Source organism: Leopardus geoffroyi, chromosome B1 (assembly GCF_018350155.1).
Source record: "Leopardus geoffroyi isolate Oge1 chromosome B1, O.geoffroyi_Oge1_pat1.0, whole genome shotgun sequence".
NCBI classification, from domain to species: Eukaryota; Metazoa; Chordata; class Mammalia; order Carnivora; family Felidae; genus Leopardus; species Leopardus geoffroyi.
In genome coordinates this window covers 194,940,380-195,012,468 of record NC_059327.1, presented here as the reverse complement: position 1 = coordinate 195,012,468, position 72,089 = coordinate 194,940,380, and the positions used below count along the sequence as shown (strand labels likewise).

The window sequence follows — 72,089 nt, the reverse complement described above, 5'->3', positions numbered from 1 at the left end:
TAAAGTTCCACCTAAAGGAAACAATGATCAGGTTTCATTCCATTACAAATAGCAAATGACTTATAAAACCCTTGGTACCATAACAATGTGAAATGTCTTGTCAGATTTCTGGGAGAAAACTCTATATCCCAGCTTCATAGCAAATACACTGGCAATGCAACTAGCCTGTGGTTCTTCTATACACACTAGGCTCTCAGATCAAGAAAATAAAAGACCTAGAAGCTGAAGCCTCAAAAGCCAGCCATCCAGACAACCCACAGAGATGATGAATGAGCTGTCAAGGACATGAATAAACAGTAACTCTGCCATCACATTCAATACTTTATTTTGATCAAATAAATGTCATTATAGAGATACTTCATTTGAGAATCATTGAGTTGGAGAGGACCTAGAGATGTTATTAATAAGAGTAGCTAATATTCATTCAATATTATCTAAGAGCTTGGCAATTTATATTGATTGCCATATATAGTCCTCATAACGACCCTAAGATATAGTTAAATTGGTCCCACTGTTACAGACAGGGTCACTAATGCAAAGAATACAAAAAAAGGAGAAGTAACTTGCTCAACTCAACTATGAAATAAAAGAATAAAGGTTTGAATCCAGACAGTATAGTTCCTGTGCCCTACACTATAGTTACTTCCCTTACAATACAGATAGAGACAACAATGTAAGCAAAGCTACAATTTGTTGACTTCTTAACATGAGTCTCTATATAAATGGCATACAGTTGCTATGTTGTTTATATACTAAAATACCACTATAAATCTGAACCTAAACACCTGAGCAGGGAATGATTGTGAAAAGTAATTTAACTAAATGCAAAGAATCTCAGAAATGTTCAAAATTGGTGCACTATGTACTATGAAAAATTTAGATAAGATCTGGGACTTAAATGTGGGTTTGGCACCCATAGTCTCTCTCCCACCACATGAAGAAGTAACTAGCTAATTTTTCCTGCTTCTCTAAGAGATTTGAATTTATTCTTTCGAGAAATGATAACCAGACAGGTCTTGAAAGCAGAATCACCGTGTCTAGTAGAAGTTTAGGGTAAGACACTGAAAATGCAGATTTTGTAGAACTCTGAGTAGCAAATGGGGAAAACCAAGCACCATTCTTTATTTCCAAAAAACAGCAAAAATGAGAATATGAGATAGTTTTATTCACATGCCTGGACCTTCCCTAGATGAACTGGACCCTCTTGTCTCTCCATGTAGTCTCAGGAACTCTCTATGTGGTCTATTTCATATGATATACTCAGAGATCCAAGTGACTAAGGCAGAAGCTTGCAGTTCTCTCAAGTGTGAGGTGTAGACTGGCATAGCATCAGTCCCCCCATGCTCCATTAATCTAATCAGACACCAGTCAACACTGCTATAAGAGGAGAAAATCAATAAATAAGGGAAAAAATGGTGAGACTCTTCAGACACTGTTCTTTGAGTACAGTCCTTTCAATCTAAAGACTTAGGAGCCAAACAGAAAGTTATATGACCCCGGGACATCCAATATACAGTGATGGAACAGAGGCAGAATAACTACCATAGACACTCCAGTTTAAAAAGAAGAGATTAAGACTCATGTTGCAGTCACTAATCTGGAGAAGTTTTGAAATCTAACTAGACACATGTTGCCAGTTATTATATTCCATCCTAGTTCTGCTTCTTGAGAATATTCGCCATGGCTATTGACTCTGCCCTCTGGGTTTTAGGTTCTGTCATGAGTTATCTTTCTTTTTCCATAAGAAGGACACTTAATAATATATGTTCTAGTCTGGCTCCTGCTGAGAGATTAGATGTTCTGACAATTTTTCTTATTATAAGCTCTTTCTGACTCTTTTAAAACTTCATGGGTTTCCTTTGAATCTTATTAGGGTCTAATACATGAGATGATATTTGTATCTATAAATCTTTTTTACAAAGGCTCTCTTATACTTTTGCTTGACTGTAAAATTTCTGTGGGACAACATGTTTAAAATTCTTCAGAGTCCTCATATTTAGCAAAGAAGAGCTGACAAGTAATCAATCCAAGAGGATCAAGGCAAAACTACCAGTCTTCCTAAAGGCTAGGTTCAGAATTAGCATAGCATCACTTCTGTTACATCCCAGTGATCAAAGTAGTTACAGGCTAGCCCATATTTAAGGGGAAGGAAATAGATCCTATCTCCCAAATGGAAGGGGTGACACAGATTTTGTAGTCAGCTCGAATCTTCCATGACTATGTAAGAGAAAGTAGGGAAAGAATACAGAGATCTGGATGTAAGAGGTAAATACTCATCAACTACCATGATACAAAGTCGATAGATAACATTCACAATTAATCAATGAAAATAAAAGTATAAACATGTTATTTAGAGTTTTGGAGATAAATGCCAAAAATAATGGCTTTAAGAGCTGGAATTAGGTACCTCAAGGTAGTGGACTTGTGGGTAGAAAGAGATGGACAAGGCTTCTGCTATATTTCACTTAGAGCCTTTTTCATAATATTTAATTACTTTCACTATGCACATGAATTTCTTGGCAAAAATAAAAATTAAAATGGTAGTTTCTATTTTTTTCAAGCACAGTGAAAATTATACTGTACCAGTCTAAAATGCAATTTAATGAATTTGGCAACTTGTTATTATTCTGAACTAAGTAACAAAACAATTCACCAGGAACCTTTCCTTTGCATCTCTGCCTCAGTATAAGCCCAGTAAATTAAAAAAAAAGTTAAAAATTGGAGGAGTCAATGATATAGTTTATAGAAGAAAAAATGAGTGAGAGCATAAGTGCACATATCCCCTTTTTTCAACCTACATTTTTCACACTTGAAAAGTGTGTTACAGTGCATGCCAATTTTATAATTGAACTCCAAAATAGCATCCTTGGTAATATTTGCATGGCATTGTGCCTTTGATAAATGACTCTTCTATACATATTTTTCCTCACCCTCATAATTTCTGTGTGACTTTCATTGACCAGGCATTACTATTATCATCTTCATTTTCCAAAGAAAGAAAGTAAAATTCAGATGAGGTAAGTTCATCATCCAAGGTCATATGAATGTGCAAAGTCATATGGTTATTTATCATCAGAGCTGATTTTCCAGTTCCAAAGCCTGACCTCTTTCATCTCACTGGTCTGTCAGACTTTGAAAGACCGTATCCAGAAGGGCACAGGGAACCACTACTCTGAACGCTAATCTGGGTCTGAAAAGTAGCATCACACGTGGACATTTCACAAGAATGAGTATGTCTTGACATACATAGTAACAGTTGTATGCATTTACTATTTGTACAGCAAGAAAACAAAACAAAACAAAACAACACCGTGTCTTTCTTTCTAAACACAACGAACAGGAAAGGATTCCAATTCAGTAACATTTCCATGAGAGTGTTGAAAGTCTTTCTCTATTAACAGAGGAACATTATCCAAACATTTCCTTCTAACAGTGCCAAAGCATGTGTAATTCAAACTTAGCCAATAGTTCAAGGCCCAGTTTAAGGAAACTCTGACATGATTTTTAATAGGAATGAAAATGTGTGATCTGTGTTAAGTTTCAGAGACACATTTCACAACACAAGGGACTCGGCTTCTCCCCTTGGACAGAGTGATTCAACAATCCCATACTTACTTTCCGAATAGACTCAGTCCATGGGCCAGCAACTTGGCTTTGAGGAACAGAGTTGCCATCTTGCATAATTGGTGAGCCCTTGTGGGGTGTGGATTCCAAGCTTAACCATGAGTTCTGTGCATGCCCAGGAGCATATTGCATCTCTGGGCCTCAGCACACTTATTTGAAGGTTGATTAAATGCCATTTTCCAAAGCATGGTGCCCATACCACTTCAGGCGCACAGGCTAGCCTGTCAGGAGAGAGTGGAAATTTTAAATTGTGATAGTCATTTGGTTGTTTTAGTACAACCAAAAAACAAAGCATCTTATCTGCTCTGAGATTTCACAGACACTACTGCTTGAGATGAGACTATAATAGATATTTAAATTTTTGTCAATCTGTATATTAGTCAACGTACAGGGGGAAAAACTAAATAATGATACAAGAAGAACATATAAATGTACGTTCCACAGATGAGGAAGGAAACAGAAAACATTGGACCAGGAGAGTGATTTCTGCTTGAAAAGTGTTATGAAAAGTGTTTTTGTTCCTTAAAAGACAATAAAATCAACAACAATATGAGTAAATACTTTCTACATTAATAAAAACACTAATAATAACAGTTACTTTACAACAACACTGCAAGGATGAAGTTGTTATTTTCATTATTTAATAAGTAAACAGCAGTTCAGAAAAATTGAATAACTGTTTGGCCAAGAGCCACATAACTAGCATGTAGTAAGTAGTGCCAAGATTCCAAGTAAGTTCCTGAAGGTAGGGGAAGGCAGGAGATGGGGGATAAGAATTGAGCAGTTGGGACTCAAATTGGTAACTCCAAGCCACCATTTTCTGCTGGTGACATTGAGCATGTTGCTGAACATGTGTCTTGGTTTCCACATCTGTTAAATAGGGTTAATAACAATAATAATAAAATGAAGAGATGTGGTTCACAGGGCAGGTTTCAGTTATGGAAGATGTATAATTTCTGGAGATATAATGCATAGCCTACAGACTATAGTTGATAATACTGTGTTGTATAATTGAAATTTTCTAAGAGGTTAAATCTTAAGTGTTCTCACCCTTGTTTCAAAATGGTAACTATACAAAGTGATGGATATGTTAATTAGCTTGGTTGTGGTAATCACTTCACAATGTATGTGTGTAGCAAAACATCACATTGTAAACCTTAAAAAAATCCAATGTCTTGAGACTTGCCCATTATGAAAGTAAAATTTTAAATAGAAATCAATAAATAAATAAATAATACATTTCATATAAACATTATAAATATAAAATAAATAGGAATACCTACAAACATAATTATAAAATATAGGTTAAGATAAAATATAAAATATACAAATATAAAATAAGACATCCATGGTGACTATTTAGACATCTTTATGCATAATAAGCTCTTGTTAATGTCCGGCCATTGTTGCTGTTGTGATGCTCTCTTTATAATTGAACTCCAAGGTTGTCTGGATGGTTCCATCAGTTAAGTGACCAACTGTTGATTTGGGCTCAGGTCATGATCTCACAGTCACGAGATAGAGCCCTGCATCAGTCTGGGCATGGAGCCTGCTTAAGATTCTTTCTGTCTCTCCCTCTGCCCCTCCTGCTGTCCTGCTCTCTATTTCTCAATAAGTTAATAAGTAAATTAATTAAATAAAATTATTGAACTCCAAAACAACACTCTTGGTAAGAATTGTGTGGGGCTGTGTTCTTTATAGATTTTCCTATACATATTTTCATTTGCGTTGAAAGCCTTCTCCTATCTTTTAAGCATCCAGGTTTACGTGTCTCGTTTCTCCCCGGATCACTTTGTGTTTCATGCTGTTCTGTGGATCTGAAAATGTTTCCAAAGCTTCAAACTTCATGTTACTTAGTTTTGCTGTTTTTGTTTTTTTCTCCCTCTTTCCCATATGTGGCTGAATTCTGAAAGCATCCTTTCACAATGATACTTGTTGTGTCTTCGTCACCACTTACAGATAAGGAATTTGGGGGTTAGAGAGGGTAAGTGACTGACCCACTCTTAAACATGAAATGTGGTGGGGCTAGGCTTCATACCCACTCCCACATGGCTCGGCATCACAGAGCTTCAATCAGCACAGCACATGGTCCACTAATGACTCACTAGGATTTCAAATTCTGGTGGTTTTCTACTTCCCAAGGATTTACTCAGGGGCTGTCAAGTTTGTTTGCAGAGACTCCTTGAACTCTTCTGTCTTTTCACCAGGACAGTTTTAGTGTGAGGCTCTAGCACACTCCTTCTAACTTTAAACATACATCTGGCAAAGCATTCTCCCAGGACATCATCTGGGCAGAAGAAGATGTTTCATATTTGCTTTGCTTCAAAGTGCTGTTCTTATTTCAGATAAACACGCAATCATTTTGACTAGCTTGCTTTCTTTCGAATTGATATTTGATGTCTAGTATTGTTTGGTTGTGTATTGGGTCTCTGCAATGATCATAAATTGTCAGCAAGGACCTCCAAAGTCTCTGAGTCTTGATCCACACTACTAAACTCAGCAAAACCCTCAGATTTGGAGGATGCACTTCAAGAGGGACAAAGACCCCAGGTACCATTATAGTTGCAAGGCTGTTAAAGAAACCTGCAATGTTGGGGTAGCGCAATTCCTACAACAAATTATCTTACCTGAAATTGTTTTTCTTATGATTCAGCTCAGTGAAGAGAGCTTCCAAGAAGAGAATTCTGAATTATATTTCTGTTTCTATTATGGTTTTGCTGGTGATTAAGGCTTCTCAGCTTGCAAAAGCTTATTATCCAAGCCAGTGGCACCAATGACCATTATAACTTACACCGGCTACTAATTTGAAACGTTTTCCTCCTCCAGATTCTGATCTTGAAGGATCAGTTGTTATTATAGTTAACACATGGGAGCTATCACATCTTATAGTAAAGGAACTACCAACTGAGAGGCAACAAAAGGGCTTAGCACCTCCTATACTTCTCTCCTTTACTGTTGTAAACTTCTCCCAGGAACCTCATTCATATGTCAACATTCAATGATATTTGCATTGGGGATACAGAGATAAAATAGAATTGTGATTGAGATACATGTACAGGAAAAGAGCAGGCAGGGAGAGATTTAAGGGTGTTACCACTTATGTGCCTAATACTGCTTTGAATCCTTGTGTGGACTCAATATGTGACATTATTTAGTTCTCACATTTACTTTATTTCTATTTATACCTATCTGCATCTATCTATCTACCAGCCATCAGACCCTCCTATCCATACATAAGCACAGAGTGAAACCTGAGATGAGGCTTAACTAACACAAATGTTGATCCTTACTAGATGTGAACGTTTGTGTGATTTTATTCTTATTTTCTCCTGCATAGTTTCTTTTCATATGTTTTTAATTAAAAATGCATTGTTTTCAAAGTTCCTATTCTTATTTTGTTTTGTTTTGTTTGTTTTTAAGTAGACTTCACGCCCAGCATGGAGCTCAACATGGGGCTTGAACTCACAACCCTGAGATCAAGACCTGAGCTGAGAACAAGGGTTGGATGCTTAAACGATTGAGTCACCCAGTGCCCCATTTTTCAAAGTTCTTAGTCTTAAAATAAATAACAATATGGGGTCTCCAGAAGCAGACTCTGAGACAGTGCAGGGTGCAGGAAGTACCCTTGGAATCAACACCCGTGGACCAGACAGGGGATGCAGAAATAAGTAGAGGAAGCAAGTAAACTGTGATGCGGACCAGAGTCTCAGCAGACTCTCGAGAAGGTGTGGAACTGACATGTCTCATCCAAGTTGTCTCACATGGGGCTAAAGAGACCAGCCCTTTTTATCCTTGCCACAGTTGGATATGGTCCACCCCAAGAAACTTTGTGATCTTGAGCAAGGCAGCTCACTGCAGCTGGGCCATCTTTGTCATTTCTCACAGCTGAAGCAACAAGTCCTTCTTTGAAAGGACATCTGGGTAGTACCAGGGCCTGCTTTATGGGTGTATGATCTTTGTAGTCACTCAGGGCCCCCTCCTTAAAGAGACCTTTGTTTGGGTCAATGCTCTGCTGTTGCTGTCCTGAAATTCTTGATAATTAAAAAATGGATCCCTGCATTTTTTTTTTTTTGCACTGGGTCTTGTAAATGAGGTCCCAGGTCCCAGGTGGTACATCTTTATATCTACCACTGTTCCTACACTATGAGTGGTTGATGTGACCTAAGAAGGTGGCCCAGCCACAAAAGACACACTTTCCAGGTTAAACAGTGTTAGTGGATGCTACTCCACAGATGTACTGATACAAAATAAAAATTCTGAGATCCTCTGAAATGAAATGAAGCTTCCACATGATTTAGCTAGTTAGGTATATGCAAATGTAACTAGAGGTTGTTTCTTCAGTGAAATTAGGTAACTGAGTGAAAAATAAAGTACAATGGATTTTTTTCTCCTTTCTGTTGCAATTTTTTTTGTATATTTCATTATGGTGGTGAGTGTTGAGTAGATTCAGGGCTGATGTGTCTTTATCATTCTTTTCTATCTCCTTTTTCTCTTAGCTTGTTAGCAACAAAAGCAAAAGTGGTATAGATTACTAGCCCTGGAGGCTCTCCAACTGTAGCCTTTTATTTACAAGTAAAGAAAATGAGACCCTACAAGGACATTGCCCAAGGTCACACAGCTGCTCAGGGCCAACTCATGAACTAGAACTCAATTCTCTTGATTTTAAATAAGGTATTTTTTTTCATTATATTCGAGCTATAATTTCTTCTCTATGTTACATCACCAGTGATCCTGACATTAATTCTTTGATGAAAGGCATTTCAGTCCATGCTTAATTTCTCAGTAGCTTGGAAAATTTCTAATAAATCAAGTCTAAATTAAAATCTGTATATACCAAAAGTGGGACAGCAGATTTATGAGGTGACTCTCCAAGCTGCAAATGCTGTCATTTTCTCTATTGAGTTAGTTGTCAGTTGCTGCACCTGGAAGGCTTCATTCCAAATGGTTGCAGTGAATTCACTTCAAGATGCTACCTGTTCCTCTTTGTATGAGCAGAGAGTTGTCAAAACAGGAAGTCCGATTATAATGGGGCCACAGATTCAGCCTGAGGCTATATTTGCACATCTGGTAACTTTGAATATAACATCCCCAGAGATGAGAACCTTCATAAAAATGTAGAGGGCAGAAACTCTGATTTTGCCTTCAGAGACAAAATGTGTTGATGGAAGGCTGATGGTTTGAAACAAAGCCAACATGCAAAAATTTTGCCAAATATCATTGCTATTGAGGTTGGTTGGAAAATGAAGTACTCAGGCCAATGATTCTTTCCTGGAAGCTAAAATAAATCTGAAACAATGAACACACTATTGAGTACAATCCAGAAGTGGTCATAGAGCTTCAGGTAGCCATTAAGAAGTCACAATAAAGTCTGTCTCTCACATTTCAAGTTACCAGCAGTCTCAGGTGACATTGATGTACTGGTTCCCTGTGTCTTAAACTTGTTCTATCTACGCATTTTGCCTTGGCTCCTTCTGCATCTTTACAACTTTACCTCTATCTTCAACAAGGAAAACAGAGAGAGAAATGGGAGACAGAGAGGGAGAAATAAAACTAACTCCAGACTATGATTAGCACTCTTTCAAATTAACCAGTAATAACATTGATAAATTAGAGTGGTCATCTTGCTTGTGTCCTTGACATTCTTTTACTTTTGGGAATGCATGCCCACCTAATCTTAGCCAATGTGTTTCAGGTCGGTTAACCTACTTCCAGAAGTGAGGGAGACCCCATTGGCCTGAAGCAATCATCACATCATTTGGCCAGATCTCTGGTCACAAAGATTGGCTCAACCGTCAGTTCCTAACCAGCTTAGAGCCTCTGACATGCTGTGGTTTCCACAGTGAAGTAGTGTTTACCTCTCTTCTGCTCCTGGCGGTGAAAAGACATAAGGCTTATCCACAATTAAAAGAGCTAGATTGGTGATAAAGCCAATATAAACATCATGATTGTATCAACAAGAATGGCAGCTCACATAACCACAAATAATCCACCGTGCATAGAACTTCACTGTGCCATTTCTTCACTGTTTTTCCTTAAGTGATGTGCTCTCCTATTTATTATTAAAATTAAAATGGTCAACAATGACTATTAAAAAATAAACAAAAGGGAACAGATCTGATAAAATAAATGCTGATGACCTAAACTTGAGCTATCTAGATGAAGCCATACCTCTGAGCTTTCCAGCTATTTGATCTTCCAAATTCCCTTTATGGTTTAGCTGTTTTGAATATTTGTTTGTTCTTACAGCATAATAAGTATAAGCCATTAAACCATTCATCACATACCAGGCCCTTTAAGTGAACCTAACATGCCGGTGAAAGTATCCCACTAGTGATTCAGACTATCCTAGCCTCAGGACTTGACCCCATTTCTGGGACTTGTCAGACTTTTCCCAGCCAGGCTTTCCATACTGCTGTTCTTTGCTTTACTTCATGTATACCCCCTCTCCAATTCGATCTTCTTCATTCTTACCCATAGAATTTAATACCCCAGAAATCTCTACCTATAGCAATTCACTTGGGCTTGCCTCTTTGGGAGGACACTGACAACCCCCTTGGGTACAGGGTCACTGTGGGGACTTTGATGCCACACTACATGGCTGGATGTAAGAGGTCCACACAATTCCTATTTCACTCAACAAGACCTGAGAAAGTTAGAAATACCTGTCCTCCAAGACCCCTAAAGAAGAAAAAATGAGATCACACTGACGGATATGTCCCTATGGTCAGAAGTCAGTCCTGGAAAGGACATGGTAGAGATGAACATATTTCTCCTCAGTAAAGAGGGATTATGAGCAAGGTGGGAAGTGGAGCCTACCTGGGAGCAAAACATTTAGAGAGGTTTCTACACTTATTTCAATTTTATCATCTTTTGAAAAAAAAAAAAAAGAGTTTCTCAGGTTAGGAATCAACTACCATAAAGTTAATAACTTTAAAATTGGTGATACTTTGGGGCGCCTGGGTGACTCAGTCACTTAAGTGTCTGACTTCAGCTCAGGTCACGATCTCATGGTTGGTGGGTTCGAGCCCTGCATCGGGCTCTGTGCTGACAGCTCAAAGCCTGGATCCTGCTTCTGATTCCTCTCTCTGCCCCTCCCCTGCTCATGCTCTGTCTCTCTGTCTCTCAAAACTAACTAAAACATTTTAAAAATTATGATACTTTAAGTTGTTTGGCGTCAGAGGTAGAAGCTTCAACTCTCTCTACCTAACTCTCTGTAAAAATCTTAGTGAGGTAGGGGTGACTGGGTGGCTCAGTCGGTTAAGCGGCCAACTTCGGCTCAGGTCATGATCTCGTGGTCTGTGAGTTCGAGCCCCGCGTCAGGTTCTGTGCTGACAGCTCAGAGCCTGGAGCCTGTTTCAGATTCTGTGTCTCCCTCTCCCTGACCCTCCCCCGTTCATGCTTTGTCTCTCTCTGTCTCAAAAATAAATAAATGTTTAAAAAAAAATTAAAAAAAAAATCTTAGTGAGGTAGCCTAACACACAAACAAATGAAAAATCAATAGGCTACTTATATTTCATTGACTGACATAGAATCCTTGTTTTAAAGAGCAGAGAGGGACCTCAGAGGCAGAGCCACCTTTCTCATTTAACTGATGAGAATGCTGAGGTTCAGAGCCTCCCTACACGTGCCTGAGATCACACTAAGCCTAGTGCCAAAATGGAGCCCAATATCTTGGCCCCCATTCAGTATCCCTGTCTTATAAACACTAAATTATTCATATGACAATAACTGTCCATTTGTCAAAACCTGATTGAGCACCTGCTACATATAGGATACTATCCTAGTCACTCTAGATGCAGATCAATGGGTCAATTCCATATTTTAGGGTCATCAACTTGCTTTATTCTTTGTAGCAACATAAAGACAGCTCATTTCATTCCAGGCCAAAGGGGTTGAAATTATATAGTTTTATAAGACAGAGACACAATATCACAATATCAAGGATTTCAGAGGATCCAAATATATAGTTTGAGTAGGACAAGGGCTATATTTTAACTCCTCTATACTGATTAAACTCTAATTTCTTGCCTATCTTATAATTTATTTTCACAGGTGGATATATTGACAACAGAAGCTGCCTTTTTCTTTCTTCAAAGCAGTACTAAAGCTGATTTAGAACCAACAGTGAGTATAAAATTTATGGCTCAAACTTCTCAAGTTCTTCAAATGATTCCACTTTGCAAGTTCTTAGTTTTTTGGGCTATGACTCTCACCATGCTACGTGACTTCAACTGTCTCCTATATACCAGTGACTTTCAAAGTCTCTCTTCCTAGCTCCAGACCCCAATGTCCAAACATATGAGATTCATCAAGCTAGACATCACAATGGGACCTCTCAAAAGTTCTCACTCCTCAGTTCCAAACTGAAACCCTTTATTTTTCTCCCAAAGTTTTCCTCTCTGTCCTCTTTGTAACTAGGAGTGTCTAGTTGCCTAAGTGAGACATAACATATTCTGCTCCAGCTTCTCCTTCCCTTGCCCCGGTACCCAGTTAGTTGCTAAAGCCTATCAATTGTTTTTTCTTAATTTTGCCTCCAATCCACTTCCTTACTTCAATTTTCACTGACCTACTTGGGATCTTTATTGCTTCCTAATTGAACTTGCACTTCACTGCCCTCCAATTTATCTACAACTTTACTACCAGAATTCTATTTTTTCAAAATAAATTAATCATGTTGCTATCTCTACCTAAAAAAAATATTTCAACACTTAACCATTACCTAGCAGATGAAGTTCAAATTTCTAAATATGATAGCCCATATACACTGCAATCAGGCTCCAACTTACATATCTAATGATGTCAGTTACTTCTCTTAAAGTACAATATTACCTGGCCAAACCAAACTATCAGCCATTGTCGTAAGGTGACATACACTTTCAGAGTTGTCTTTGTCTGGACTTTCCTCCCTCAATTCCTCACCTGTTTAAATTGTATTCATCAACATCTGTCATGTTTCACAGTTGACATCTCCTTCGTCAAGGCTGCCCGCCATCCTTACAAATGGAAATAAGCCCAGTCATGCTTTCAGTATAATACCCTTTCTTCACACCTATACTATATAGGTTTCTTCACTTTATGTTATCACTAATTGCATACCTGTTAACCTCCTTAATTAAAAGGTTCTCTCTAAGGATGTGGGAGTCATGTACTTTATCCTCTTTGGCACTCATGCCTACCGAGTTGCCCTGCATAAAGAGGGCAACTCAATAACTATTAAATGAAGGACTGCATGAATGAAGTCATGGATACTAAAAGAATTTTTTTTCTGTAATTAGAAACATCAATGTTAGATGTACATGCATCTAATACAAAACTGTCATTTAAAATTGAGGCAAATGAAGGTCCAGAGTAGCAGAACCTAATGAGAAAAGGCTCTCACAGTTTGCTTGGAATAGAGGAGCAGGGTTAGAGTGTGGGTACTCTAAATCTTGTTATGGCCCTTTCCACTCAGCTGAGCTTTCTCTATACCTCTAAGCCTCCTCACTCCTCATATTATTATGCTATCTTTCAAGCAACTTAATTAAAGAACCCAGGCAATACTAACTTGTATTTGTTAGTATAAGATAGGAAAATTCAGTGATTCAAGAATTTGCCTGGAATTCAGGACAACTGGGTCTTCATGTTGGTTTTAGTCCTAGGATTGCTACTAATAAGCCATTGGATGTTGGAAAAGGCGTGCTAGGAAGAAAAATATCATTCATTGGTCAATTTCTCACTATAAATTAAGCTTCATGATGTTGTTATGTTATTTACCTATGCATCCTCAGGACCCAGAATAATATCCAGTTTTACAGTAAACTATCAAGGAAACAGTTAGTAAATAGAATAAAGAAGTAAATGGATTACTGTATGCTAGGAATTGTTCTTGGTGCTTCATATGTATTACTTAATTTAACTTTTATGACCATCCTATAAAATAGGTCCCACTTGCTCTACTTTGAAAATGAGAACATCAAGGTGTAGAGAACGAAGACATTGTTTGAATACTCAGAATTACTTAACGTTAGAGTAAGTGTTAACACCCAGGAGTGTTCAACCTAAGGTCTTATTATTCTTTTCCTATCTGTGTAATTAGAAGTTGAAAAAGTTTAATATTATCCAGAATTCCCATGTATGGATATATGTCCCAAAGAGATAAGATCACTGTCACAAAGAGGTATCTTCACTCTCGTGTTTATTGCAGTAATATTCATAACAGTCAAGACATAGACACAACCCAAGAGTACATCAACAGATGAACAGGCAAAAAAAAAATGATATATACATATCACACACACACACACACACACACACACACACACACACTTATTCACAGTGGAATATTACTCAGCCATAAAAGGGAAATCTAACCATTTACAACATGGATGGACTTTGAGGGCATTATGGTAAGTGAAATAAATCAGAAAAAGAAAGATAAATACTGCATCATATAACTATATGTGAAAAGGAAAACATCCTAGTCACAGAAACTGAAAGTAATATGGTGGCTGCCAGGCATATAGGGGTGAGAGAAATGGGGAGAAGTTAATCAGAGGGAGCAAACTTTTAGTTATAAGATGAATAAATTCCAGGGATCTAATGTACAGCATGGTGACTATTGTTAACAGTACTGTACTACATACTCAAAAGTTTCTATGAGAGTATAGCTTTAATGTTCTCACCATAAACCGTAACAACAAAATGGTAATTATGTAAGGTGAAGGATGTGTTAACTAATCTTATTGTGAGAACCATTTCTGAATGTATACGTGTATCAAATCATCACACTGTACACCTTGAACTTACACAATGTTATATGTCAATTGTATCTCAATAAATCTGGGGAAAATATTTAGGCACAGAGCAGCTCATAGATTCATAATAAACATAGATACTCAATTGTCCTTGGGCAGACATCTCTCAATTCAGAGACAACTGTAACACACAAACAAGAACATGCCAGGAATGACAGACAGGCATACTTAAGCACATTTAGACCCAAAGAGTGTTAAAAAAAAAAGTTGGGCAGTCAAGACAAAAGGAAACAAAGAAATTAAATACACACATGCACACACACATATGTATTCATTGAAAGTATAAATTCATTCATTCTTTACAGATCAAGAGACACAGTTGGGTTAGATATTTAAAATTACACCATGCATGACTTAGTTTGTTCATAAAATTGTCATTATTGACATATTTAGAATTTTTAAGAATGAGAAAAGTAAGGGAACATTTCTGGGAAGAATGTTAAGGGTTTTTAAAAGAATTTTTGTACTCTCTCCCCCTCCCCCCCCCCAGAAATAACCTAAAGGTCCTTAAGAAATATTTTCAAAAGAATCCAAAATTTATTATTTTTCCTTCTGGGCTTTCACATCTCCAGGATGAGATTGCCACCAAGGTCTAATCAAGCAATAAAAATTTTATGGTTGTAATAAAGTACAGAATGGAATATCAGGAGCCAAAAATGTATGCTCCAGAGACCAAGTATGAAGAAAAGTCAGGAAGAAAAAAGATAATTATTGCCTGAAGTCATAGAGGTAGGCTTCATGGAGGACATGGGACATGAGCCATATCATTATGGTGGATATCTGGGTAGGTTTTTTGTTTTCTGTTTTCTTTTTGCCTGTTCAGTGTCCACTTCCTAATTCTTTTTCTTTTGGGAACTTTCCTCAACCCTACTTTACCCATTTGGTTTGAATTGGGACTCTACTTAGTACCATCAATCCATGGGTGGGCTCTGGCCTAGAGTTTGGCCAATAAGTATCACATAGATCTGCTCAGAGTGTATAATATATTTAGGCCAAGTGAGTGAAACATGAGGCTTTTGCTAGAATATATGGGAAAGAAAAATTATCTTTCTACTGAAGTTGTTAATCTGCTGGGGTGAGTCTGAATCTATGAAAAATCATCTTGACAACATATGGGATAAACTTAGAGATGGAGACCCAAAATACAAATTCCTGGCAAGGTTTCATGAGTTCTCGGATCCATTCATTCCTGAAGGCACTAGACAACCCTATGGACTTTTCATTTATACCATTCACAAATTTCTTTCACAGATAAAGCCAATTTGAGATGTTTCTGTTCCTTGTAACCAAAAGTCCTGACTAATACAAGAGCAAATGTGAATTGGATTAGGATAGGAAGAGACAAATGATGAGGACATTGCAAGTGAACCACTGTCCGTCGTGAGTAAAGGTCAGGTGTAGGAGCAGGGGGGCAAAAGGGAGAAAACTGGAGGTGATACATTGGGACAGAACATGAGATAAATGTTTATATCATCAGGCGGGGCTAACAGATAAAAGGCACACATCGTTGGAAGATCTTATGCGATTGATGTCAGGGAATCATTGAAGATTTTTGAGCAGTAGCCATAGGGATGAGATTAATTTATATCTCTACAGCATTGTGCAGCTTCCAGAGTGATTATCCATGCAGTATCTTATTTAATGGTATTTTTAAGACATTAATATTATTATATCTATTTTAAAGACAGGGAAATGGGAATTTAGAGAGGTGATGTCAAACATCCATCATATCATATCTCTGCCTAAACCCTTCAACATTTTCTCACTGTTTTTAGAATAATTCAAACTCCTTACCAGAGACTACAAGCTCCTGTATGATATAACCCCTCACTTCCTCTATGTTTATCCTACTCTCTGCCTTTTTTTAAGAGTACAGAATCTATTTATTTAAATTCAAATTAGTTAACATACAATGTAGTATTGGTTTCAGGAATGGAACCCAGTGATTCATCACTTACATATATCACCCAGTGCTCATCCCAACAAGTGCCCTCCTTAATGCCCATCACCCATTTAGCCCATACCCCCACCCACATCCCCTTCAGCAACCCTCAGTTTGTTCTGTGTATTTAAGAGTCTCTTAGGGTTAGCCTCCCATTCTATTTTTATCTTATGTTACCTTCCCTTTCTCTATGTTCATCTGTCTTGTTTCTTAAATTCACACATGAGTGAAATTGTATATTTGTCTTTCTCTAACTGACTTATTTTGCTTAGCATAATTTAATCTAGTTCCATCCAAGTTGTTGCAAATGGTGAGATTTCATGCTTTTCGAATGCCAAGTAATATTCCTGTGTGTGTGTGTGTGTGTGTGTGTGTGTGTGTGTGTGTGTGTGTACATCTTCTTTATACATTTATCAGTTGATGGACATTTGGGCTTTTGCCAAATTTGGCTATTGTTGCTAGAACTGCTATAAACATTGGGGTGCATATGTACCTTTGAAGCAGCACTTTTAATCCTTTGAATAAATACCTAGCAGTGCAATTGATGGGTCATAAGGTAGTTCTATTTTTAATTTTTTGAGAAGCCTCCATATTGTTTTCTGAAATGGCTGACCAGTTTGCCTTCCCACCGACAGTGCAAGAGTGTGCCCACCTTTCTCTGCATTCTCACCAATATCTATTGTTTCCTGGGTTGTTCATTTTAGGCATTCTGATAGGTGTGAAGTGGTATCTTATTGTGATTTTTATTTGTATTTCTCTGATGATGAGTAATGTTGAGCATCTTTTCATGTGTGTGTTAGTCATCTGGATTTATTCTTTGGAAAAGTGTCTATTCATGTCTTCTGCCTATTTCTTCACTGCATTATTTGTTTTTTGTGGGGTTGTTGAGTTTGATAAGCTCTTTATAGATTTTGGATACTAATCTTTTATCAGATATACCATTTGCAAATATCTTCTTGCATGTCATCGGTTGCTTTTTGGTTTTGTTGATTGTTTCTGTCACTGTGCAGAAGCTTTTTATCTTGATGAGTTCCCAATAGTTCATTTTTGTTTCTATTTCCCTTGCCTCCAGAGATATGTCTAGTAAGAAGTTGATGCAGCCAGGGTCAAAGAGGTTTCTGACTGTGTCTACTCTAGGATTTTGATGGTTTCCTGTCTTACAGTTAGGTCTTTCTTCCATTTTGAATTTGTTTTTGTGTTGGTGTAAGAAAGTGGTCCAGGTTCATTCCTCTGCATGTTACTGTCCAGTTTTCCCAGCACCATTTGCTAAAGAGACTGTCTTTTTTTTTTTCATTGGATACTCCTTCCTGCTTTTTCAAAGATTAGTTGGCCATACATTTTTGAGTCCACTTCTGGATTTTCTATTCTGTTCCATTGATCTATGTGTCTGTTTTTGTGTTAGTACCATACTATCTTGATGATTACAGCTTTGTAATATAGCTTGAAGTCTAGAATTGTGATGCCTCCATCAGGTCTGTCATTCAGAATAGCAGGAAAGATAAATAATTTCCTAGACAAACAAAAACTAAAGGAGTTTGCCACCACTAAACCAATCCTAAAAGAAATTTTAAGGAGGACTCTCCAAGTGGAGAAAAAAGAAAAAAAAAAAAGACCAAGGCAACAAAGACTACAAAGGACCAGAGAACATCACCAGAAACACCAGCTCTACAGGTAACACAATGGCATTAAATTCATATCTTTCAACAATCACTCTGAATGTAAATGGACTAAACGTTCTAATCAAAAGACATAGGGTATCAGAATGGATAAAAAAAAACAAGATCCATCTATCTTCTGCCTACAAGTGACTAATTTTAGACCTAAAGACATCTGCAGATTGAAAATAAGGGGATGGAGAAGCATCTATCATTCAAGGAATATATATATATATATATATATATATATATATATATATATATATATCACAAACATAAAGAAACTCATTGATAATAATACTTTAATAGTAGGAGACCTTAATATCCCACTTGCCACAATGGACAGATCATCTAAGCAGAAAATCAACACTGAAACAATGGCTTTGAATGATACACTTGACCAGATGGCCTTAACGAATATATTCAGAACATATCATCCTAAAGCTGCAGAATATCCTACTCCCTGCCTTTTATACACTCTCTGAATTGTTCACCGTGCTCCAAAGTACTGTGTTGCCTTCCATTTCTTCAAAATCTTCTTCCCCAAAGCCTTAACAATTTCCTCAGAGCAACACATAAATAGTGGACATGTACATGTAGTTTTAAACCTTGCAGTAGCAACACTAAAATGTTTATTTATTTATTTTTGAGACAGAGAAAGAGAGAGAGAGAAGTGGAGGGACACAGAGAGAGGGAGACAAAGAATCTCAAGCAGGCTCCTCATTGCCAGCACAGAGCCCAACATGGGACTTGAACTCCTGAACCGTGACATCACAACCTGAGCCAAGATCAAGAGTCAGAGGCTTAAGTGACTGAGCCACCTAGGCACCCCTGCAGTAGCCACATTAAGTTAAAGTTAAAAATAAGCAATGAAATTAACTTGAATGATGTATTTTAATCTAATTATCTAAAATACTTAAACATGCAATCAGTATAAAAATTATGAAATATATTTACATTATTTTTCTCATACAAATTAATCAAAATCTGATATTTTACAGAAATTCTATGTCAATCTAACATAGTCAAATTTCAAGTGCTCAAATAAAAATCTGTGGATGGTGGCTACCATATTGGACAGATTAAGTTTAAAGTATTAATTATGACTAAATTTAGATTGGACTAAATGTTTGGTTTCTCTCCTAGACACCAGTGCATGGGATTTAGCAGAAACATTAGCGCAAACATTGAACAAGCAAAAGAATTACATAGTGTCTGCATATCTGAGTTACCATGTGAGTTAGTGCTTCAACCCCTTCAACCTCCCCATATTACAAATCTCTTAAAATCTTAGCTGGCACAAACAAGAACTCAAGGTATGTGAACTATTTTTGCATTATTTTATTTTAATGTTTTAAAATTTATTGTTGTTATTATTATTATTTATTTTTTTTTAGCATTTATTTATTTTTGAGACAGAGAGAGACAAAGCATGAACGGGGGAGGGTCAGAGAGAGGGAGACACAGAATCTGAAACAGGCTCCAGGCTCTGAGTTGTTAGCACACAGCCCGACGCGGGGCTCAAACTCACGGACCGCGAGATCATGACCTAGGCTGAAGTCGGCCGCTTAACCAACTGAGCCACCCAGGTGCCCCTATTATTATTATTATTATTATTATTAATACCAGAGGCAGACTGGGGTCTCAGGGCTCCTGACCTCCAGACAAATGCCCTTTCCAGAATCCCAGAAAGCCTCTCATGTTAGCAATACATTCATGCTAAGAATACAATGTCATGGGTAGCTGCCAGAATTATGAAAACTTGCACACTGGATTTCTGGTGCTGTAAGATCTGAGATGTTCCAAATCACCTGTTTGCAAAGCAAAGCACTAAAAAACAAAAACAGTTTCTTTTTCCCAGATTGACCTTTAAATCCATACATGCTGCCTTGACTATGCAGCCCTAGCTGCTAAGCACCCTGATGTTCTTATTAAAGATGCAAGATCCACTTGTGAGCAGGAAGCCCTGGATGCCTGTCATGATGAAAGTTAGCGTTGGAAGGCCAAGGTTTTTTTTTTTATGTGAATGTACTCCCATCAATGAAAAGACTTAATGAAGCCACACTTTAGCTGCATTCCCACTAATGAATCAACTGAGAAAAAAGAAAGCTAAAAATACTTTATAACTATCTTTTAGTAACATCCTCAGAACAGACAATTGGGGAAAAAATGCATTTTCTTAAAACAAGGACATCTTGGGGACAGCCATAGTAACCAAATCAAAGCCACATTATTGCATAGAAGGGAAGGGATAATAGTGAATGGTTAAGTATCTAATTAAGTCTATTTCCTAGACATGAATCCCCAAGATGCATTTGTTGTTCCTACTCACTAAATATTTTTTAAAGGTTACTTAGTCTCTCAGGAAACCTGTCTTCATATTTATAATTCACTGAAAGACAGGGACAGACACAAATACTTATGAGTAATATGACAGAATCATGGGTAGGACATTCATCCATACCCCCTACAACAGGTAATATGCAGAATCCAATCCCAAATTACTCTGAGCAGCAAACATGAAAATGATTGAGTGTATGGTAATGTATGTTAGATCAGAGAGCTGTTACCAGCAGCAAAAAAAAAAAAAAAAAAAAAAAAAAATAGTGATTTCATTTATTCATTTCTCTCAATGTAATCATTCATCTACCATGGGCCAGGCACTATGCCAGATCCTGAGGATAAAAAAACAAATATTGTCCTGCTTTCATGGAAGTTATAGTCATGTGCGTTGAGGGGGGGGCATGGGGGGGATGGGGAATAATACTTATCAGGTAATTACATAGTAATAATTAAACTTAATAACTTAGATAGTTTGGATCCTTTGTCTCAAGACCTGCAATCAGTATTTAATATACACGATCTTAGTTAATCTTCCCAATGGAAGTGAACAGCAACTTATAACTAAGGTAAGTGCTACAAAGAAGAGGAGCGTGGTTATGACAACATGTAATGGGAGGCTTTAATTTGAGAGATCAGGAAGTGAAAAATGAGTACCCAACTCTCTAGGTGAAAAAGCATGATGTGTAGTGTTTGCCCATCTTCATGGTACAAATACTTCCACCACACTTAATGTTAAACTACCAATATGATGTCACCAAGGGGAAATTGGGAATAGATAAGGGGGCACCATAAGCAGATGAGATCCATCTCCAGCATATCTGTGCTGTAAGCCAAGATTTCTTTAGAGAAGACAGGCAGAAATTGTCTGTCTTGATCTGCTGTTACCAATGAGTGTATGTATCAGTTTTCTGTCATAGGAACACAAGTGGAGATGGGTGCATCCTGAGAGACATTATAAGGGATCCAGTAGGACATAAACACATGCCTAGAATCTACCTGTAGAATGAATAGTTGCTTTGTCTATACAAATAAGCTATAAATGTTCATAAGCATCACATATTTTTATGATTTATAATATAATGCATTAAAGATTTGGTAAGTTTATTGGAGCATTTGTTTATAGAGTATATTATCAATAAGGAAATAGAACTGATCCAGTCCGGAAAATGAGACATTGAGGTCGGGTTTTGAAAATGAGTGTTTTCTCAGTCATGAAAGGAAGATAAGTACATTTCTGAGAAGGATGTTATTTATAGCTGACTCAGGATGGCCCATAGTGTGTGTACATAGTGCATGACCCTCACGGGGAAGACAGTGAAGTAAGGGTCATGAAGGTTTGGTGCATTATGCTAGGGAGTGTGGTCATCTCCTCCCTGCCCCCACCCCCACCCCCCACATATACCTGGCTCTCCGTAATTAACCTGTAGAGTGATCAGAAAGACTTGCATTTTAGAAGTATCTTTCGTTAACATGGAAGACGGTTGCAGGATTAAGAATCTGAGAACACAAATAAATATCAGGTTCAAAGACTGTGGGAATAGTTCAGAAATGGATAATTAGGGCCATGCCAGTGGAGAAGCAAAAGGAAGGCCAGAATTTAAGGAGTTCCTACCATTCTTTACCTTTATGCAGATACGAACATGTGGTAAATTCTTATCAGATCATTGGATGATACAAACATGATGAATATTGAAAGAAAAGACCAATTTTCTGCCAACAAAAATTGGTTAAACAAATATAACAAACATTTTTTTTTTCTTTTACCCTTGGGTCACTGTCTGTGAATCATAATTAAGATTCTATTTACAATTTTTACCAAATAGCATTTGTAGAAACCTGTATTTTGTTTCACTTATTTATGCCTTTGGTTTAGAGAACAACAGAGAAGAAAATCCTATTTCCAAATGAAGGATTTGGAATAGTTTTTATTGTGACTTCAAGCTAAATAATGCTTTGCTTCCTCATTTTTAAAACTTTAAAATTAGCTTTTTCTTAACATTTGGGTTTTAAATCTATGTGTCACAGCAAGAAATAAATAAAGTCAAAGACTGAAGTAAATTCAAGGAGCTAAAATCTTAATGGATTTCAGTATTCAATTTTTGCATAATGTTTGGCACACCTAGACAAAGTCAAACCTTGTTAAGACAGAATTCTTAAAGGAATCTGCTTGAATGATTGTGTCCCCTCCACACACTATGGCTCACTTCTTTCCTTATGTCAATTCTTGTAACTTAGAATATTATAAAAATGATGGGAGGTTTTTCTGAGAATGACTGAACCCACAAAGTGGAAAGAAAATTTAATACAGTTTCCATTTCACAATATAAAAAATAGCTCGTCAACCTAGATGTCCTTTAGAAGGTGAATGGATAACAAACTGTGGTACATCCAGACAATGAAATATTACTCAGTGCTAAAAAGCAATGAGCTACCAAACCATGAGAAGACATGGAGGAAACTTAAATGCATACCACTAAATGTAAGAAGTCAATCTGAGAAGGTTCCATACTGTATGATTCTAACTCCGTAACATTCTCGAAAAGGAGAAACTATGGACACAATGAAAATATCTGTGGTTGCCAGGGATGATAGTAGGAGATAAGAAAAGGTAGAGCAAAGAGGATTTTTAGGACAATGAAAATACTCTGTATCATATTATAATGATGGATATATGCCAATATATGTTTTTTAAGGCCCATTGAACCTACAACACCATGAGTAAACCCTTTGGTAATCTATGGACTCTGGGAGGTTATGCTGTGTTAATGTAGGTTCATCCTCAGTAAAAAATGTAGCACACTGGTAAGTGATATTGATAATGAAGGAGGCTTTGCATGCATGAAGGAAGAGAGTATATGGAAAATCTCTATACCTTCCTCTCAATTTTGCTGTAAACCTAAAACTTCTCTGAAAACTAAAGTCTTTAGAAAAAATAGCTCTCAAACACTGACATGCTTTCCTCTATTGAATTCTTACATTAGTTCTATGAAATAAGTGCTACTATTATTCACATCTTATAGATAAAGTTTCTGAAGCTTTACTTGTCTATAGGCACAGAACTCAGAAGTGGTAAACGGATGTGGATTTTACTCTAACTTTAAAGCCTGGGCCCTTAACCACACTTCCATATGTGTGTTTTCTTCTTCATTGCCCTCCATTTACACTTAAACCCTAAAGGTAGCCCTTGAATCTGTTTTTATTTTACTCATCATTAAAGACTGTCATCCGGTTCTTTTGGACCGTGACAACCACCACCATCCTCCTCCAAAACAGACACCAGATACAAATCTGATCAAATTTGCTCAGACTTAGAACTCTTTAATGTCACATACCACTGACCTCATGATAACATCAAGTATTTTTATATTGGCTTTAGAAGGCCTTACATGGGCACATCTCTACTTGATTCTACAGCCCCTACCCCTCACAGTCTATATTGAGACCCACTGAACTATTTGCATCTATCGTCTCATGAATGTGTAACACTCTTTCTTACCTCTGGGTCTTTACAGATGACATTTGATCCTAGACCCCAGAGAACTGGAAGACAGCTTAGCTGTAGCCCCAAAGCTTCGACCTGACATAACAAGACTGGCAAATGATCATCTTGAGATAGTTTCGCACAATACAAAGACAGGAAGCCTATTCTCTTATTAGGAATACCAGTTGTCAGCAAAAGTTATAAATATGGTCACATGCACTGAAATCTGGTGTCCCATTGATTTCCTTCCATTCATGCTGGTGTCCTAAACTCTCAGTTCTGCCTTCTGGAGTTACTCAGAAAAAATCTAATTCTTTTATACACAATGCTGTATTATATTACCAAATACTGAAAGTCAACTCTCACATATTTTTGTATTAATGTTTATATTTAAGCATAACTATATATGCATGTGTCTGTAAAATGTGTGTGTGTGATTTTTGCATGAGAAGATAAAAGAGGACACAAGATACAAGGAAGACAAATGAAAATAAGAAGTGATTCTGAGAGAAAGCACCAATGTTTTCACTTTGTTATACCATTTCTTATGTAAGACAGTTTCAAGATCCTATACTTTTCAGTCACATCTTCTAGAACAATGATTCTCAAACTTCTTACATCATCATTCTACCGAAAACAGGTGGATTCACATTGTGACCTAGTATGCATGCACGTATATGCACGTGTGCGCACACGCACATCACACACGCACCCCTTAATTATTATCTGCAATCAGTTCTCATGTTTTCCAGCCTAGTCTATATTTTTTTTCAGATGCTGGTCATGACTCACAAATTTATGTCGTAACCTGCTAATGTGTAACAACCAGTATTTTGAGAAACACTGCATCAGATCAACTCTATCTTAACCATGTCCCTCTGAATATGTAGATTCAGAAATTAAACAAAAAATTCCATTACTACACCCCTAATCAAAAACAGGCGAATCTCAAATAGTAAAGCATTATGTGACAGAATTATAAAGCACATGAGATTTCTAAACCACAATGATCATCAGTACAGAGGGTCAGGTGTGGGATGCACATATGGCAAGGAACAAAATAAACAGCCTGACCAGCACCAATTTAGGGGTCATAGTAAACTGAACTATTAAGTGTCTGAAAGCAGGTAGTGTGTTCTCAAAAATTACAATAAAAATATTCTCTGTAAACCTCGTCCATGTCACAAAAGGATGAACCTAAAGCAAAACACTTCACTTCCCTATAACCAGACTGGGCTCAGATCTACCAGGAAGGAACAATGAAATATTGAAGAAATCCCTTCTATCTGAGCGGGCCTTGGTCTCCCCTTCTGGTTATAAAGAGTCGTCCCTAGGATTTATTAATGGTCCTCCATCCTGACTATTACCTGGGGTGCTTCTAAAAATTCCAGAGTTGGTACCTTCCTTGAGAAATCCTGATTTAAATGATTGGCCTGAGAAAGCACCTGGGCACGGGGTCATTCTAATGGGGATCCAGGGATAAACGCTATTACATCAGATAATGTCTAGGGTCCTTATAGCACGTGCTGCAACTCTGAAGGAAAAGAAAGTTGCGCATGTTATGCCAAATCTAAATCTCAACTAAAATATGGCAGGTTGTGCGCAGCATAGGCTCTGAGATCAAGTCCACATCCACTTATTTTCTAGTCTCTGTTCTCTCATCTGTAAAATAGAGCAGTAGTCCCCGCCTTAGGAAGAATTTATAGGGATTTTTTTTTAAATTTTTTTTTTCAACGTTTATTCATTTTTGGGACAGAGAGAGACAGAGCATGAATGGGGGAGGGGCAGAGAGAGAGGGAGACACAGAATCGGAAACAGGCTCCAGGCTCTGAGCCGTCAGCCCAGAGCCCGACGCGGGGCTCGAACTCCCGGACCGCGAGATCGTGACCTGGCTGAAGTCGGACGCTTAACCGACTGCGCCACCCAGGCGCCCCAATAGGGATTTTTAAAAAAGGAAATATAGTGACTTTTACACAATACTAAGTTATACATATTTATTATGTATTAAATGCTATATGTATAATATATATGCGTATAGGTACAATATATCATATATGTATATGTGTATACATATTTCAGCAATGTGAGGAATCAGTCTTATCAATTTATGCAATTAAATGGCTGAGCTCATTTTTTAAAATTTTTTATTTATTTTTTAAAATTTACATCCAAATTAGTTAGCATAGAGTGCAACAATGATCTCAGGAGTAGATTCTTTAGTGCCCCTTACCCATTTAGCCCATCTCCCCTCCCACAACCCCTCCAGTAACCCTCAGTTTGTTCTCCATATTTATGAGTCTCTTCTGTTTTGTCCCCCTCCCTGTTTTTGTATCATTTTTGTTTCCCTTCCCTTATGTTCATCTGTTTTGTCTCTTAAAGTCCTCATATGAGTGAAGTCATATGATTTTTGCTGAGCTCATTTAAAATATAAATGAAATTGAGCTATGTGCACTCTCCTCCCCAAAGTTTAAATTTTCTTTCTGACCAAAATAAAATAAATCAAAATCTTGACAGTGTGCTGAAGTAGGAGTGAAATGATATGGTGTCTGATCTGCTTTGAAATTCTTCACAAAAGAAAATGGGAATAGGTAAAATAAATGTGATAAGCTCCTGGCAATGTAGAATCTAAGCGTGTATGGGAGTTTATTGATTCATATTTCTAAATAATTCTAAATATTGTGCTAGTAATTAATCCCACTTTTTGTATTTTTGGAACTTTTCATAAAACTTTTTTTTTAATCTAAAAATACAATAATGTCACAGCTGTGCCATAGTCAGATGTATAGACAACATACAAAGAAAACTAGTTTCCATGAGGACCCACAAATTTTGCAGAAGAGGTGGGGGGGGAGGGGGAGATTTGTACACAGAGTTCACAGAAAAGAAAAAAAATTTAAAAATCACTAAGGAAATCTAGTTTTTGTCTGTTTTGCTGTGTTATTCAGTTTATATTTTATTGAGAAAGAATGTAGAACAAATTGCCCAATCCTTAAGCATATTATACAACAAAATGTGAAAAATAGCACTTCACAATTCTTTCGTGGTAGAACTGACTTTCCTGGAAACACCTGAGGCCCCTTTTTATAAAAGGATACTCAGAGAAATCTCCACTTTTGGTCTGAACTCTTATGAGCAGCTTTAGTTTCTAAGAATGTGTCCTCTTACAACCACACAAAATCTTGACACCTGTTGATCCAATTGTCTTTACACTGTGCCCCAGATAGCTACAAGGAATCCCTAAAGGAGCCTTGTTCATTCAACAAGAATTTAATAAGTGCCTACCGTGTGTCAGACACTCATCTAGGACTTAATGAACAAAAGACATAATTCCTGCCCCGCCCTAGAATGGAAAGGATGGGTTCTCAGTGTTCCAATTGTTAACTGTGTACCTTAAGATTTGCTTTATGAGTTAGTGCTCCATTGTAAGAATTCTTATAATGTTTGTTTTTATTAATTTATTTTGAGAGACAGAGATAGAGTGAGCAGAGGAGGGGCAGAGAGAAAGGGAGACAGAATCCCAAGCAGGCTCTGCACCATCATCACAGAGCTTGATGCAGGGCTTGAACCCATGAACCATGAGATCATGACCTGAGCCAAAATCAAGAATTGGGCACTTAACCAAATGAGCTACCAAGAGCCACTAAGATTTCTTTTAAAGAGGAGTTTTGATAAAAATGAGCTGACGCTATTTAAAAATAGCAAGTCCACTCAAACTCTTTAAGACTGAAAAAGTTATGTCTCAAAAAGAGAAATCAGACTGTCCAAGGTTGCATCTAGCTATTGGCAGGGCCAGGACCATAATGCAATGCTGCTGATTCCCAAATGCTTACTTTTCCCACTGTCCCACATTCTTCTCTCTCTTCCCTTGGCAGACTGGCCTAGTGGAAGGTCACAGATTTGGAGTGAGAAGTTTCACATCTGTATTACAGAGAATTAATTCCATTTTCCTGGCACTTGGTTTCCTCATTCATAAGATGAGGATACATGTGGTTTGGAGAACCAAATCAGCTAAAGTATTCTGTACACAATCTACATATAAACTGAAAATACCATACAGATGTTAACAATTGTGATCTAAGACCCTAAGTCTTTTCACTGATACTCCTCAAAGCAAAATAGTTGAAGGATGGAGTAGGAAAATAAGGTGTGCCAGTTGGTCAAATTGTTACAGTGGAAGCAAAAAATATATATATATCTGGGTTGCAAGCTGGCCTTACTGCTTCTTATGTTATGACAATTGAGAGAAGCCCTATATGTAGAGGCGGAGGCTTGAGCTCTAGAAAGTCAGACACACCCTAGAGTGGTGTCATAATTTGAGCTATAAAACTAAGATGAAACAACACAACCTATTTCATTATGCTGCTCTTTGAGATGGTGTTTTTATTATTATCATTATTTAAATTTTAGTTAGCAAAAAGAGTAATATTGATATCAGAAGTAGAATTCAGTGATTCATCATTTACATACAACACCCAGTGATCATCACAAGGGCAATCCTTAGTATCCACCACCCATCTAGCCCATCTCCCACTCACTTCCCTCCATCAACCCTCAGTTTGTTCTCTATTATTAAGAGTCTTTTGTGGTTTGTCACCCTTTCTTCTCTTTCACTCCCCTTCCCATATATTCTTTATTTTGTTTCTTAAATTCCACATATGAGTTGAATAATATATTTGTCTTTCTCTGATTGACTTATTTCGCTTAGCATAATACATTCTAGCTCCATCCATGTCACTGCAAATGGTAAGATATTATCCTTTCATCAGTTGATGGACATCTGGGCTTTCTCCATAGTTTGGCATTGTCGATAATGTTGCTATAAACATTGGGGTGCAGGTACCCCCCTTTTAATCTGTATCTTGGCATCTTTTGGGTAAATACCTATTAATGCAATTTCTGGATCAACTTTTATTATTTGGGGAACTTCCATACTGCTTTCCAGAGTGGCCGTACTAGTTTGCACTCCCACCAGCAGTACAAGAGGTTTCCCCTTTCTCCATATCCTCACCAACACCTGTTGTTTCTTGTGTAGTGAATTTTAGCCATCTGACAGGTGTGAGATGAAATCTCATCATGATTTTGATTTGTATTTCCCTGATGATGAGTGATGTTGAACATCTTTTCATGTGTCTATTAGCCATCTGAATGTCTTCTTTGGAAAATGTCTATTCATGTCTTCTTCCCATTTCTTAACTGGGTTGTTTGTTTTTTGGGTGTTGAGTTTGATGAGTCCTTTATAGATTTCAGATACTAACCCTTTTTCAGACATGTCATTTGAAAATATATTCTCCCATTCCATAGGCTGCTCTTTAGTTTTGTTGATTGTTTCCTTCACTGTGCAGAAGCTTTTTATCTTGATGAAGTCTCAGTAGTTCATGTTTGCTTTTGTTTCCCTTGCCTTCAGTGACATGTCTAGTAAAAAGTTGCTGCAGCCAAGGTCAAAGATGTTGCTGCCTGTGTTCTACTCTAGGATTTTGATGGTTTCCTGTCTCACAGTTAGGTCTTTCTTCCATTTTGAATTTATTTTGTGTGTAGTGTTAGTGGTCTAGTTTCATTCTTCTGCATGTCACCGTCCAGTTTTCCCAGCACCACTTGCTGAAGAGACTGTCTTTATTCCATTGGATATTCTTTCCTGCTTTGTCAAAGATGGGTTGACTATATAGTTGTGGGTCCATTTCTGGATCTTCTTATCTGTTCCATTGATCTAATGTGTCTGTTTTTGTGCCAGTACCATACTGTCTTAATGACTATAGTTTTGTAATATAGCTTGAAGTCTGGAATCATGGTGCTTCCAGTTTTGTTTTGTTTTTTCTTTTTCAGGATTGCTTTGGCTATTTGGGGTCTTTTGTGGTTCCATGCAAATTTTAGGATGTTTGTTCTAGCTCTGTGAAGAATGTTGGTGGTATTTTGATAGGAATTGCATTAAATGTGTAGATTGCTTTGGGTAGTATAGATATTGATATGGTACTTCTAAAGCATTTATTACAGTGTCTAGGACATAGTATATGCTTAATAATGATTAGCTATTATTCTTAACGCTAAAATATTGAAAATAAATCCCACCTCATTGGGTACTCATTAGTATTAAATGAACTAAGATTAAATTGCACATCCATTAAGTGAATAATGCATGTAAGATATAGAAAATATGTGCTTTCCCTTTCTCTTCCTTTCTCCTGATATGTGAAACCAGATGCAACAATTATAATGACTGGAAAATTGTAAGGGGCATGTCACAAACCCATTTCTCTAAGTCAGTGGCTATAAAATTTTAGTGTATATCATAATCTTCTTGAGATTTATTAAGGAAAGAAAAAGCATCTTTGGTCTCACCTCCTATGGAAAGAGAGCCCAGAAATCTTATTTTTAACAAATTACTCCAATACAAATAACACAAATGATGAGTTAAGACTTCCTAAGTAGTCTAAGCCCTTGTAATTCAAAAGAGTAGTCCTGTTCCTAACTTGCTGAATCTGCATGAAATTTTAACAAGACCCCCAAGTGATTCCTGTACATGTCATAGTTGAGACATGTTGGTCAAAGCTTTGTCCCTGGGCCGTTAGGTAATCTTTGTCTCTGGGCCGTTAGGTAATGATCACCTGAATTTCCTTACTTCTCTAAGGAAATCTCTTCATTACATTTTATCATAAATGTCAATTTGATGAAAGACTTGTATAAAAATGGGCATATTAATATATTTCAACATTTCTGCTGAGTTACTATCAGATTTTGTCCATTATTTTGCCCAACATCTTTCATTTAAAGGACTACATGATAAGTTAATTTTACAAGGAAAATGTCACTTCTAAAATCTCTCTCCTGATGATATTTTTTTAATTTTAAAAATGGGAGTGACAAATGATTAAGATTTTTTTCATTGGCTGCTACGTCAAAATTAAATTTTATATTCATTGACCCTAATTCTATTAGCCTAACTTTGGAGTATGTTAACCATTCTTTCCATTACCATAGTTCAGCTTTTCTAGTGCTCTCTTTTTTTTTAACGCTTATTTATTTTTGAGAGACAGAGTGTGAGCAGGGGAGGGACAGAGAGAGAAAGAGAGAAAGAGAGACAGAATTGGAAACAGTTCCAGGTTCTGAGCTGTCAACACAGAGCTCAATGCAGGGCTCGAACCCACGAACCATGAGATCATGACTTGAGCCAAAGTAAGATGCTTAACCGACTGAGCCACTCAGGCACCCTCCTAGTGGTCTTTAATATTTGTTTTAAACATGGGTATAATTCATGTACTATAAAGTATACAGGCTGATGCATGTTTGCATTTTTACACACCCTTATAACCACTGGCAAGAACAAGATATCAATTATTTTCATGCTCCCGTAAGATTGTGCCCCTTCCCAATCAATAGCTCCCAACCCCAACTCCATCATATGACTTTTGTTACATTGATTAGCTTTGGTCATTCTTGAACTTCCTATAAATAGGATCATAAAGTGCACAATCCTCTGTGTCTGGGTGTCTTGTTTAATATAATGTCTTTGAAGTCCGTCTATGTCATTGTGTTCACCAGTAGTTTGTCTTTTGTATTGCTGTGTATCTTCCACTGTATAAATATATCACAATTTATTTATCTATGTTTCTGTCAATAAGCATAAGAGTTGTTTCTCAAAGTAGAAAAAGCTAATATGAACATTTGTATATAATTATGTTGGTGGATATGCATATTTATTTCTACTGGGTATATATCTGGAATGAATTCTTCCTTTAGTAGTCTTCTGTGTACACAAGCAAATTCTTTCTGGATATAGGTGGGATATACATTAGTATTGGAAGAACATTTTTAAAAAGACAAGAAGGAATAAGCGAAAAAGGACAAGAGAATAAAGAAAACAATATAATAGCATTTCAAAGTTAAATAGATGCTTTAGTATAGGGGAAGAATATGGGTTAAGGAATATAAGACCCTGGAATTCTTCTACTTTAGACAAGTCACTTCTTTCTGGAGACCTGTTTATTTATCCATTCAATAGATTGGTTGATTGACTAGATGCCCTCAATAATAATTCTTTCCACCTTGATAATCTGGGAATTTAACAAGAATTTTTTAAGTGAATCATCTGGCAATTTGAAAAAAAAAAAAAAAAATATATATATATATATATATATATATATATATGAGTCCTTTCTGATTAATAACTTGTGAGAGAGAAGACTTCTAGAACTTTTCCTTTAAATGTTGGAATTGTTTTTCATGGCAGGCCTATTTCATGTTTCTACTCCATCTTGAATCCCTCTCTGAATGAAACATTGTTGAGCTGACTGATCAGAGATTATATATTCATTGAGCCACACTTACTGGAGGATGAGGCCACTATACCCTTATAAGGCAGGAACCCACATTGCCCCATCTCTTTCTCATCTTTCTTCTGAAAAAATATCCCTTGGGCAGAGCCTCAGTTCTAGGGCAGACTTCCCCTTGTTAGCTTCCTTCTTCCCACCCCATGTCCTTGGTTGAGTGAATATATTCAGCTTGGTGTCCATTTACATGTTCTTTCCCCTGTAGGCATGCTTTAATCCACGAGTTCCAACATGTAAATTTGGGGGAGATAAGACACCTCACTTCCTCTTTTATTTATCAACTCTAACTCAAAATTATCAGATATCTATATATTAGTGGGTGCTAAATTCTTGGCTATTAACAAAGTATTTTTCTTCCTTTTTTTTCCTTTTGTGCAGTATTCTCTTAGTAAAGAACCCAAGAAGGCAAAAGGATGAAAGGTGGTTAGTTCAGACCCCCTCAACGCTTTCAGACAGAGGATACTGAGAGATCACAGAAATCGTATACCCACAGCAGTCAAAGGTTGTGCCAAGAAAAATGAGTTGTTAAAACAAGGAGCCATGGGGAGAACCCTGGCTCTGATTGTGGCTGCCAGGGAGACACATTTCATAAACATTCAAACCACAAACCCCATAGTCACAGATCAGAAGGGTTGCTTGGCCTGGGAGGCCAATGGAAAAGAAGGTGGAAGTAAATAAATAAACAGGAGCTCTGGGAACCACATCTTATTTCCAGACCCACCTGCTGAAGGGCCTGACCATGTCATGGAGCACTGATCTGGGCAACCGCCACAAGCCCCATGTGAGCTTCTCTCTTTATATAACACATTTATCTACCACAACCGCTTTTATTATAAGGTTTTACATGCCCACTCCACGTGTGAAAAAAAAAAAGACATTTAGAATGATTAAGCCACCTGCCCTAGCATGCACAGTTAGTATGTGGTAAAATCAACTTTTGACTTTGTCTGACTTCAAAGCCCATGACATTTTTGTCATGAGCAACTAGTTCCGTCTATCATTCTACAAATAAAGACATCGCAGTCCAAGAAGCTTATGCGAGTTGTCAGAGTCAGGATGAGAATCTGGGACTCCTGACTCACTATTGGGTCAACTCCAGTCCTCCTGCCTTGCCTTGTTAATGCCAAAACAAGGAAAGCCCCATGAGGTTTTCAAGACATTTTCTGAAATGTCATGAAGTGATTGTTTTGTCATCTCTCTTTTAAAGACTTGGGTACTGGAGTCATATTGTCTTGATTTGAAGCCTCGCTCTGTCATTTGAAGTTTGACATTAGCAGGTTACTTAGTTTTTCTGCACTTTAGTGTCCTCATTTATAAAATGGGAAAAATGCAGTGTTTTCCTAAGAGATGTTAAGACTAGGGGTGTCTGGGTGGCTCAGTTGGTGAAGAATCTGAATCTTCACTTCAGCTCAGGTCATGATCTCATGGTTCATGGGTTCGAGCTCCACGTTGGGCTCTGCGCTGTCAGCACAGAGCCTGCTTGGGATTCTCTCTGTCCTTCTCTCTGCCCCTCCCCCTACTCTCTCTCTCTATCTCAAAATAAATAAATAAGCTTAAAAAAAGATGTGTTAAGACTAAATGAGACAATATGTGTAATTAGCTTACCATTGGGTTGAGCATACAATCACCATATCATAAATAATGGCTATTATTATTGGTCTTTCATTTCTGATGCATCAGCAGGCAAGGTGGTTCCACTGAAGCATCAGACGCTTGGGAACCAGGAGGGTGACTGTGTGTCCCACGATACTCACAGGATTACATGGGTACACTTCTTTAGGGGCTTGATCAAATCACTGTTTTACACTAGAGCAAAGAGCCAAAGTATATCTCAGGCTCACACTTTTCTGACAGGTTAGTTCATTACAATCTGCCAGACTGAGCTGGGCTCCAAGACTCCAGAGATGAAGGTGGCAGGGTGCTCCCTCCAAGATCAGCCAGACAAAGTCCTCTCCACAAATGTGGAATCATTTATAATAATTTATAATAATTCCACTGACAGTGGAATATCATACTCTCTTGAGGAAGACATGAGACCTAATCTGTTTGGTGACATAAGCTCTTTTAGACAGCCCCAAAGGTCACAGCAAGCCTCTTTGCTTTAGCATCTGTTGAATACTCAGGTTGAAAATCCAGCCTGGGACACCAGGGTATAAGAATGAAGGACAGGGAGAGGATTACTTGTCTCTGAGCAAGACTCTTCTCTAGGCCTTTAATCTCTCATCCATAAAATGGGTACATTTGTTAGTGTCACTAAGCATTAAAGAGGAACTATCTCTAATGCTCACTTTAGCAGCACATGTATCAAAATTAGAACAAGACAGAGAAGATTAGCATGGCCCCTATGCAAGGATAACACACGAGTTTGTGAAGCATTCCATTGTTTTTAATTGAAAAATAAAATTCATACAGAAAAAAAGGAAATACATTTGGCACATAATAATAATAATAATAATCTTTAAAATGCAAAAAAGGATGGATCCATTAGTGTTCTCTGAATTAGATCTCAATTAACTCACTCCAAAACTCTAAAAAAAAAAATCCCATGAGAAAACTGAAACTAAAGCATTGCTACATTGAGGAGCTAAGTAGACAGCTTTAACCTCAGAGAAGTGTCTGCTTCCCACCCCAACCAGAGCTACAGTGCTGCAGTGGGTGCCAGGGTCCAGAGGCTGTGGTCTCAGAGAGCTGAATCCAAGACAGAACAGCAGCTCTGGCTACAGCCACAGGGAAGAAAATAGAAATCAGTCCCAGCACTGCCAGAAAAGCACTATACTAATCACCCAAAAGAATATGTGGATTTTCAGGGATCTTGAAGGGGAAAGAAGGAAAGTTAAAGGGATTGGAATTATAGTAATTCTCCTGTGTGTGAGCTTTGGTTCAAAAGTGCCACTTCCTTATGTTGTATTATCATCCTTTTCCTGGAAGGTATGGCTTAGGGAAGCAAGCTTGTGTGTGTGTGTGTGTGTGTGTGTGTGTGTGTGTGTGTGTGTATACTTCCCCTGGGAAATGACAAATGGGCTAAAGTTGTAGGAACACCAAAGATTAAAAGATGTACTTGGCTATAGGAAGTAGGGATGGGATGGGAGTGAAGTGAGGAAAGACTTTACAGTGAGGAAAGACTTTACAAGAGAACCACTTTGATTTATAAACATCATCAGAACAGGGTTTGGGTTGATCTAATTCGTCCTTTTATCTTCAGCATCTAGCACAATGGCATGCAGCAGGTAGTCGGTGAGTATCAAGTGAAAGCACAAATGAATGAAAAGGAGAAGAAGACATTCCAGACACAGGCACACAGGATGTCGGACATCACCCTCCTCCAGTCCAGAGTCTACTTAATAGAGACGAGAATCAATTACCTAAGAGAAGGTGGGATTATTTGCTATTGTATAGCAAGCATGGGCCTAAACCTTTGCATAGGTGAAGCTGCTTATTGGAAGATGTAATGGGGTCTTTTTACCTCGTATCTCACCAATCACAGGTGGGCTTCCTCCTCAGGGAAAGGACCAGGCTGGTGGAGAGACCACAAGAGATGAGGTGAAAAGGGAGAGGCTGCCCCTTCCAAGTGCTGCAGGCACAAGAGAACAGTGCCCTTTCACTTAGGGATCACCACACAAATGTAAAGCCCTGTGGCTGTTAGACTGGTATTAAGAAAAATAGCCCCTTCTTTTTTGGGGGGATAGGAATAAGCAAGAGCATGTTGAATTAAGGGAAATTTTTAGTTCCAGTATGAGTCAAAGCAGAAAAATGGGGAGAGGAAGATAACAGTCCCTCACTATTGGCTTAAGTTGGGCAAAAGTACAGAAGAGAGGAAGAAAAAATAGTCCTACATGATGGAGTTCAAGGTATTGTGAATGGGCACTGCTGATGTGGGCAGGGACTAGACCATATCTTACTGATAGTTCTGGAGTTTATTCTGAAGAAAAAAAATTCCAAGGGAAATTAATAACCTAGAGAATGGCTGGATCCTATTAGATTCAGATTCTTATAATGTGGAAGATTCTGAAAATGGCCACAAATTCTTCTAGTTCCTATATGCACACCTCTTTCATCAAGGGGCAGAGTATATTTCCCCCACCCCTCCTACCTGCCTTGAATCTGAATTTGGCCTTCTGCTTGCTTTAACCACTAAGACAGTAGTAAAAATGATATATTTTAAAAAGTTGAAAGTGATTACACATCAGGTCTTTCTCTCTCTTACCATATTCAAAATCCCAAGACTGCCATGGACCTGAGCCTGAACTAGTCTGCTGAAGTAGGAGGAGTCAAGTGGAGGAGACTGAGGCACCAGTGTGAATAGCCTACAACAGTCAGATGTGAGTGTGACCATCCTAGGTCATCCAGCCACCAGCCAATGCACCAGCTGACCACAGGTCCATGGGCAACCCCAACAGAGATCAGAAGTGGCTCAGACCAGAAAAGATACCCATCCAACTAACAAAATAGGTGAGTGATTTTGTTTAAAAAGATCATGGCTGTAAGCCACTAAGCAACTAGTATGGAATGTGAAACCTTAATGTCAGCTCTTCTGCACTCATACTAATGTAGTATGGAACAATAATAGACAAATAGAGAAACTACAAAAATATCCCAGAAAACAATCTCATTATATATGAAAAATATAATATATGACAAAGGTGGTATTTCAAGACTGAACAAAATGATAAATTATTTAATAGTTCTAACACAGTTGGTTATCTTTCTAAAGAAAAGTAAGGTTAGATGTCTATCTCGTGCCAAAAGTAAAGAAAAAAAAGTAAATGGATAAACTATTTAAGTGTGAAAAACAGAAAATCAAAAGACCATAAATATGCACACAACGTGGGAGTTGGGAAGACCCCAATAAACACAACAAACCCAGATGTACTCAAAAGAATATGGACATAACTGACCATAAATATATATATATATATATATATATATATATATATATATATATATCCATTCCAAAGATACTATAAAGTCAATAAAATGGGAGAGATGGGAGTAATAACACAGTTACAGTATCTGTAACATATGAAGTTATTGTGTCTTATCAAAAAATAAAATAGTAAAGTCTACGTATATGTAAATTGCAGAAGAGAAAATTCAAATGTACATCAAACATAGAAAAAGATGCTCATGTTCATTGGTAGACAGGGAACAATGAAGTATTACCTTATATATCCATTTCCTGCCAAGGCTTAAAAAGTACAATAACACTGATTGCTGGCAACGATGGAGGCAATGTACTCACATATATCGCTGTAGACATATTACTTATTACAACCACTTTGTAAAGAAACCTGAAGACATCGATTCAAAATAAAAATGCCCCTTTGATCCAAGAAATCTCTTTTAAGCCAGAAATCTCACTTTCAGGAACCTATATCATAGAAATAAAAGGAACTGAATGTAACTGTGTTTATTGCAGCATTGTTTCACAGGGGCAAAAAAATCAGAAATAAGACATATCTATCAATAGAATAAGATTAACTAAATTTTAGTACATTTTTCATGGAAAATAGAGCAGTCATTAAAATGAATTTCAGCTGTAACAGTTACCTTGATGGCATTTCTATTAACTAGTGACAATTAAGAAAATAAGATGCACAAAAATATATGGGAGACATAATGCCTTTTTTTTCCTAAAGCAAATAAAGAACTCCCAATTCCTATTTATGTACGTATGTATGTATGTACGTATTATTTTTATTTAAGTTTTAGTTAGTTAACATACAGTGCAATATTGTTTCAAGAGTAGAATTCAGTGACTCATCATACCCAGTGCTCATCACAAACAGCCTCCTTAATACCCATTACCCATGTAGCCCATCTCCTATCTACCTCCCTTCATCAATCCTCAGTTTAAAAGTCTCTTGTGGTTTGTTTTCCTCTCTTCTCTTCCCCCCACACTTCCCACATATTCATTTGTTTTTTTTCTTAACTTGCACATATGAGTGAAATCGTATATTTATCTTTCTCTAATTTTGCTTAACATAATACATTCTAGCTCCATTCATGTCATTGCAAATGGTAAGACTTCATTCCTTTTGATGGCTGAGTAATATTCCATTGTTTGTGTGTGTGTGTGTGTGTGTGTGTATGTATATATATATGTATGTGTATATATATATATATATATATATATATATATATATATACATATATACACACATACATACACATACTATACATACACATACTATATCTTTATCCATTCATCAGTCTATGGACATTTGGGCTCTCTCCATATTTTGGCTATTGTCAATAATGCTGCTGTAAACATTGGGATGCAGGTATGCCTTTGAATCTGTATTTTGGAATCTTTTGAGTCAATACCTAAATTGCAATTGCTGGACCATAGGGTAGTTCTATTTTTAGTTTTTGGAGAACCTCCACACTGCTTCTAGAGTGGCTGCACCAGTTTGCATTCCCACCAGCAGTGCAAGAAGGCTCCCCTTTCTCTGCATCCTCCCCAACACCTGTTGTTTCCAGAGTTGTTAATTTTGGCCATTCTGACAGGTGTGAGGTGGTATCTCATTGTGGTTTTGATTTGTATTTCCTTGATGATGAGTGATGTTGAGTATATTTTCATGTGTCTGTTAGACATCTGGATGTCTTCTTGGGAAAAATGTCTATTCATGTCTTCTTCCCACTTCTTAACTGGGTTGTTTATTTTTGGGTATTGGGTTTGACAAGTTCTTTATAGATTTTTATATTTATAAATTAATAAATATCTATATTTTTATAAATGGTTACAGAAACATAGAGAAACTGTGCATAAAATGATACATTTTTGTTAGCCTGAGTTAAGGGAGAGTGGATGAGGCTAATGTGTGGCAAGAAAAGCAGTAGAAATTGAAAATAAAAATAGGAGAATGGGAGAAAAGATGACACAGTAAAACAACATATATAGTGTAATCCCACTTGGGTAAAATGTCACTTTAGAAATTACATATTATATGTATGATACATATAATGTTATTATGGAATATAATATATAATTAATATAATATTTCTTATAAATATATATCTCTATATATTATATAGATTCTGGTTTAAAACAGAATGGAGATGATGAAGGAGTAGGAAGTGATCAACTCTGAATATACACTAAAAGAGAGACAAAAATGTTTGCTGAAGGATTTGGTGTGGCATTTCTCCTTGGGGAGAAAGAAAGGATACATAGGCAGCTACAAGATTTGCAGGAGCTGAGTCAATGGAATGATGGGATTTCCATAAACTAAGAAGGGGCAGAGCACAAGTAGAGTCAGTTTGGAGGAGAACATTAAGAGTTCTGTGTCAGACATGCTAAATTTTATGATACAGGCAAAGAGTGATGATTACTACACATTAAAATATGCAAGTTTGATATTCAGGCAAAGATTCAGTCTGTAGGTATAAATTCAGGAGTCAGAAACCTAGAGACTTTCTGTGACTTAGTACTGAATGATATCTCCAAGAGAATAATGGGTTGGAAATGAGGTCCAGGGACTAAATCCAGGATGAAAATATCCATGATACATGTTATATATTCATGATATATATATGATATATTTTAAAAAAGAGCAAGTTTCAAAGTAATGTGTACAGTATGATTCTGTTTGGCTTAAAATAAGATGAATTAAAGACTTATTGTATATATGTATATAAACACAGTGGGAAAAAATGGTAGGATACACATGAGCTTATTAACACTGGCTGCCTCAGGAACATGGAAATGTAGGTATCACTGTGGAGAGGATCATTGGTTAGGCCATTATACATCTTTGCCTCTGTCTTTAATTTTTACTTATTAAAACAGGTAATTATAATTTATAAAACCTTAAATGAAGAAAACAAAAGTTTTCTTCCCACCAAAATGGTAATTTCTGATTTCTCTCTAGGTGGGTAGAATACTAATCCAAGTTCTCTGCCAAGCCCTGTGCAAACATTCACACCAAACCAGAACAGGAAAAAGGCTACTTTCTGTTATGCAATTGCATTACCTATCAGCCAGAGAGTCCAAAGAAGGAAGCTGGTATTGAACCTTTGCCTTCAGCAAGAGCATAGCTTCAGGAAAGGGTTCAGCTAATCTTCTCTGGCTGTGGTTAACTGAGCTGGAGAAGAGCAGCATTCTTCTGAGATCTCTGGGATGAAAATGAGAAAAGCATATACATATAGAAAGGAAGGTTCAAATGGAAAACATAAAAAGAGAACAGCAGCAAAAGCAGGGTCCCACATGCTGGATTGGAACCGGAGGAAAGATCTACATTTCCACTGGTTTCAGGAGCAATTACTGAGTTATAAACAGATGTTAATTATACAAGATATTTAATGAGAGCATTGGCTCTGGACTCACATTGACTTTATTCTAGCTCCAGCTCTGTTAATTCATTTCTTCACCTAGGGTAAGTGACCCCATACCTCTCTGAATCTCAGTCAACTCATATAAAAATGGTGTGATGATGAGAGGCACCTGGATGACTCAGTCGATTAGGCATCCAACTCCTTATTTTGACTCAGGTCATGATCTCATTTATGTGTGTGTGTGTGTGTGTGTGTGTGTGTGTATAACAGAATATTACTCAGCCATGAAAAAAATGAAATCTTGCCATCTGAAATAACGTGGATGAAACTAGAGTATTATGCTAAGAGAAATAAGTCAGAAAAAGACAAATACCATGTGATTTCACCCATATGTGGAATTTAACAACAAAAAAAAAAAAAACCCAGATGAATATAGGGGAAGGGAAGGAAAAATGAAATAAGATAAATACAGAAATGTAGGCAAACCATAAAAGGATCTTAACTATAGAGACCAAACTGAGGGTTGCTGGAGGGGAGGTGGTAGGAGGACGGGCTAAATGGGTGATGGGCATTAAGGAGGGCACTTGTTGATATGAGCACTGGGTATATTATCAAAGTGATGAAGCACTAAATTCTACTCCTGAAACCAATACTACACCATATGTTAACTAATTCGAACTTAAGTAAAATACTGGAAAGAAAAAAAATAAGACAATCCTTATAAAATACCTAATTTAATGCCTGGTATATAGCAAACATATAATAAATGTTTGCCTTATCATCATCATTTTCTTCTTCATCATCATCATCATCAACATCATCAACATCATCATCCTCCCCGTCTCAGTATAATCAATTCAGTTAATTTTGTGGGTTGAACTGTGTTTACCAAAAATGTATTTTAATATCCTAATACCTGTCATCCATGAATATGACCTTATTTAGAAATACAATCTTTGTAGATGTAATCAAGTTAAGATGAAGTCACACTGGGTCAGAGTGAGCCCTAATTGAATCCTAATTCAAAGAGGATAGTTTGGACACAGAGACACAGGAATAATGATGTGGAAAGATGAAGACAGAGATCAGAGTGGTACAGTTACAAGCCAAAGAATACCAGGAACTGAGCAACCACCAGAAGCTAGGAGAGAGGCAGGAAGCAAACTCCCTTAGAGACTCCAGAAAGAATTGACCATACCAACACTTTGACTTTAGACTTCTAGCCTCTGGAACTGTGAGACAATAATTTCTGCTGTGTAAGCCACCAAGTTAAGTTTGTAGTAATTTCCTATGGCAGCCATAGGAGATTAATATAGTTAAAGGTATGGAAGCAATTGGTGAACTTTGCTAGAAGCAGCCTCCACATCACAGAAATCATATTATTCTGAAGATTTATTAGTCTTATGAATTTGGACATGTTGATTACTGAACATAAAATGGAATATTCCTTCATCTCTTCTATTCAGTGGAACCTCAGATAGCTTGCAGACTTTGTAATAAGTTAAAGAAGGTGGAGACACCCGCAGTCTTTCCTGGGAAACAAACTCTTCAGGCTTAGTAAGCATTAAATAAGTATCTGTGGAACAGAATTGTCCGAACTGAATACCAACATAGAACAATGTCTTCTTTGGAATCCCTGAATGACCATTAAAAAAATAAAGCTAAAAGCCTGTTTTTTTCAGAAAATATAACAAAAATAATAGATATCAATGCTTATACTTACTATATGCCATTGATTATTCTAAGTATTTGCATTTACTAACCTATTTAATTTACATTACAACACTATTTAATAGAAATAAAGAACCAATTACTTTTACTTAGAATAAAAGTAAAATTACTTTTACTTATAGTAAAAAGGTATTATGGAAATGAACCTTAGAACGTACCTAAAATACGCAATTAATGCAGACCATCAAAGATTCACGTTCCCTTTCTATGGTACAGAGTTGTTGCCAGGAAATCATTGCCAAGACAGGGATTATATTTTCCAACTCCCTTACATTTACTCTACGTGGGCCCTGGTACTCACTTTGGCCAATAAGAGCAGAAGTGATATGTGTCAATTACAGGCCAAGGAATTAAAATAAATGGCCTGCATTCACACTTCCTCCCTTCCACCTCACTGGAAGCCCAGTGATGAGTAGGGGGCACTTTCTAAACTGCAAGACGCCTGCATCCCTGTGCTGTTCATTGGAGGCACCCAGGAGGGCTGCTCCCCTGGGAATGTCGACATTGCTAAGCCACCCTGGCATTCTTTATTATAGCATGCATCCCACCTTGAATTATAATTATTATTTTCATCATTAGAATTATTATGACTTTATAGTTTTAAAAGAAAGGAATGGACACTCGAAACTCCAATGTTACACTGAAGCCATCCCAACCAAAGAAACTTTGCAGCTTGTGAACTCACTACAATGTCTCTAATGTCTAAAGTTTAGGACAAGAGAAAAATCTTTCTTGATGCATTTGTCCATTTTCTTTCCAATCCCCTTCCAAACAACAGAGTGAAGAGCCTATTTTCCCTGAAGTGCTTGGAAATGACACTTTTGTTGAAGATTGCTGGTTTTCAGATTATGATTCTCAGCTGTAGATAAGGTGGCAGCTAGACCTAACTGATGAAGCTCATTGAGCCCTTATATCTGGGAAACTAATGTGTCATAAACAATTTGGGAACATGTTCACATCACTGAATGGCTAAGTAGATGAAAAACTTGCTCTTCTCAGACAGCAATGTAGGTTCACAATTTTGTAATGTTCTCTGGAAAGAAACAGAAATGAGTATTGGGTACCATTTTGGAGAGGATCCCCAAAAGCCGATCTCTTCTCCTAATCTTAGCTCACTGAAACTCATAAGAGGGCATTTTCTCAATATTTCATCAGTCCATTGTCCCCAGGGTAATATATTGGGTGTTATTTGATTTTTTTCTCCTAAATCTATGAGCTTGTCTTTATAGACTCAAAATTTGCATCTAAGTCAAGGTGGTTGTATTGCACAATTTGCTGTAAGTACAAAAAAGAGTTCCCTTTCCTTTTTATCATTCATCATCCACTGTCACAACTACTTAACTCCGCCACTATAGCATAAAAGTAGTTACAGTCAGTATGTAAATAAGTGGGCATAGTTGTGTTTCAATAAAACTTTATTTACAAAAAAAAATCCGTTTATTTATAAAACAATCATTTCAAAGACAGGGAAAATTAAGTGCAACAAATCTGTGGCATTAATGTGAGTGGCACATTCAGGGGGGAACATCAATTGATCAGACATTAATGAACAAGGAGGATAACCATATGAGAAGTCGAAGAAGTATCAGGGCAGAACATGCTAGGCAACAATTTAGCTTTAAGTTTTTGTGATTCTGATGCATAGTGAGGAAAAGAAAGAAATCAAGGCAGATTACTAAACATTTCACTTGAGAAACAAGGTGGGAGATAGGAAAATTTTGGGAAACAGAGCTCAAAAATTCTATTTTGGCCAGCACATGATTTGTAAGCCATTTTCCCTGCAAAAGCTGGAATGGTAAATTTGTTCAGTCTTAAACTCCCACTCTCATAATTGTATATCACAATTTTCTGTCCTGGAATAAAGGGTAAAATTTACTATAGACATAATTGGGTTGGAATGTCAACTCTCAAACTGTCTAGCTGTGTGAATCAGGGAAACCATTCTCTCTAATCCTCTATTTTCTCATCTAGGAAACAAGTTTATTATTATTCACATCACAGAGTTGTTACGAAGAAAAGTTCTTAATGAAGGATCTGGCATAAAGTAGGTTCTCCATAAAAATTGTCTCTTCCTCCTCATTTATTTATTTACTCAATAAACATTTATTGCATTTTATGCCAAGTATGTGTCAGGCATTGTTCCAAGCACTGGGATAGAGATGTGAGCAAGAATAATAAATCTCAGCCTTCGTGAACCACACAAGCATTTTTGTTGGATGTATTTGGATATGGATGTAGGTATCTATATATGTATATACAGACCAGTTATTCCCAACATGGGTTATTTTGCCCCTAAGAAGACATTTGATAATGTCTGGAGATATTTTTGGTTGTCATATTAAGGGAAGATGCTATCAGCTAGTTGGGAGAGGCCGGGGATGCTGCTAAACTTGCTATAAGGCACAGAATAGCCTAACCCACATTAAGAAGTATTTAGCCCAAACTGCCAATAACATGGTGAGAAACCCTGATATACGGATGTGTGTGTGTGTGTGTGTGTGTTTAAAAAAAAACAGTATAGGGACACCTGGCTGGCTCAGTCAGTAGAACATGTGACTCTTGATCTCAGGATTGTAAGTTCAAGCCCCACATTGGGTGTAGAGATTACTTAACAACAAAATCTTAAAACACACACACACATACAGATACACATACATACACATACAAAGTATAAAGAAGAGTACAGAAGAGAAAGTTGTGTTTTAGAATTCTAATTGAAGAGGAACCCTGAATAAAATAAAAGCTTTGTCTCAATAATATCTGAGAAAAGAATTTCCCAAATAGAAGGACTGACGAGGAGTTATAACTGACCATCACAAATTAAAAAAAAAAAAAATTGACTTCAGCTGTAAGTGAGAATTTAAAGTCAGTCATTAATTTTGCTTTAATCTTCAAGGCTTTATGCACTTCATTATATTGTCATATTATGAGCTATGATGAGGAAGACAGTTTTTGAAGTTGAATAGACTTAGGACTAAATCCTGGATTTATAACTCATTACATAATCTTGAGAAATCTCACTTAATATATTATAGTGCTGGTTTCTTATCTGTAAAATAAGATCAATAATAGAAAATATATAAAACAGAATTATTTCAAAAATTAAATGAATATCCTATTTAAAATGCCTATGTAAAACCCTCTTAAGCTTTTCATAGGAATGCAAACTGGTGCAGCCATCTGGAAAATGGTATGGAGATTCCTCAAAAAGTTAAAAATAAAACCACCTTATGATCTAGTAATCACGCTACTGGATATTTACCTCCAAAATACAAAAACACTAACTCAAAGAGATACATGCACTCCATGTTTATTGAAGAACTATTTACAATAGCCAAATTATGAGAGCAACCAAACTGTCCATCAACAGATGAATGGGTAAAGAAGTGGTATATGTACACAGTGGAATATTATTCATCCATAAAAAGAATGGAATCTTGCCATTTACAACAACATGGACGGAGCTAAAGAGTATAATGCTAAGTGAAATAAGTCAGTCAGAAAAATACAAATACCATATAAATTCACTCATGCTTAGAATTTAAGAAGCAAAGCAAATGAGCAAAGGAAAAAGAGAGAGAGAAGTCAAGAAACAGACTCTAAACTATAGAGAACAAACTGATGGTTACCAGAGGGTACATGGATGGGAGGAATGGGTGAAACAGGTGATGGAGATTAGGAGGGCATGTGTCCTGATAAGCACTGGGTGATATAAGGAATTGTTGAATCACTATATTGAATGCCTGAAACTAATGTAACACTGTATGTCAACTATACTGGAATCAAAATTTTTAAAAGACTTCTAAAAAATAAAAAATAAAATGCCTATATCACTATCTGACACACGGTAGGAATTCAATAAACAATCATCTGCCTCCTAACAAATTATCTTGGAAATGAGAGTGAAGAAAGGGAAGACCCAATGTCTCCTGGCTTTTTCTATCTACATTACCTTTAGTAAATCAGTGGGTAAAAATATGAGACTCATTTTTTTTTTATTTTTCTCCATCTTTCTCTCTTTTCTGACATTCTCCCTCTGAATCAGTCATACAAAATCATACAGATTTAGTCTTTTTGATAAAAGAGGATAAGTTCTGTATATAACAATTTAGGAACGAACCAAGGGAGCTGTCCAGCAGAGAGTTGAAAATTCAAGACCAGAATATACAAGAGAAGCTAATTCCCTTATTGTCATTGGAGTCAACCATCTTGTAACAGTACCACTGAGAAAGAGATCCTCAAGAAAGAGCAAAAGTGACTAAAGCTTAAGGAAGTTTTTCCTTCCTTAAGGTGTAAGGGTCACCCATCAAGTTGGCAGAATGACCAAAAGAAGGAAGTTTTATAAAATCCTGAAGAATGGAGGTGGGTAGTCAGAAAAATCGGATGTTTTGGAGGATGATTAGGACAGAATAATTTGGTAATTTTAAGGGCACTGTCAACTCATCAATTTAATAGAGTTGTGTGAATGGAACCCAGATCACAAAGGATCCCATGGAACATAATGATACTGAGGCAGTAGACAAATAAGATATTTTTAAGATGCTTACAGCAAAACTAAGTAGAGAGATGGGATGACATCTTAAAAGGGTGGTAGGCATGGCAACCTAGTGCAGAAGTAAAATTATTAATTTGGGCAAACAGGGGAAGAGAAACAATGGAGGAAAAGCTGTGTGAAGATATAGAATAGCTATAAAGTATAGCAAAGATATCCCTTACCAGATGTCACCAATTTTTCCACTGAGGCAGAAGGTGAGTCAGTGGTGAGTAAGTGAGTCGGGGTGATAATGTAAAGGGTTTGTAGTTGTTGCTTTGGGAATATATCATATCACTTTAGAGATAAAGGCTGCTAAGCTGTGGACAGACTCGAACTGAGGTTAAATGGAATTGACTTGTCGTGACCATCACACGTATGTGGCTTTCTTCAGCAGCAATAGCAGGCATGAAGCAGAGAAAAACCAATAGACTAGACAGTGGATAATATGGATCAGCTTGTTAGAAAGATAATAATGAAGAAGGTTAAAGTTGGAAGGGAAAACCTCAGAATGGTAGCAGGGTGCATGGGTGGTCTATAAACTGGTATTCAGGTCGGCTGGGAAGATATGGGGGAATAAAAGGAATAAAGGAATCAGTTATTCTCTTATTTATTAAACATGCAAATCTACCATGTAGGCTGTAAGTGAGACACTGGGGAAACAAGTATGAGCAGAACACAGCCCTGGCCTTTAAAGATCTTGCTATCCAATGGATAAAGGGATTAGTAATCACCTTGAGTGTTTTAGACAGTATCCAAGTCCAAGGGAAAGAAAGCCACTGAACTGACTTTAAACTCAGTAGGGAATTTATTATAAGGACAAGAGTATAACTCAGAACCAAAGGGCAGGCAGTACAATTGCTCTTCTATAAGGACTAAGAGCAGAAATAGGAAAGCTCTACCTTTTCAATTCCTATTTTTGTTGAGTCCTCTCATCTCTGATATCTTTGAGTCATTTTTATCTGCAGTCTGGTTTTCTCTATACTCTTATATATTCTTGCTGATTCTTTAGGACCTCCCAGTTAATAACCCCACCAAAAGAGAGTAATGTCACCACATACTGATATCAATTCTAGGGGGGAAATTTGATTGGCTCACCCTACCAAGGGATTGATCTCCTCTGGATCGGACGTCCACCCTTGAGTCAATCAACTACAGCCAAGTGTTGCAAGGTTACTTGTCCAAAACATAAGGAAATGTAAATAGGGAAGAAACTCAAGAGTAAGAAAAAAAGTGTTCAAGAGGTCAGACTTAGAGGCAAAATATTGGTGAATCCTTTGTTCTTACTGCAAAGCAATGGATGCATAAAGTAAACAATTGTGCTTACTATTTATTGTACTATGTGCCAGGAACTGCAATGTGCTTGAGTTGGTTGAAGGGGCTTAGCTTGAGTTTCCTGTAAATAAAGACTGAGGCAATGGCTTGAATCCATATAGTTTATTTAGAAACATGATCCCAGAAATGAGCAGTGAAGATTAGGGTCTGGAAACAAGGGCATGCCAACTGGTCATCAGTCCTGAAAGGCTTTCCAAAGAGTTTTATGGAATATTTCTAAACAGGGGGTAGATGATTAGAGTATTTATTCCCCAGGTCAAAGATATTCCCACAGTCATTAATTCCCCTACACTTTCAGATTATGTGCACAATGCTTCCCAACTTTCAGTGTTAGAGAATCTCAAGGGCAGGAAGTAAGAGGTATTCAGTGTAGGCTTAGGTGAGTTGCTGTCAGGCTTCACCTGGTCAAACTAGCACAACTTCCATGTAACTAGTTACTACAGTAAGTGGCTGCATAAAAGGTGGGGGCAAAAGAATGTGAAGTAGTGCACAAGGGGGTTCCAGGACAAGAGATGTCAAAAGGTAAACAGAATATGAGATCAGGCTACAGTAGCTGGCTTAATCATCATCTCTACTGACTCCTCATTAACCAAGATCACCCACATTTGTCAAGCGCTTATCGTGAATGAAGCAGGATGTTGGGATATAAAAGTAGGAGAGAGAGAGAGAGAGAGAGAGAGAGAGAGAGAGAGAGAGAGAGAACAGGAATAGAACAAGTATTAACTGGACCTCCATTTGCTCCCATGCACACTATATGCAGAATCATGTTAATTTCCCCAACAACTCTGTGGTTTAGATATTCATGTGCCCTATTAAACAGAAACAAAGTGAGCACCAGTTTAATAAATAATTGTACAAGGTCACACAAATAGAATTAAAATCCAGGTCTACTCCTCCACACACACTTTTCTTCAAAGCTTAATTAGACACAGCTCTTGCCTTAGAGAAGGTTGCATTCTATGGAAGGGAAAACAATGTGTAAACACTAGTGATTATGACATCATGTGGGATTATCTGATCATTGAGCAAAAGAAAGCCAATAATTGGACTTAGAATTCCAAGGATTTAATAGCTGTGCTCCAAAATATTAATTATGCCTTGCCATTAGATGTCTTTAGGTAAACCTAGTGTACAAAGCACAAAAATGAAGATTCTTTTTGTTTTGTTTTGTTTTGTTTTGTTTTTGTTTTGTTTTGTTTTGTTTTGGCTATCATTCAACACAACATTTGCCAACATTCTAAAAAGGTTCTATTGGGAATGTATAAAGTGGAGTGGAGGAAAGAACGTAGCCACTTGATGCACCCTGTTGAGTTGCTGCCAGGCTAAAGACTTTGGCAAAGTATCAAGCCTAGGATTCTGGAAACAATGAACACATCAGAACTGGGATGAAGAGTTCTCCATCTGTAAATGGGGCAGTTAGCCATTTACAAGGCTAAGATTTTCTTGTCGGGACTCTCTGTGTTCATATAGAATGTAACATTTGTAACATTGCATGCAACTGTTCCCACACATTGTCTTTGAGGATAAACAAATGAGGACTACTGGGGCTACTCAGGACTGTAACTATTGCTCATTTTCCAAGTGGAGTCACAACATAGCAATACGAATCACGATAAAGCACAGAGATGATAAACTGTGGGCAAAGCTCGAAGTTGAGGTTAGAGATAATAGCCTTGACATGGCTATCTCCATGTGGCTTTCTCTAGCAATAGTGGCTGGCAAGGAGCAAAGTAGATAGTAGTAGATTTAAGAGAGGATGATGTCAGGCGAGACTGGACAGTAGGTTGAAAAAGCCAACCTGAGTCTTTGTGGCCACACATGGTTCCAAAGCTAGATGGTGAGACCTTTTGATCAAACGCCTCCATTCCTTTCCTTTTTCTCTAACTCATGGCCATACACACACACACACACACACACACACACACACACACACACACACACGCATGCATGTACACACATATATAAGTAAGAATTTTGAGAAAAAGAGAAAAACAGAACACTTAGGAGTTAAAAATTCTCAGTTGAAGGTCATTTCTTGTTATTGAGACAATTTCTTGATGTTAACAATAATAGCTACCATTTATTCAGCACTGATGATGAACCAGGCTTTCTCCCACTAAATGTTCAATACAACTATTTGAGGTGAGTATTTATTCTGCTCATTTCACAGATGAGGAAGTTTGAGCTCAAGGAGGTTAAGTAACTTGCCCAAAGTCCTCAACTAGTGAATGACGAGGTTGAGATTCAATTCCATGTCCCTCTGATTGAGAGCTCAGATCCTCCCAATGTATACCAACTTCGGCATCCATTCTGGCTCTGCTTTAACATTATTTTATTGAGGAGATTTTTAATTGATCTATTCTCCTTTTCTCTTCTGTTTCATCAGACATTGGTAAAAATCACTATGGGGGTACCTGGGTGGCTCAGTTGGTTAAGCCTCTGACTCTTGGTTTTGGCTCAGGTCATGGTCTCAAGGTTGGTGGGTTCAAGCCCCATGTGTACCTCTGTGCTGACAGTGCAGAGCCTGCTTTGGATTCTCTTTCTTCTTCTCTCTCCAGCCCTCCCCTGGTCATGCTCTCTCCCTCTCTCTCTCAAATATTTTTTTTTTAAAAATTACTACATTCTGCCCTAAACCTGGATCAAGACTAAAAAGTAACAAATCTTTGTATGTTTTCCACCTAATTTTTATTTTCTTATATTTTATGTATTTATTGATCACCCTTAACAGATTTTAAGTTGATTTCTTGAATCATGGACCATGATATATGGAGCATTGTGCTGAATAGTTAGAAAACACAACAAATAGGCCCCCAGGTTGATAGTTGGGGAGTGTATAGTACAACTAGATGGGAAAGGAAAGGAGACACAGATAAAGATGCAAATTAGAAATAGTGTAATAAATATCACATTGAGGGGTGCCTGGGTGGCTCAGTCAGTTGAGGGTTGACTCTTGCTTTAGCTCAGGCTATGATATCACAGTTGGTGGGTTCAAGCCCTGCATCAAGCCCTGAGCTGACAGTGAAGAGACTTCCTGGGATTCTTTCTCTCACTCTTACTCTGCTCTCCTTGCCCCTGCTCTCAAAATAAATAAATAAACTTTAAAAATATCACATTGACAATCTATACAATGTACTGTGACAGCACAAAAATTTTTGCCAGAACCAAATACAATATCCTAGGTGATTGGGTGGGAGAGATTTTTGGACTTAGCAAAGGAAGGAAAGATTTATCGTCATCCTAGATGATAAGGTGGCAGAGTGGATCAGGTTGTGACAGTGGGTGGGGTTGGGAGATAATTAGAATACTGAGTTTGAGTGGTCTGTTAGACTTTCAAATAGAGATGTGAAACAAACAGTTGAATATTGGATGTGGAATTTGGGAGAGAGGTCTTGACCCTTTAGCACACAAATGGTATTTAAAATCTGATATTGTGTAGTCATCAAAGAAGTAAACTTGTAAGGAAAAAGTAAAAGGACAAATGCTGAACTCGGGGCAGCCTCAGATGAACAGGTCATGAGTACAAGTTACCAATAAAGGAAAGTGAGAAAAAAAAAAAAAACAAACACTGGTAAAGTAGAAAAACATCACAAAGCTTTAGAGTCCTGGGCATCCTAAAGAAAGTATATCAATGGGAAGTGAATCACCTGTGTCAAATGCTGCTGCTGTATCAAGTAAGCTGAAGATTGAGAATTGACCACTGCATTTAACAATTTGGAGGTCAGTGGTGACCTTAAAGTGAACAGTTCCTACAGATTGGTGGGAAGAAAGGCTTTTTAAAGTGTTTTTAAGGGAAAAGAGAGAAATTGAAAAGAGACAATTCTTTCAAGATTTGAAACAAAGGAAAACATAGAAATGGATGAACACTCCCAGGAGAAGTAGAGTCAAATGATAATGTATGCTTATTGGAATGGTCCAATAGAAAGGAACACTTATTTAGGATGCAACATATAAAGGGAAGAATTGGTAAAGCAAGGTCCTTGATAGCAGATGTGTATATAATAGAAGTGTGATATGAGAAGTTTTTATTTTATAAAACACACAGAAAAGAACTAGGTATTTGGTACCTGCTATATGCTAGGCACCATGGAAGTGCTTTGCATTCACTATTCTACACAGTTGTTTACAATAGCTCTTTTAGAGTATGCCTGAGCCTCAGAAACATTACATGTATTGAGTACAGAGCCAAAGCTTGTATTCGCCTATCTGAGTCCAAAGATAATTCAATTCTCTCATTTGGACACATATTACCTCCTCTGAAGAGGAAAACAAACAAGCAAATAAACAAAAATGAGTTTTGGGCAGGTGTAAAAGATGGAGCAAATTAGGAAACAGAAAACCAATTAGGAGGCCATTTTAATTATCAGCATGAGCAGTGGTGACCACGAGGGCCTTAACTACCTTAACTAGGTAGGGACTAAAGAGACAAGGCCTAACCAAGAGATCTTTCTCCTGGGTCTGGGCTGGTGAAAAGTGGGGAGTGGCATTGGAATCAGGAGATACATAGATGAGGGAAGGAGTCTAAGATGCCTTCCAGTCCCCCTATGTGGGTATATAGGTATACCTATACATTGGTATGTAGGTGATCCCCTAGGGTATGAGTGAGGTTGAAAGTGAGCTCTCAAAAGAAAAGAACATAACAATGTGTGTAAATTCATGGCCCCCCTTTCTCTCTTTTTTCCAGAGCTCTCTCCCTTCTTCCATCTCCTCCTCTTACCCCTCACTCACTGAGGAATTAAAATTCAACTCCTAGAAGAAAGTTCATCTTGGGTAAAGAAAAGTGGTTATAGGAAAAGGATGATGTTATCAAAATGATGCTTAAGTACTGAGAAAGTAACAAAACAGGGTAGGAAAGATAGGATTCGAGGAGGAAGAAAGGCCTCTAGGAATTTGGCAGAGAAAAGGAAAGGAAAGGTTTTTTGTTTGTTTGTTTTTGTTTTTAATGAAATGACAGTCATTGTTAATATTTATTGGCCGTTTACCATATAGTGCAGACACTGGTGTGTGTGTGTGTGTGTGTGTGTGTGTGTGTGTGTGTGTGTGTGAGTTGGAGATGGGGATACCATCTTTAATCCTCACAATTACCCAATGACGTAGGTGATTTCATTAGATCTGGGTTACATTTGAGAACACTGTGGTAGGCTGAAAAAGTGGCCACCCAACAGATATCCTGAAGATTACTCTGTATGGAAAAAACGAGGTTTTCTCAGATATGATTAAATAAAGGATCTTGAGAGGGTATCTTGTATTACCAGATGGGCCGTAAATGCAATCACATATATATTTGTGAGAGTGAGGCAGAGGGAGATTTTCTGACACACAAAGAAGGCTATGTGAAGATGAAGCAGAGAGAGATTTGAAGGTGTTGGCCTTGAATATCAGATAGTCACAACCACAAGCCAAGAAATGCCGGCAGCCACCAGAAACTGGAAGAGGTGAGGGATAGACACTACCCTAGAGAATCCAGAGGGAATATGGCCCTGGTGATACCTTGATTTGATCCAGGGATATTCATATCATATATGTAGCCTCTAGAACTGAGAGAGAATAGGTTTCAGTTGTTTTAAGCTACCAAGTTTATAGTAATTTGTTGTAACAGTCACAGGAGATTAATACAGCCACCAAAGGTCTGAGAGTTTAATTAATATACACAGTAGATAGCTAAGCCCTCTTACACCCAGGCAGTCAGACTTGAGTGGCCTTGAACAACTCTGCTATAGTCCCTTCCAGTAATGGTTCTTTTAAATGTTTTAGAGAGACAAGAGTAAGGATCAAATTCCTGTCAGACATCATTCTCTAACAGTAAAACCACTCTGCCACTGATCTTAAGAGTCCTGATTGAAAAGAATTTCAGTAGGAACACAATAAAATTAGCATATTATTAAACTAAGTCTCTAAGGACCACCTTGGGACAGCTTTGTACAGGGCTTCTGAGAGATTGGGTGAATAATGCGTGTGGGGTCTAGACCCTTCCCATTTGCATAGCTCAGACCTCCAGCCAATTCCCAGAGTAGACAAGCCCAATCCCCTCCCAGGGATGCTATCTCACCTTTCTTTCACTTAAGGATAATAAAGCCTTGCCTTCACGGGGCAGTGGGGGAAGTCTTCAACCCTTCCACCAGTTTTTGGGCATTTTCTCTGGGCATTCCACAAAGACTAAAGGAACCATCCTTCTGGAATGAGTTGGTGGGATGGGAAAAATATTTAGTACAAAATAAATTCTCCTTGTCTCCTCTCTTTCTCTGAACTGAGGGCTCTCATAAATCACTCTTCAGAATAAAATTAGAAGCCCTTCTAAAAAATTTCCTATTTCTATGAAAAGTTTCTTCTGTCTCTGAAGGTTTGCAAGGTCTCAGTACTGAGAGGCTGGCTCCTCTGTGTTCCTCAGTACCATGGACAGCCCCTCATCAGATGCCTAATCCTGGGATATGAAGCCCCGCCTACCCAGTTTTAGCCCTGCACACCCCATTTCCTACTACACCCACCTCCCCCTACACACATTTTGTTCCAGCCACAGGATCTCCTCACTTTCTGACATACATATGATACTCCTTCTTCTTCCCAAAACAGTCTTCTCTGCACCCTCTAGGACATGCACAACACTCCTGTCCTTGGCTTGACATAGCTATACTCTAAGGGGTTGTGCTGCTGCTGGCTCTTCTAGGTAGCCCTCCTTGACCAACCTCCCACTAGATTTCTGACCTCCTCACACCTCTATACATATTCGTGCTGTGACCTGTAACAATGAACAATATAATCAATCATCTATTTCATTGTCTGAGTTCCACGGGCAAGAATTTTCCCAGAACCCCAGCACATCATAGGGATTCACTAAGATTTGTAAATGACTGAATGACTATATGAACAAATGAATTGGTGGCTTTGGGTTTGTTGTTTCTGTAGCCTCTTTGTTCCTCAGCAGAGCATCTAAAGTGAAGATAATGTATCTTTATTCTCCTGTACTTCATGGGCCTTGACCAGAGTAAATGCTCCATATTGTATTATTGATTGATTCCCGTAAAAAATTAATCTTGACTAAAGAAATATCAGATGTTTAACAGAGGGCTCTGAGTTCTCATAACTTAGACCCAGAATCCATTTTCAACACCTTATCCTTCACAATCTCCCTCAAGGTCCTTTAACATACTGGAGTACTAACTGTTTTCCAACAAGTATGTATACTTAAATATTTCTGTGTTTTTTGTCTATGCTGTATTTTTGTCTCTATGTTTTATGTATATACTTAGAAAGCCATACCCTCTTCTGTCCTTCTAGAAAATATTTCTCATGCCCCACATCCAGCCTCCTTGCCAGCCAGACATCTATTAGATTTGCATCCACTTCTTTCATATTATTTTCTACACTCGAATCAATGTAGTTGTTTAAACACTGTCCCACTATACCATGAGATTCTTGAAAACAGAATAGTATCTCATGGAACTGTGCTTCCTGCTGATCCTGGGGCATGGGATGCTCAATAAGAGTCTGAGAAATGATTACATGGGTGATACCCAACTTGACCAAATCAGACCCACGGTAGTCACCCACAATGACAACAATGTAGATTCCTTATTTTCAAGCCATTTTCCAGAAAAATTAGCTGAAACACACAAAAGTGTGTGGAGGCCAAAAGTGTAAAGCAAGTTAGTGGGGGAACCAGTAAAAGAGCTCAAGTCTCCAGACCTCAGCCTGAGACCTTTTCCACTTGTCAGCTCTGAGGGGCAGTTTGGTCTTGTACACAACTTCCTTTATTACATGGGCTTATCAAAGGCTGAGTGAAGGTCTGGTTGCCTCAGAATTCTTACACTCCTTTGACTCCAGGAGGCAAGTGGCTCCTTGTCCTAGCCAGATGTGTCCTCCCTAGGAGGGCGGCAGAAAGACATGATTAGCTCCCTCTCAATCGTCTATGAAATGCAAATGTGTTCCACTCACACACCAGTGACATCCATTGTCTGCCTCTGTGCAGGAGCCAATAATGCCAATTAAATGCCAAGCCTCACTAAAGGTGTGCTGATTGCTTCTGCAAAATGATTTACTAGAGCAACACTCCAAGAGTAGAATAAGAAAGAACATTTCATCTCCCTCTGATCCTCATCTCTGTTATTAGCATTTACATTTGATCTTTGCTTCCAAGAATTAACTTTTTCTCCCTAAAAACAAAATCAGAATCATGTTTCATATGTGAAACTAAACTCGTAACATTTCTGATATGATATTCATCCACTCCCTCTCTACTGCCCCACCACAGTGCTGACCCTGAGGTCTTTCTCTGGCTTCCCCCCCCCAAAATCCAACCACCCCACTCACAGCTTCCTGAGTGATCTTCCTGAGGAGGAGAAGCTTTCAGTCTGTCATTTTCCTACTCAAAAGCCTTCAATGACATCCCATTATCTGTTCAGTCAAGTGCATATTCTTCTGATGGGCACTCAAAGTCCTCTGTTGGTCCCATATGATTTTCATGAAATAATCCCCCACTGCACATCAGTCCACCATGAACCTTATACTTTTCATGTCTGCTTTCTTCAGCAAACTTCTGTCTGAAATTCCTTTTCTTACAACCTCAGTCCAGTGAAATAAAGCTTCTCCCAGAGCCACCCCTTCAAAAAAACCTTTTCATGTTTCCTTAGTCAGAAAGTCTTTCTCTGTGCCCCACAATCTCAGTTATTGGTGTAGAATTACCAGTTGTTGAGCATTTACTGCACGTGTCAGATATATGCCAATTGCTTATTTGCATAACATGATTTCATCTTCACAAAATGAGATGTTGTCATTCTCATTTTACAGATGTTCTCCACTTCTGAGGGATGAAGCAACTTTCCCAAAGTCACAGAGTCAAGAGGCAGAGTTAAGAGGCAATTCTAATGCATAGGCTCTTATCCTGTACAGCATATGTTGGCATCCTGGGTAGAATATTACTGATTACTATGAACCCAATAATTACTCATATCTGTGACTACCTGTGTTAGCAAGTTATAAATCCTTACAGAAAAGGGAACATGCCATTTTCACCTCTGTACACTTCCTACTCAAAAGAAGAAGCTAAAAAATAGGTGTTAAAATGTTTTGAAACAATTCAGTCTGTCCTGGAAAGAATATATCTATCCCTGTGTCCACTTTTTACTTTAAGAACATCTAGGGGCGCCTGGGTGGCGCAGTCGGTTAAGCGTCCGACTTCAGCCAGGTCACGATCTCGCGGTCTGTGAGTTCGAGCCCCGCGTCGGGCTCTGGGCTGATGGCTCAGAGCCTGGAGCCTGTTTCCGATTCTGTGTCTCCCTCTCTCTCTGCCCCTCCCCCGTTCATGCTCTGTCTCTCTCTGTCCCAAAAATAAATAAACGTTGAAAAAAAAAATTAAAAAAAAAAAAAAAGAACATCTATAGACATGTCGCATAATAATGTGGATTTAAATCCTTCTGGCATAGAGGCTGAGATCGATGGACCTATTTGCCTCTAAGGTCTATGGTTAGGAACCTCAAGGGTTATTCATTTAATGTTTGCAGCTTGTAAAAATCAAATGGTATTACTCAGACTAATTGGAGCTGCCCTCCACCAGCAGAGGACCCTACCCAGAAAAAAAATTTTTCCATCCCTACTGCCTTCTGAGGCTTTGCCTCCTTTATTCAAGTCCATAGATAGTCATAGATAGTCACAGGGCCTACTGCTCCCGGATGGAGCTGATAGAAGTCTTCTCAAAGACAATTTTCATTACAGAGCTCAAACATGACAAGCCCTCCCCTGCTGGATAAGCGAGCCCACTGTTTTCTTGCTAAATTGAGGTCTGTTGAAGGGAACCTGGAAAATGAAACTGGCAGAGGGATTGAGGAGATAGGGAGTGGAAAACAAACTTCTGACAGCTTTTTTCTTTAATTTTCAAATTTTCAGCTAAGCTGAATTTGATGAACTAAATGAACTACCTTTTCCTAAGATACATTGAGAAAGGTGAATAGTGAGGAGGACTTGTTTAATAATAAGATCTGATGTCTGTGACCTTTCATCTAATTTCAAGGGCTCATTAAACTGGTTAATCCTGTACCTAAACTACTGCAGTAGTCTGGATTTCAATTTTGGAGAAGGCCATAAGCATCTATCTTTCTTTTGTAAAGAGGTAGAAGTTCAACTTCCTGGAGCCTAATAACTATGAAGCAGTGGTCTTTTTTCTACCTATGGAAAACTACACACACACACACACACACACACACACACACACACACACAAACACACACACACGGCTGGAAGTTTTTCATAGTGGGCAGGAGGAAGATTCTATCTTCCCTAAATTCCTCAGTCTGCTATGTGTCTGAGTTGTCCTTCTAAAACAAGCAGAAATAAATCTGATGGTTGAATAATTAGGATGGTCTAACAGTAGAACTCATCTACTTAGTTCCCTGGTAAAGAATAGTCTTTTTCTTTCCCTGACAATATCTGCATCTTCAGGTGGTTTTAGGAGAACCCTGCATATAATCAGGAGAAAAGAAGAAGGCAGGAGAGAAAAGGGGACAATTGTGAGACAGATTGTACAGCTGGTCACACTGGTACCCAGAAAGAAGATAAAAGTTATCTTCATTTTCACAAATGATTTCTGAGACACTGCCCAGATGTAAGCCCTCCAGTTTTGAAGACACTCACTTATCACTCCTCATACAAAAATCAGGAAACACCTTCCACTCTCATTTGACTCTTTTCCCTGGTGTTAGTAGGAGGAGACCTCTAATCAGGGTATCGGGACTCTGGAGAATGCCCATTGTTTCAAATGTCCTTGTACAGCCACAAGTGTATAAGAACATTTCTTCTTGCTGATTGAATTCAGTCTTCCAAGGACGATGAGGGAGACATAGGAACACACATACATACACACACACACACACACACACACACACACACACGAGTGAAAGAGAGAGAGAGAGAGAGAGACTGGCTGGGTTGGACCAAGGCTAAGGCTGGGGTGGAGCTAGAACTGATGTTGTAACACCCAAAAAAGTTGACTGGGACCACAGACTGGACCACAGCAAAAAAAATACTCCATTAGTTTTTCAGCTCTACTTTACTTCCCTTAATGCTTAAACCCTAGTCCCAAATGTTAAAATACTCTGGGTTATGGCAAAGAAGAACAAGAGAATAATGGTAAGACCTCCTTCCATTTGGGAAAAAATAGCTCTCCTCATTTCAGTTACATGGAAGAGAGATTCAAAAGAGGGAGGGAGAGAGAGAATAAAATTCCTGTTCTGACTATAATCTCTGTATCAACTATCAATGAGACCAAATATACTGAAGAGGAAGAAAAATATCAGTAGAAATGGAGAAACCTCTTTCCTCCTGGTTGTACTCTGACTCTTCTTGCTTTAACGGTATATGTTTTCACTCTTATGTGGATCCTGAGAAACTTACCAGAAGACCATGGGTGAGGGGAAGGAAAAAAAAAGTTAGAGAGGGAGGGAGCCAAAACATAAGAGACTCTTAAAAACTGAGAACAAACTGAGGGTTGATGGGGGGTGGGAGGGAGGTGAGGGTGGGTGAGGGGTATTGAGGAGGGCACCTTTTGGGATGAGCACTAGGTGTTGTATGGAAACCAATTTGACAATAAATTTCATATTAAAAAAACACAGTACAGCGGAAGCATGCTGGGCCCATAAAAAAACACAGTATATGAGAGAATGCCTCATCCATAAATTATACTGTGATTCCCTCTAGTGAACTGGGCCAATCAGTGGTTTGAAAGTGACTAGAAGTGGTAGTGTCCTTCTCTTTAGGGATGTGATATAAGGGGGAATTAAAGAGCCACACATGAGAGAAAATATTCTGGATATAACCATGACATGGTATTATGTAGAGGAAAATAGGAAATTGAAGGGACAAGAACAGTGGAAGAAATGTGTCTGAATGTTCAGGATACAATTTAAAAGTGGACAGAACACATACTGTTTCAAATATCACAGCCTCAAAAGCAGTGTGAAATAGTGGAAAAAGTACAGACTTTAGAGTGAAAAGGACTTCTGGTTCTGAATGTGTGCTAAACATATTCCATTTTACTTTGTCTGCTAATCACACACACACACACACACACACACACACACACACACACACACAGAGCCTAGAAAAAAACACATAAGCCATTTGTAGAGGACTCTGAAAGGTGCATAAAAGTACTGGTTAGTGGGCTTGGGACTTGAGTAAGGACTAAGTGCCACTCCTGGTTGAAGCCTATGGGTAGGGTTATGACTTCTACTCCATCCCTGAATTAACTAGATGGTATTCTTCCCCTTGCCCAGTCAGAACCATGGACAGTGTAGGTTGGAGTCTTGTCATTTGGGTAACACACAAGTTGAGTAGATGAGAATGGCACTTCATGGACTTTAAACACTAAATTTGACATCCAAGTCTTAAAAAGGAACCAGGACATGAGTTCTGAACCTAAACAGGTTGACTATCTACTTGCTATGCACTGCATGTTTGTGCCAACCTCAAATTCGTATGTTGAAACCCTAACCCCTAATTTAGTGGTATTAGGAGATGGAGCCTTTGGAAGATTGGGATGAGATGAGGTCATGAGGGTGGAGTCCTTATGAATGGGATTAGCACCTTAAAGAGTCAGGAGAGATCTTCTTCCTCTCTCTGTTCTCTGCCATGTTGAAGTTGGCAGTCTGCAACCTGGAAGAGGATTCCCACCAGAACCTGATCATGTTGGCACCCTGATCTCAGATGTCCAACCTCCAGAACTGAAGATATATATTTCTGTTGTTTATAAGCACACCAGTTTATGATATTTAGTTATGGCAGCCTAAGCTAAGACCCTGCTAAAATAGATGATTAGATAGGAACTAGAGTCTTATGATATTAAAAACGTCTGTGACCAGGTCGAAATTGTTCATTATGCCAAGAAACAGAAAAGATATAAACTTCTGAGAAATCAACAGACACCAATACCAAGATGACACAGATATTGGAATTGCCATACAAGGATTTAAAGACCACTAAAATAAAGATGTTCCAGTGAGCAATTACAAACACCCTTGAAACAATAACAATAAATCTCCACAAATAAATAGTAAACATAAATAAGAGTCAAATGAAATTTTAGTTTCAAAAAATAAAATAACCTGAATAGAGTAAAAAAACTGGAATAGAGTTTGAGGGAATTGGAAACGTCTAAAATATCGCTCATGCATGTGGCTAGAATTTGGGTTGGGGAGACTCAAATGAGTGAAACCTGGGACTCTTTTGGCTTCTCCATGAGATGTCTCCAGCTTGACAGTTTCAGAGCAAATGTACTTTGTATGTGTAATCTCAAGACTCTAGAGCTGTTTGTCTCAAGGAAGACAGGTGAAAGCTGCCTTATTATTTATGATTTAGCCTCAGAAGTCATGCCACATACATCCGCTGTCTTCCCAGGCAAACTCAAATTCAAGGTGGGAAGGATTATAAACTCCTTTTCTGGAAAGGAATGTTGACAAAAATTTGTAATAGAAGCATATGAATTGGGATATAATGGGGCGATCACTTTGGAAAACACAATCTGCCACGATGTTCTTTGTCTAATATTGTAAATCATGGATTGGCAAACTAACCGTTGACAGACCAGTCTGGCCCCCCTGCCTGTTTTTGCAAGTAAAGCTTTATTGGAACACACTCAAGAGTGTTTCTTTATATATTGTTTATTGCTGTTTTTGTGTTACAGTGGCAGAATTGAGTATTTGTGACAGATACTGCCTGGCCAAAACCTGAAATATTTATTGTCTGGGCCAAAAAAAGTTCACTGACCCCTATTGGAGACAATTTCAACATCCTCTTAGAATCTGCTACCTGCTTCTCAGTAATTTGCTCTTGATGTGGAAAGTATTTTCCTATAACGCCTCTAATGAGTGGCTCCTTCTCAGTCTGAGGTCTCAGATCCTATATGTCCTCCTAATAAAGGCCTTCTCTGTCTACCCAATCTAAACTAGTTCCCCACATTCGTTCCCCATTATTCTATCCCACTGCATTTTATTTTATTCCTAATGTTTGTCACAACTGGAAATTACCGTGTTTACTACCACTCCAATCTTTACTAGGGTACAAGTTTCATAATGGTGGGTCTCTTTTTTGTTTGTTTTATTTGTTTGTTTTCAGAACACTGATGGGACACTAGGCTCTCAATTAATACCAGTGGAATTTTAAAAAAAATTGTCAGTTTTGCCCCAAGAAACCGTGAGTAGTTTTAAAGCAGTATTATATTAATATTTATATCTTGAGTGCTCATCAAAGTACAAGGATCATAATGTGTGCAGTACAAATAGTTTCCAAGTACATGGTCAGAGGACAGATCTCTAAAGTCTGCTTCACAGTAGATTCTAAAGAACATTGCAACAGTCTCTGGCTATCTTCTGTGAGCTTAACTTATCTCCTCATTTATGTCACAAGCTGTTTAAGGAGAAAGATTATCTACTCCTGGGTATTTAGAGTGATTTCTTGGTATTTTAGAGTGTGCATTTATCCACTCACGTGTCACCATACACAAATGATGATTGCAGCAGGACGATGGCCAATGAACAGAACCCAACCACAATGAAAGAAGGAGTCCAAGTGAGAAATGAGGTAGGATAAGTCATAAATAATCTCCTAGAGGGGATGAGATCTCAGCAGGGTTTGGAAACACTCAAGGGCCTGGAGTATGAAACAAGAAATTCAGGAAGAAAGATCATGTTTAGAGGAATAGCATTTTATATTTCACACTTATTATGTTCCACAAACTAATTATGATATGTATTATCCTATTTTTTTCTCATATCAGTCGGATGAGAAAGGTAAGAACTACATCCTGACCTAAACAAGGAAATAAAATTTGAGAGAGAATTCCAGATCAGGTCAGTCTGACAATAAATAGTAATAACAACGATAATAATAGTTATATAACAATTACTATGTGCCAGACATTGTCCTGGGCAATTTCTGTATGTTATCTCACTCGATCACAGAAGACACCCCTGTGAAGAAGCTACTATTATTACCCCCAATTCTACAAATAAGGAAAATGAGGCACAGAGGTTAAGTAAATTACCCAAGTTCGTTCATGATGGGGCCAAGGTTCAAAGCCAAACAGTTTGGCTTCAGAGTCCGTGTTTATAACTACCACTTACCTGCTCTCTGGGGCTCCCACATTTCTTCTTGACTTTCATTTTGCTCTTACTAATATCTCTATGGTCATAATTATCATTGTCAATATTTCCTTATGTGTCCAGTTTGTGTCAACTTGGTCAGGAGTGATACCAAGTGAGGACAGTTAAGTCTGGACAAGTTAGATGGGTTTATAACTTGAAGGGGCTCAAGTGCCATACCTGGAATTATTTTGATATTTATTCAAAGAAAATATTGAGCTAGCAAATAATTTTCAGTAGAGACCAGGGAACCCAGAAAATAAATTTTTGTTTTGTTGTTTAACTCTTGATGAGACTGGGGTTGGTTTATCTGTGCAAGACCAGCCTAGATGTGTGGCTGGACTTTACAGCAGATGTAGGCTTCACCAAAGGGAAGATGATGGATCAGTTAGAGGAGACACAAAGCCTGGCTTTGAATCTTGGGCTCTATTAATTTGCTATTCATGTGATTTTAGAAAATTTGCTTAAACTTTCTATCCCCAGTTTGAAAACCTATTAAATGGAGCTAATATTGTTTTCTACCTCTGAGTGTGAGAAATAGATGACTACAAGTCAGACACATTTACTTTTAACTGAACCCATTGGCAAAACTGAAGTATCTTAAGAGATTCCCTGAACACAGTAGGAATATAAGTAAGTAAATTGAGTAAAGAGTTTGCATACAGTATCCCACCTTGTATAAATCATATACCTAGTAGGAATACACCTGGCACTTTTATATTCGGATGATCAGAATGAAAAATGGTTATTTGAAAAGGACGAAAAAAGTAATCTGGAAGGGAAGAGCCCTTAAAAAGATACAAATAATAAATCGTAATCAAAAAAGGACAAAGGGGAGCTTTTTTGTTATCTGTATTAAGTGAAAATTGGAAGAAAGACCTCCAGCTTCCAGAACCACATCCTTTTCTCATCCTCTGTGTTAGTGGAAAGGAACTCAACTGGCAGGGTAGTGATTCAGACTTCATAATTAGATGGTGAAGGATAATTAATCTTGGGCCCTGAATCAGCTCCCTGCCAGTATGCTTCCTTTCTCTGTTCCAGTTCTCCATAGCCCAGACTCCCACAGAATCACAAACCAAAAACCACTAATTTTAGCTTGGCTTAATTAATTTACCCTCCAATGTCTCACCTATTGCCTTTGCTCTTTGTTAAGCTTCTATTGAATTTCCCCATAGATTATGTTTGTTTCCTCAGAGCCTGGAGGAAGGACAATAAATGTGCAATTCTTCACCCTTTGCAACAATCTTCAAGGGCATGGTAGAAAGCCCTTCCCCCTTTCCATTTTTGCAAAAACCCTGCATGAAATTGACATTATGCACATGTACACAGTTTGTAAAGGACTGCCAAGAACAAAGCCCAAAGGGATGGATATGCTTTTATTTTAAGTTCTATTTTGGGTAAACAAGGTTGAACATGCTTCAGTGGTTCTCACTGTCACCAATGACACCCAAATTATTCTTGGTCAAGTCCTTGCCAGCCTCCATGTGCATCATGTAAAGGAGATAGAAATAAGATTTGGAGATTTGGACTCTGAATGGATAAGAGTTGAGAATGACCCAAGTTTCTGCTTTTGTGCCAGGATAAATAATGTAGGCATTCTCTGAGAAGGGCAGCATTGACAGAGAAGCTAGCTGGAGGAGAAAATATTAATGGGCTGTTTTGAAATGTTGGGTGTCAGTTGTCTTTGGGACTTTAATAATCTTAACCCCAATTTCCTTTCTTCACAAAGCAAACAAACAAAAATAAACTCCTTAAAAGAGGTATTTATACCCATTATCTCAGGTTAGGGTTCACAGCAGGAGACCATGAGAGGGGGCTTTGTGTGAAAGTGTCCTACTAGGAAGTGTTCATCCTTCTGCCCAGAAAGGCTGATTTCCACAGAAGGTAATTCTGGCTCAGTCCCCCACAGAGCCACAGAGACTCTGTGTACAAGTCACAACTCACAATACCCAAAATGGGGGAGGGCAGGGTTTATGGGTGAGCGATGAAGCCTCGTGTTCCCTCATTTGCATTATTATTACTTTATCTGCTTGGGATGCTCTCCTCTTAGGTTTCTAAAAGTCTAGCTCCTTATGATGCAGGTCTCTACTCAAATTTTCACATGGAATCCTTCGCTAACTACCTAATATAAATTCTTTGACCATCACTGCAATTACCATCACTACCTCCCCCACCTACCCTCATCACCATGATAATTGCTATCTCCATTGCCTCTACTGACACTAACATCACCTCCGATGAGACTACCACCCCCACCATTACCATGATCACCACCATCTCCTTCACTGCCACCAAAACCTTCAACATTGCCACCACCAGCCCCCTGCCACTGCCCTCTACCTAATTTTGCTCCCAGCACCTTGCACCACTCAATGTTATATTAGATACCACAGGCTTGTTTAAAGCTGTATATCTCTCTTCTCTTAGATACAAAATCCTTGACAACAAGGACTAATTTGATGTTGTATCACCAGTGTCTTGAGCATCCTTGCCACATGCTAGGAATGAATAGATGGGTTGCCTGCTAAAAGACTCCCTAATGAGGAACTGGAGAGAGATGGAATAATTATGGAGGAACAACCTGGAGGAAATGAAAAGGAAATTGAAGTAGAAGGCCAGGAAGGGAGTGAAATTACCCAGGGAAAGGGAAACCTCTTATTTTGATGCTGAAAATGAGGTGTGGGTAGGATTTCACACCTGAAGGCTCCATTTTCTGTGGGAGGTACCTCACATTTTTGCCTGCCTTAGCTTAATTAAGCTTATTAAACATAGTCTAGAGAATTTCTACATTTTGTAATGGTTTTATTTTAAAACCTTATTTTATGAGCTTGTCAATTAATCAACTGTGCTTCATTTCATATCATGTCTGATACTAAATGTCCTTATGCCATTTTTATGTGTTTGAAAGTAGACTCAGGGAGGGTATGCAATCTCTGATGGCATCCTGGGCTTGCCAGTGTCCCGGTCCAACCAGCTGCAGAAAGCCTTCCCAGAAGGCAGGGGAAGAAAAGAAACTCCTCTCAATGCTTCACATCCTGACATTGGCATCAACACAGCCATTTACTGCTTATCACATTTGATCCCACAGAAGCAACATGTTTTAGAGGAAAGAATTTTAGATGCTCTCCTGGAGGAGCCCCTCCTGGTGGCCACGTGGTCTCAGGCCAATGATTCCCTGTTTCTGAGTCTTTGTTCCTTTGGATCTAGGTGCCAAGTGGGGTAAGTGGCCTCCATGGCTCCTTCCATCTGTGGGGTCCTTGCAACTCTATAAGTTACCAACCTTGCATTGTCACAGAGTTTTTACAAAAGAGGAAGCTGAGGCTCAGGGACCTGAGGCAACCTGTCCCAAGCCACACTGCCCTTGAGCAACAGAGTCAAACATAAAGTGCAGATCTGTCTAGTTCCGAAGCCGGGCTCTTGCCCTCCCCGTCACACTGCTTTTGCTGGGACTTGGAGCAAAGGCCCCACAGGCTGGTGTGCTGCTGACAGTACAACAGCCCAGGGCTCTGAGTTCCAGGTGGGGCTGCGGTGGAGGTGGTCAGCTGTGCTCCCGGGCTGGACCTCTGCACTAATCTACTCAACCCTCATTCCTCCACTCTCCAGCTTCTTTATTCCAAGATACACCATGCCCCCCATCCCAGTCCCTGGTGACAGTGCTGATGTAAAAACTGTCAAACGATCTGGCCAGCCAAGGAGAGAGAGGCAGAAAAAGGGGCAAGAAGGAAAAGGAAATGATTAAATGAACACCATGCCAGATTAGACTCAAGGCCCTTGCGAACCAACTGTGAATGTCTTTGCTTGGCTTGGGGAGCAGTGCAGCCAGTGAGGGAGGGCCTGGCCTTGGTGTCTGAGCACACCTGGCTTCACTCCAGCCTGCTGCTTTGTGTGTGATTGGGCAGGGCAGTTCTCTCTGAGCCTCCTTCCTCACTACAAATGGGGAAAAAATACCCACCTCACAGAATTGTAATATGAATCACAAAAGAAAAGCTTGCACAATGTCTGACACCCAGTAGGTGTTTGATAAATGATAGTCATTCTTATTTTCTCCTGAACTGAGCAATAGAGGGCTCTCTGAAGTGGCAGGGTGTGAGGAGCTCTTTGCTGTCCTGAGAAGAGGGATGTCTTCAGACAGACGGTAGCACCTTCCTGGGGCACAATACCCCTCCCTGACATCTGCCATCCTGGCCCAACATGGTACCATGCCACAACCCAGGCAGGTAATGATGTTGCCATGGTGATGGAGTTTCGTGCCCAGTCCAGCTCTGGTCATCCAGGACACGCAGGATTCAGGTCAACAGCTCTTTGTCTGGAGTGGAAATAAAGCTGCTAATGATGAGAGAGAGTAGGATAATCAGCCTCAGGACTATCACTTACTCTGTGTGTGTGTGTGTATGTGTGTGGAAGCAATTCACTTGACTTCAGCAGATCTTGATTTCTACATTTGTAAAAGGGAAACGCTAAAACCTTATTCAAAGGATTGTTTTAAAGATTGAATGAGGTTATGCACATGAAATCCCCGAGAATGGTACCTGGAACATAGGAGGTACTTACTGAATGTCAGGACTTTTCCTCCTTTCCTATTATTTTTAATGAGCTAGGAAGGAAGAGGGAAGAAGGGGGACAAGGAGGAAGAGGATGGGAAAGAAGTATGAGGAAGCAGAAGGAAAGAGAAGGATGAGGGAGGGGAAGAAAAAAAAAAAAGAACGATAACCGTAACTGCAGCAAAAACAAATGCATTCTGTGTGCCTGCCCAGACCCGTATGCTGTTGCTCTGGCATAGCAGACATAGTCCACATAATGGACAATCTCCACTATATATTTTGTTTCTCATTGCTTCTGTAACCAACTATCACAAAGGCAGTGGCTTAAAACAACAAAAATGTATTATCTCGTGGTTCCGGACGTCAGAAGTCTAAAATGATTGAGCACAGCAGTATTCCTTCTGCAGGCTCTGGGAGAGAATCCATTTTTTGCCTTTTTGGCTTTTGGAGGCCACCCTCCTTCCTTGGATCTAGCCCCTACACCACCTCACCCCCACAGCATCACTCTAGTTCCTGGCCTCTTTGCCGTATCCCTTTCTCTGACTCTCTGGGCTCCCTTTTAACTTAGAAAGGTCCTGGTGAATACACTGAGTCCACCTGGAGAATCCAGGATAATCTTCTATCTCAAAATCATTAGCTTAATCTCATTTGCAGAGTCTCTTTGGCCATAGAAGATAATATGTTCACATGTTCTGGGAATTAGGATGTAGATATATTTTGGGGGGAGAGCAGGGAGGGAGTATTATTCTACCTACCTCATCTATACAGGCTAGAAGGTATGTATCATCATTCTCATTTCAAAGGTTAAAAAAATAATAAAAACATGACTTGGAAAATTTGAGAAATTCTCCAAAGATCACACACTTGTGAGTGAAACAGCAAAAATTCAAACCACCCTCCATTTGACACTCTGCAACATGTTTTTTCTGTAGAATATTAAGATACTCATTTAGTGTTTTCTCTAAACTAAAGGAGGTTGTTTTGAATTATCTTTGAGGTTTACCTTGTGTCTGATATTCTGTGTTCAAGAAAAAAAGCAAAGGGTGAGTTCTCGGCAGTCTCTACCATTGAGGATTTCTCTTCTTTGGCTCTAAACTAAAGGAGAAATGTGAGAGAATCCTGGGATATTCTGCAGAATGGAAGAAAATAATGGGGACTGAGCATTTTCTAAGCAGAAGATAGAACAAAAGCAGAACAAGATCCGCTCCTATATATACTACTTTGGAATTATAAACACAAAATCTACTTAAGATCCTGAAATACTCTCCGATTGGGCTTTTCTCCTGGCAGCCCCACCATCAGAATGAATGACAAACACATTGGTGTTTTGCTAATTGAACCAAACAGGAGGTAACTAGTCTTGAGAAATCCCATAATGAAGTAATTAGCTACTCCATCAGTAAACGGAAATAATAATTGCAGATTGTTAAAGGTGAAAATAAACTTTCCGATTATAGATGGGGGATCTTCAACCCAGAAATGTATGACACCTGACACAGCTGTAAGGGACAGAGATAGAACAAACACCCAGGTCTCCCGGCTGCTGGTGTAGGATACTTTCTAAAGGACCATCAGTCCCCAGAAGTTTGAACATGACAAGGTGATTTCCCTATAAACTGAAGCATCAGATATGGAATGACATATTGCATATACATGACAGACTTTGCCCCAGGTAAAAGATAGATTGCTGAAAGGTCAAGTCCATGTGCAGAGTCCTTGGGTCACATACACCTATTTGCACACCATCTGTGAAGGATCGTTTTTTTTTTTTTCTTTTTTTTTTTAATTATAAAAATAATGGGTCATGACTAAAGATCATTTGAAACATTTTTTTAAGTAAAAATAAAAAAAAAATCATCCTTCATGAATTCCACATGTGAATCACCATTAATATTATGAAGAATTTCCTTCCAATTTTTTTCTCTATATCTACATAATAATTCTTTGGAGAAACCAATCCCTCCCTTTATATATCAAAAATAAAATATCAGGGGAGGAGCAAAGATGGTGGAACAGCATGGAACTTTTTTGTGTGTCTTGTGTCCATGAAATATAGCCAGACCAACACTAAACCATCCTGCACACCTAGAAAACTGATCTGAGGATTAACACAACAATCTGCACAACCTGAACCACAGAATTCAGCAGGTACGTGGTGCAGAGAGATGAAATGGGAGAGAGAGAAGCTGAGGAGATCAGGGAGCTGCTTTTGTGTGTGGAGAGAGGATGGAGACAGGGGCGGGGTAGGGGGGTAATGCGGGAAAAACACCCCTCCCAAGGGCAGCTGGAGAGAAAGTGGAAAAGTGGAAACAGTGGCATCAGGGACTGAACTAAAAAGGGAGAAAGGACGCGGTCCGTGAGTTCGAGCCCCGCGTTGGGCTCTGGGCTGATGGCTCAGAGCCTGGAGCCTGTTTCCGATTCTGTGTCTCCCTCTCTCTCTGCCCCTCCCCCGTTCATACTCTGTCTCTCTCTGTCCCAAAAATAAATAAATGTTGAAAAAAAAATTTAAAAAGGGAGAAAGGAGAGGGTTTAAATTCCATTAAGACTATAAACAGCAGGAGGGCAGAGTCTGAAACTCCACAGCTTGATACCTGGCGGTGCTCTGGTGGGAAGGGCAAATCCCCAAGAGCAGAGTCGAGTCCAGGGTTTTTCAGGCCACATGGGGAGAGGCAGTTCCCCTTCTGGGAGGACACCTGGTAGAGGCTGTGTGGGTCCCCACAGGCAAGGCCCCAGTGGACCGGGAGAACAACCACATTTGCCGGTGCTGGAACAAGGTTGCTGGCGGTAAAGCCTGGTGCCAGATGCATGCTGTGATTTCCCATAATCCCTAAAACTCTGCTGCTGCACTATCTTGTGAACTTTTTCTGGGGCGGGCAGGCACCTGCCACAATCTCTGGGCTTCAGCAGCAGGGCAGTCCTTCAAACGTTCCTGGGTGCAGCTGGCACCTGGCCATTGCTCGGTGAGACCCTCCCACAGAGGGGCAGAATGGGTCAAAGCCACAGTCCCTCAGAAGTAAGGCATCAGGCAAAACAGCCACATCTGAGATAAAACTCAGGAGGGAGGTGCTGCCTGGGGCTCAGTCACAGACTGTGTAAAAGCAGGAAGTGGACGGGAGCTAAAGACAAAGGACGGGTGCATGATTGCTGATCAGAAGATCAGAGTTCGGATCCTAGAGAATGGGTAGCTGGGTGACGCCATTTGCACCACTCCTGTGCATGCGCGTCCACACCTACAGGCACCACAACACTCCACCCTAGTAGGCTAGCAGCGCCATCTAGTGAAGAACAGAGCCCTTACACTAAGCCCCGCCCAACTGGGCCAACCACGATATTCAGGAACACAAGTCTCTCGGCCTGCTTAGTTTATGGACTATAAAGTGCTTCATAGTTTGACTTCTAGGGGAAAACGAAGTAATTTCAGTCCTATTTCAATCTGTTCACTGGTTCATCTATTCAATTTTCTTTCATTCTTTATTTTTTTTTTCTTTTTCATTTCTTTTCTTTTTCTTGATTACAGAAAGAAAAAATCATTTTTATTTCCAATTTTTATTCAAAATATTTTTCTTTAATTTCTTTCTACTATATATTTTACTTTTGTGTAAATTTTTTCACATTCTATTTCACTTCTAGCATTCATTTTAGTCTACGTCAGTGTATTCATTTTTTCAAATTTTCAAACAATTTCCTTTTTTTCTTTCCCCTTTTTTCTCTAATATTTCAAGCTCCTTTCAACAACCAGACCAAAACACACCTAGGATCTAGCATCATTTATTCAATTTTTTTGTGTATGTGTGTTTGTTTTTAATTTTAATATTTTTTTAATTTTAATTTAACCTCATTAATTCCTTTTCTCAATTCAAAATGATGAAACAAAGGAATTCACCCCAAAAGAAACAACAGGAAGAAACAACAGCCAGGGACTTAACCAACACAGATACAAACAAGATGTCTGAACCAGAATTTAGAACCACGATAATAAGAATACTAACTGGAGTTGAAAATAGATTAGAATCCCTTTCTGTGGAGATAAAAGAAGTAAAAGCTGCTCAGGATATAATAAAAAAATGCTATAATGGAGCTGCAATCTTGAATGGGTGCCACAGTGGCAAGAATGGATGAGGCAGAACAGAGAATCAGTGATATACAGGACAAACTTATGGAGAATAATGAAGCAGAAAAAAAAGGGAGATTAAGGTAAAAGAGCATGATTTAAGAATTAGAGAAATCAGTGATTCATTAAAAAGGAACAACATCAGAATCATAAGGATCCCAGAAGAGGAAGAGAGAAAAATAGGGGTAGAAGCGTTATGTGAGCAAATCATAGCAGAAAACTTTCCTAATCTGGAGAAAGACACAGGCATCAAAATCCAGGAAGCACAGAGGACTCCCATTACAT

General features: G+C 38.4%; 1 non-coding gene across 1 annotated transcript; it reads left to right on the top strand.

Annotated features, from left to right (window-relative positions):
• The first annotated feature begins 34,439 nt into the window (after positions 1-34,439).
• Positions 34,440-34,546, top strand: LOC123596557. Its single transcript, XR_006711732.1, has one exon. It is a non-coding gene; the product is annotated as a U6 spliceosomal RNA (small nuclear RNA).
• The last annotated feature ends 37,543 nt before the right edge of the window (positions 34,547-72,089 follow it).